This window comes from Pinus tabuliformis, chromosome 6 (genome assembly GCF_031772625.1).
Source record: "Pinus tabuliformis cultivar Carrire ecotype Pingquan chromosome 6, CPIR1, whole genome shotgun sequence".
Lineage (NCBI taxonomy): Eukaryota > Viridiplantae > Streptophyta > Pinopsida > Pinales > Pinaceae > Pinus > Pinus tabuliformis.
The window spans coordinates 1,417,417,579-1,417,489,667 of record NC_142292.1 but is presented as its reverse complement, the minus strand read 5'-3'; the positions used below and the strand labels follow the sequence as shown (position 1 = coordinate 1,417,489,667).

General features: G+C 38.6%; 1 protein-coding gene across 2 annotated transcripts; it reads left to right on the top strand.

Moving 5' to 3' along the window:
- The first annotated feature begins 14,728 nt into the window (after nt 1-14,728).
- On the top strand, nt 14,729-50,195 carry LOC149263952 (mitochondrial import receptor subunit TOM5 homolog). 2 transcript variants are annotated; one of them, XM_089427010.1, is made up of 3 exons: nt 14,729-14,747; nt 14,794-14,952; nt 49,928-50,195. In XM_089427010.1, exons 2-3 carry the CDS (start codon nt 14,866-14,868, stop codon nt 50,003-50,005), a joined length of 165 nt encoding a protein of 54 aa, XP_089283136.1. In that variant the 5' UTR covers nt 14,729-14,747; nt 14,794-14,865; the 3' UTR covers nt 50,006-50,195. The 2 variants fall into 2 exon arrangements, with proteins under 2 accessions (XP_089283136.1, XP_089283131.1); XM_089427005.1 differs by lacking the exon at nt 14,729-14,747 and having other exon boundaries at nt 14,754-14,952.
- The last annotated feature ends 21,894 nt before the right edge of the window (nt 50,196-72,089 follow it).

Below are 72,089 nucleotides of genomic sequence, written 5' to 3'. Positions count from 1 at the left end.
GAACATACCCATTCATGGGCAAGGATTGATCGTTTTGGAGTCGGATCAGGATTTTATCCATGGATGGAGACATATCCTATCAAATCCGATCAATTAGAAGACAGATCCGCCCTCGATCTGGCAAGATCCGGAAGGAACTACTCGAACCAACAATGCCCAATATCATTTCGTTGATGCTAAGTTAAAAGGCGACAGAGGGATGCATGAAAAGCCTGGCAGTTTACTTCTCGATCTTTTGCTTCACGTTACAGGGCATTTAATAACTTATTGCTACCCCATAATGAGAGATCAGATCTCTACAAGGATGGATCTGGGTTTTTTCCAGGTATTACCGAATCATGCGGGGATGGAGCTACATTTTATCTTGGCAATACGGGAACACGCCTCAGATCTGGTAACCATTGAACTCAGGAACCAAAAGGGCCCCTTTGGCAAGCAGATCAATGGTGCTCCTGTCGGCTGGATCGTGTTGAAGCTTTGCGCGGAAGTGGTGGCAAAGAAGGCCAAGAACCTCTGGGCTTTGTGTCAAGATCTAATAGATTCAGAAACCTTGATAACAGATCGAGCACCTACTAAGATAGATCCATGCAATTCGGAGGCAGACCTGTTACAAATCTTCATCAAAAGTGTGGAGGGCAGACGCATCCGCTGGTGGCTCCACAAGGAGATGAGGATCCAATACTTAAGGCATGAAATACAACTCCACCTCGAAATTCCAGCAAACAGTCAACATCTGATTTATTCAGGACACAGTCTGCAGGACAACCACACACTTCAGGATTATGACATCGTCAAAGACTCAACCATCATAATCAATTTGCGTCTGAGGGGTGAATGCTCTGGAACTAGCTCAAAGAGCACATGCTCTTTTAAAGATGTAGTCGAAGCAAAGGAAAGAGCCCAAACCAAACTAGCAACAATGCCCGAATTACCAGGGCCCTACATCGTGGAACAAAAATATGAGACTCCTGTCCTCATAGTCTCAATGCTGGAGGTAACTGATTTATATACAGATCTTTATAACAACATAATAATATGTAGGTTTAATGGTTTCTGGCCAAAATCTGATGTTTTTCACCAATGGATATTTGATGCATGGTCACCTAAATGTGAAATATACCTATGCCCCAAAGGGTTTTTCATAGTCAGATTTAACACAACACAAGAATGGGAACACGTCCTTAATAAGAGCCCATGGTTATGGGGAAATGTTGGCCTCTTCATGACCCTTTGGTTCCTAGAGTTCGATGCCAACGCTATGGTGTTATCAAAAATGCTAGTTTGGGTCAGGCTGCACAACCTTCCACTACACTTCTGGCATCACGATGTTTTAATTACCATTGGGAACTCCCTGGGAAAGTTCCTAAAGACTGATGATGACAGACTTACAAGGGGAATATTTACTTTTGCCAGGATATGCGTAGAAGTAGATCTGAGTCAGGGACTACCAGACAGTATTGCATTGAACTTCAAGAGTACACAGTGGATACAACCATTAGACTACGAAAATACAACTTTTCAATGTCGTGGATGTTTACAAACATGACACCTACATAATGCCTGTCCACAGGCCAAAATAGACCCCAAATGGAATAAAAAGCAACAGAAAAAGCCAAAAGGGTGGCAGTATACAGACCCTCTGGAAGAAGAAGCAGAAAAAGCATAAACAACAAGAAACAAGGCAGAATCGGATACTCAAAAGGACCAGAACAACACTCAAATGGAAGAGAAAAACCACACCAATCCCTACAACCCCCTGCAGCAACAAGAGACACAAATGGAAGTAAGCGGCAACAAATGAGCTCATGGATCAGAAGGATCTGACTCTGAAAAAGAATACCCAATAAACACAAATGAAAATCAGTTGGCCATTGTAACATCCACTCCCAACAATGGAGGTTGGCGAAAAGTGGAAAAGAAGAAAGGCATAAAAGAATAGGCTAGCTGAATTTTTTTTATTATTTTGTGTCCTGTGAAAACGGGAACAACTCATATGCATATGCTTTTTAGCATCTACAACATGTAATTTTGTCTCATGAATAAAATTACGATTTTTCCAAGGGGAAAAAAAGATATGTTGTATGACTTCTGAAGTTTATTAATATAAAAGGCCTCCTCGTTGAAGGCTGGGCCTGGAGATGTAGGCTTTGAGATAGCCGAACTCCGTTATCAATTTCTTGTGTCATTTTCTTTCACACATGTTTGTTGTTCTATTATTTTGCACAACATTATTATTCAGTTCTCCATGATTTACAGTTTATGTGATTAAGTGGCATTCTAATAATTCATGCATTAACTTGTTTTTGAAACACAAGCAAATCACAATTTCAATTAAAGATCTTCTCTGGGAAGTGCAATTATTATTATTATTGTTTTTCTTTTTAAAGAAGTTAATGTTAAATATTGAAATAGAATGGTGTGTTTATTTGGCATTGGTGAGAAATTACATAGTAATAGATGAATAATACAAGTTTAGTATGAAATTTATAATATGGAAGTGCTTATTTTAAGTGGTTAATGTTAAATATTAGAGTAAAATTGTGTTTATTATTAAGCATTTGTATTCTCGTCAAATATTTATATTAATAAATTATAAATTTTATTTTTTTTGGAATTCTTGGTATATAATTGTGTTTATAGTTATTTCAATAATTTAAGATATTATACCCCTAATCGGGGTGTGAAGGGAGATCGGATCCGGATAGGGATCATTCACATGGTTGAAGGATGCACGATGAGGGTACGTGGGTAGCCCACCCAAGGACCCCACACGAATGCGGTAGAAGGCGCCAGGAGAATGAGGCAAGTGGAGGTTGCTTCAAGAAGACAAACGGGTTGGTGGGTGAAATTTCAAGGCAGAAAGGTGGCGAGGGAGATTATTGAATGAATGCAAAGTGGGAGAAGGGAACGCGAGCCAGGTGACGAGGTTGGAAGCCGAGACGAGAACCAAGCTCGTAAGAGAAGGGGTTGTCTTCTACACTTGGACTTCGCCTTCATCGCATTGGAAAGAGGCTGGTATGTAACTCATGCCTACATAAGTCTCGATTTGGAATCAATGTTGAAAAATTGGAGGCATGTTAGGCACCAAATGAGGGTGGTGTCGAAAGTTCTCGGAAAATGCTAGTCCAGTTTCATGTTGTTGATGTCTAGCTTCTTAATTATTGTAAGAAATGAAAGAATACGAGAATTCTAGCTCAGTTTCCTATTGTTAATGTCTGGATATGTATTGGCTGCATTTTATGGAAGGTTGGGGGGGAAAGAGAGGACCTATGGAGGGTTAGGAGGGACTCTCAGGTCCTGGGAAATGAAATTGACAATTGCCACAGCAAAAATCAACAGCCTGGGATTGAGAAGAGGCTATGGCTCTTCTGGCAGCCTTTGAGGGTTTGGTAGTCTCTAGAACCAGTGGGGGGTGCGAGGGGGGTATGGGAAATGGAAGATAGGTTCAGCCTTACTAGCCCGGGTAGTGGGGGGCATGCAAACCCCATGGGGTAGGGAAGGGATGCAGGGGATTAGTAATTGTGGGAAGAATGACCAATGGGCCACAGTATGGAAATCGCGTAATCCTGAGAGGCAACAAGGTATCAGTAGGGAGGAGAGGGTCTGGAATCCCACAGCGACTGGTAGGGCTATCAGGGCAAGCATTCCTAGGAAGAAATGGGGGCATGAGTGGTTTGAGGGCTGAAAGTCCAGACGGGGGGGCATTATGTGTAGGCATCTAAACTCTAACTTAGTCTTCCTGAATCAAGGTAGACAATAGGGGCGGGCCAAAACTCTTAAAGGAAAGAGGGAGGCGTCGGGGCAACTCAACTCTAGTGGATCTGCATTAGTTGATGAAATGGAGCCTAACCCTTGTAATTCTTATTGTGGTCAACCCAGATCTTGTCTACCAGCATTCCATAGAGGAGTTGGACCACAAATTAGAACCCAGTATGATGATCCTAAGGGGGGAATTGAGCAGAGGAGGGAAGCGAGTCCCTTTCTGTTGCGCGCAACAAGGACCAACGAAAGACGAGAAGGGAATAGGGGGCAATTGGGTTGTCGAAAGCAAATTCGAAGTTGTTATTTTGTAAAAATGAATCACAACAAAAGGTTCAAGGCCATTAATGAAATTTGGATTGGTTATAATGTCTGCACTTATGTTAACATTAAAAGTTTATTTAACTCGCCACCATTCGGACTCCGGTGCTTCAACTTCAGAAGTAGGTAAGAACGAGTGAGGGGTGGGGGCTGAAAGTATTGCAGAAGGAAAATATGGTGAAGGCAGGGAAGAAAAGGAGGTCGACAGGCTGGAAAACAGGCAGAAAATAAAATGAAGGCTTTGGTGGCTTCAACGAGCAAAACCCAACGAAAAAGGGGAAGGAAAACGGGCGAGGAAAACATGCAGAATCTAATGCATGCATACCATGTAGGTACTCTAGCACATGTAAAAACTGTAATAGCAACTTGGGAGGCAGAGTTAAATGCCAAGGCGGAAAATAAAGAGCCTCCAATGGAAGACTGGGAGCTACTGCTCATTGATCTGGGGCATACCAGAGGTCATCAAACATTGTTCAAACAAACCATCCAACAATAGTGGGTCATGAAGAACTTGCTGGCCAGGGCAATGACAATATACAGGGATAAAGAAGAACCAGTGCAAGCTCGTCAGGAGGAGCCAAGTCTGAAGGACATACAAAAGGAGATTCAGGTGGTGCAGGTACATCAATACCATCAGAACCTCCGTTTTGGGCGAATTGAAAAACAAATCCAAACCTTGTTGCAGACCGAAGTGCCCGGGTCTAGTGCCAAGGACCTGACTCCCATTGAGTCATCTGATGACTGATGCAGAGTTAAGAAAGTAAATTTTGTTTTTTATGACGGATAACATTTACTTTATGAGTCAAAGGATTAAGTATATAGTAGATACAATAGCAAACTTAGCATGGATGATTATGATTAAACTGTTTAAATTTTGAATGACTTATGATGTTGATCGGTGGCCAACAAACCTGGTTTCCCTCGGGCAGGTTGAGGCCACCAGACATATTTTTGTTACCTGCCTATAGATAATTAATAGAAAAGGAAGTACTACCAACATTACACAAAAAAACAAAAATAATTTAAGATAATATTTATATTATTTTTCACATTGATAATATTTATGGAATATAAGTTTATGAAGTAATTCTTGCCAATCCAAATGTTGGTCTTGGAGAAAAAGTTGTTTAGTTTACATGATAGCATCATCTCTCGCTCTATTACCAACATTGTTTAAAGCTATCTAAATCTTGTATTATTATTTTTCATGGTTATTGCGTTTGCAACACTTTCTTAAATGTATACCAACTAAAAATGACAATGGTTTGCCAAATGATGTGTTGGGCATATTTGGCAAGTTGCATGACAATTCCATATGCTTTGGTAGCCTTGGTGACTGACTCATGGTGATTGGTGAGACATTTAGGATAGTCTACTAGCATCTACGCTAGGAGGACCAAGGGGGTCTTGTTGAGTAAGACAAAGCATTGATGAGGTTTTGCATAAAGGGCTTTGATGGAGGACAATGCAATTTACCAATGTGATAGATTATATGTTTTGACCCTCGTAAGGCAACATTGTTAATAAATGCATTGAAGATATGTGAAAACTTGATGAAGGAGGGGCATGATCTTCATTGACTATGACATGTTGGCTTATATTAGTGATAACGCGACCTCATATTAAGTAGTTAGTTGTTCAAGTATGCATGGATTTGGGTAGGTGACAATAGATTGCCCATGGTTGGGTGGTGGTAATGCAACATCACCTACGATGAAACAAGCACTTTGACATTCCATGTGATTGAAGATTCCTAGCTTGGGTTTGGTTAGGATATGTCAAGTAGGTGTATTCTAGGCGATACGAGCGGTTGATGGTCAAGCCCAATTAACAAGGTCATGTAAGTGCCATGCTATTACCAAGCTTCTTTAGTAGTACAAAATGCTCAAGCATAATGAAAACTTTAGCCTCATGACAAATAGTATCAAAGCCACATTTGAATGTGGAAATTGTAAAAGGGTATCTTCACCACCAGAACCTATTTCATCTAAGGAATCAATGGGGTTGTGTTGATGAGGATATAAACAATTCAAGGAGGGGAGAATGTAGAAATTTCACCTATAGAACAAACCGATATATGCAATGTCCTAAAGCATAATACTTGTTCTACTTATACAAAACATTAAGCGGAAGCATAATCGAATTCATGAGCAACATCAAGTAGAAACATGCATAACTGATAAAGAGAAATCAATCACACATAACACAGAATATATCACTGGGGAAAGCACCAGCATAAAACCCCAACACTGTATTATCAATCAAGTGGAAATCCTCTTCAACATACAAAAAGAATCAACTCAATAGCTATCCTGCTCTCTCTGTACTCTGATGATCTTCAATCAGAAGATGAAAATCATGGACTACCTAGGCCTCAATATATAGGCCACAAGTCCTCCAATTTCCTATAATAGATCCTTCTCCATGTAAGGAATACTTACTAGAAATATCCAAGCATCTGATAGTACACTGTCCCACATCTGATCTCAACTGGGTCTCTGACAGAACTGACATGCAACAGTTATCCATGAGTGAAATCTCAGTTATCTAAAATAATAGTTGTCACATGCATGCAAGCATTAACAAACTATATTTCATTATTTTAACAACTTGTTAAAATAATCTAACTGGACTTGACTAGTTAGAACTAAGTCAACTGATTCTCTCATTATAGAACTCATACTTATTCCCTCAATCAGTGGAGGAAATTAAGGATAAATTCCTCAATCAGTGGGACAACTCATGTGCATGCTCACAATGACTTCAAATTCGAGTTTCCTTAACTAATTAACTCAACTGAATTAATTAATTAATATTTCCAACTGCTGTTAAGACCAAAATTAATTTTACTTCCTATAGATAGACAAGGGACTGCTATAAATAGGAAGGGACCCATAAATGCTATTTTTAGAACTTTCTATTTTTAGTAGTTTCACCTCTCACCCAATGTGGCCAATGACCTCACTAGCCAAACTGTTATTTTTAGACATGCTATTTTTAGACATTCTATTTTTAGTAGGTCTATTTTTAGCACATTCTAAACTTAACATTTCTTGTTGCACATTTTTCAACACTCCCTCTCAATAAGAAAGGATTTCTCTCAAACCCGATCTTGTAACTCTGGAATGTTCTGCATGCAACACATCTACCCGGTCCACTTGCTCCAACAACACTTGGAACAAAAACACTCCCAACTGACCACTCTGTTGGGCTAGGAACATACTCTGATGTTGAAGCTCTATCTGCTGCTGACAAGTGCTCCCTCTCTAACATCTGCGCTACTACAAACATCTCCATGCATCTCGCACCATTGCACACCTCTCTGTGCCACCTAGCACTATGCAAAACACTTGTGCCTCTCGCATCGCTGCAGCCTGCTAGCTATGCGTTGTCCTGGGATTCCCTGCACTGTCGCTCTCTCTACCGCTCCATCCGCATCTATCTCTACCCAATCAGTCAGTTCCTGCTACTCCACATCGGGGCTCCTGTAGCAAGGTCTCATCCAAGAGGTTGGGTACCTCAAGGATCCTGCCCCTCCTCCTTGTGACAATCACTCTATATCGCCCCATCTCCTACCGGAGGTATGGCTGCATGCGATCCCTCTGCCCACTTGGCTCGAAGTTTCCCCCTACTAGAGGTCTTTGCATGAGTAGATGCTTCTCCTCGATCTCCTCTCAGCTTCCCCTGTTGTGGCTGCTCCACAACCTCCTAAAGTTGTTGCACCAATCGTGGCTCCTCCACAATCGTCTGAGACTTCTCCTGGCTCTACATGTTAAGAGGTAATATACCCTCCCTCTCAACCACCAAGTCTCTAACCTTTGCCTTGCTCCTCAAGGCTTTGCATGCATCTTCTACCTCAAGTGCATACAGGTTCTTGGCTAGCACACCAATCTATTTCCACTTTCTCGCCGTCACGAAATTTTCTAGAAAAGGAACTAATTTTAAATTAGCGATATCTCCCTCATCCGAACTTCGATTCAGCCGATTTTTTTTTTTTTTTTGATTTTGGGTATTTTTCTGTAAGGAATCCAAATCTGCTATTTATTTCTGAAAATTTTGTACAAAAATTTTCAGATCTGCTCTGCAAACTCTCGGCCTAAAACTCAAAACTTTGAAATCTCCTCTCAATATATTGTTCTTGCTTAATCACTTGTGCTCCGATACCATGTAGAATTTTGTAGAATTTTTCCTACAAATCAGCTAGCTCTGATACCATGTAGAAATTTCACCTGTAGAACAAACCGATATATGCAATGTCCTAAAGCATAATACTTGTTCTACTTCTACAAAACATTAAGCGGAAGCATAATCGAATTCATGAGCAACATCAAGTAGAAACATGCATAACTGATCAAGAGAAATCAATCACACATAACACAGAATATATCACTGGGGAAAGCACTAGCATAAAACCCCAACACTGTATTATCAATCAAGTGGAAATCCTCTTCAACATACAAAAAGAATCAGCTCAATAGCTATCCTGCTCTCTCTGTACTCTGATGATCTTCAATCAGAAGATGAAAATCATGGACTACCTAGGCCTCAATATATAGGCCACAAGTCCCCTAATCTCCTATAATAGATTCTTCTCCATGCAAGGAATACTTACTAGAAATATCCAAGCATCTGATAGTACACTGTCCCACATCTGATCTCAACTGGGTCTCTGATAGAACTGACATGCAACAATTATACATGAGTGAATTCACAGTTATCTAAAATAATAGTTGTCACATGCATGCAAGCATTAACAAACTATATTTCATTATTTTAACAACTTGTTAAAATAATCTAACTGGACTTTACTAGTTAGAACTAAGTCAACTGATTCTCTCATTATAGAACTCATACTTATTCCCTCAATTAGTGGAGCAAATTAAGGATAAATTCCTCAATCAGTGGAACAACTCATGTGCATGCGCACAAAGACTTCAAATTTGAATTTCCTTAACTAATTAACTCAACTGAATTAATTAATTAATATTTCCAACTGCTGTTAAGACCAAAATTAATTTTACTTCCTATAGATAGACTAGGGACTGCTATAAATAGGAAGGGACCCAGAAATGCTATTTTTAGAACTTTCTATTTTTAGCAATTTCACATGTCACCCAATGTGGCCAATGACCTCACTGGCCAAATTGCTATTTTTAGACATGCTATTTTTAGCAGGCTTATTTTTAGCACATTCTAAATTTAACATTTCTTGTTGCACATTTTTCAACAGAGAAAGTATGCACCATAACTTGAGGTGCCATTGGCAATGGCATGAAAGAAGGTGTGCCAAGCATTATTGATAAGTTGCATGGTGAGTCCATATGCATTGGGTAGCCTTGGTGACGAACCCATGGTGATTTGTGAGATGGTTAGGATGATGTACTAACATTTAGGTTAGGAGAACCAAGGATGTCTTGTCAAGTAGGACTAATGACTAGCAAGGTGCTTTGTAGCAAGCTTTGATAAAGGACAATGTGACTTGGAAATGTGATAGATTATGTGTTTTTTTTCTTGGCAGGGAAACATTATTGGTAAGTGTATTTAATACATTTGAATGCTTCATAAAGGAAGAGCATGATCTTCAACAACTATCAATGTGTTAGATTAGATAAATGATAGCATGGTCTCATGCTAGATAATTGGATGTTTAAATATGCTTGTCCAGGAGGATGTGATGGTAGGTTGCATGCAATTGGGTGGTGATGATGCAACATCATACATGGTGAGATAAGCACTTTGACATTCCACCCAATGGAAGATGCTTGGCTTGGATTTGATTAGGACTTACGTGTATTTTAGGTGATACAAGTGGTTGATGGTCATGCTCAACTTGTATGGTCATGCTAGTGTTGCACATTGACTAAGATTCTTAAGTGGTATGGGTGATCAAGTATAATAAAATATTTAACTTCACAACAAATGTTATTAGAGGCACATTTGAATGTGGAAATTACGAAGTGTATTTTCACTACCAACACCCCTTTCACCGAAGGAGATAATGGGGTCATGTTGATGAGAACATCGACAATTCAAGTGAGGTAGAATGTAAGCACTCAATTAGAGGTGCCATTGGTAATGACACAATGGAGGGTGCACTTGACATACTTGGCAAGTTGCATGGTTAGTTCATATACTTTAGTAGCCTTGGTGATTGACTTATGGTAGTTTGCGAGATGGTTAGGATGATGTACTACTTTATAGGCTAGGATGATCAAGGATATATTGTCGAGTATGATGAATGGCCAATGAGGTGCCACATAGTAGGGTTTGGTGGAGGACAATGCAACCTGGTAATGTGATAAATTGTGCGTGTTTTCCATGACAAGGTAATGATTTTGATAAGTGCATCAAAGATATGTGGATGCTTGGAAAAGGGACATGATCTTCATTAACTATCATGTGTTAGCTTAGATGGATGATAACATGGTCTCACATTAGGTAATTAATTGTTCAAGCATGTTTGGCTTGGTAGAGGCAATAATAGGTTACTTATGGCTGGGCGGTGATGATGCAACATTATGCACAGTGAAACAAGCATTATGAAATTCCATGCAATTGAATTTGTTTGGCTTGAGTTCAATTAAGACATGTCAGTTAGGTATATTCCAATAAGTGATTGATGGTCATGCCTAACTAGCAAGGCCATGTTGGTGCCACATGCTGACTAAGCTTCTTAAGGGGCATGTTCCACTCAAGAGGAACAAAAAGTCTAACCTCATGATGAGTAAGATGCAATGTTATAGTTAATGACATGCAACTTCTAATTAGATTTAATAACTATGACAAGATATACTAATCAAGGAGCCCTATTACTCACAAGGAACAAAAATATCACTTAAAGAGTAGGCATACTAGTTCACAAGGAACATACAAGAAAATGAATACATAATTTGATCTTTTGGACATAATAACAACCAAAATTTCACAGTGACATCGAATCCCATTTCAAAGTTAAATTACAATTAATTAAATAAATAAAAGTTAAATTAGCTATAAATAAGAAGAGTAAAAGTGTATAACTCAAGTTTTATTTTCTCTTTAATAAAAGGTTAAACTACAATCATGGATAACATGTGGTTTGATGTATAAGATCTCAGTTATTAAAAAGTATATGACACCAAGTTAAAATCATTTATAATTTTAAAATAAAAAATAAAATTGCATTTATGTTATCTTAGATACCAACCTAGATCCATCTTAACTCCAGATCTACCAAGTGTCGAGAGGGATCAAATCTTTTTTCACTCTAAAAGAAACTTGCATCTTGTAACGCCCCTAGTGAATTGTAAATATTTTATTTACTTTGTTTTGAAGTTACTTTGCAGACTATGGACCATGCTAAGGGCTAGGGTTGAATCAATGACAAACATATATGTTTTTCTAATTTTACATTAATAAAATGCTGCATCTAGTCAACCATGAAAATTACAGTGGGAAAAGATGCTGAAAGGAGAATTTCACATTCCAAACAATTAAAAGGACAATTGAGAAAAGCCCAAGAAGGGCTATGGGTAGAGTTAGTTGCCTGCCCATATTCCTCTCCCCATAGATAAAATATCTTAGTTAGGGAAACATGTTGACCAAGAGGGTGAAAGGGGAAAAAAGCCTAAGGCAACCTAGTAGAATTGGAGCCTATTGGAGGAGGCCTAAGAGAGGATAAATAAAAGTTGTTTAACTTAAAATCCCTCATGACAGGATGCTATTGAGGGAGGCAGGATACTTGCAAGAGGAATTTTTGGACTAGACCTATATGGTCAGTGAAATCCCAGACCAAACCTTGTATGGTCAATGAAATACCAGACTAAACCTTGTATGGTCAGTGAAATCTCGTGGCGGACACTTGGTTTGAGGAACCATTTCTCGTGGTTGGAAGGAATAGTCTTCCGCCCACTTTGATTTTCATGGCAGTTTGGACTGGTTAAACAGATAAGTGATATGTGAAATAATTTACTGTTGTATGTTGCTTTTGTTCATGTGCATAGATGGTTTCTTTCTTGCTAAAGTGATGTTCATGTTCATGTATAAAGATGGCTATGTTAACAATTTGCAAAATGTAATAATAAAGTAATCGTTATAAAACTATGAGCTAGGTTAGTCACCTGGCCTAGTTGGACAAGTACCCAACAACTTAGTGACAATCTTGTGCTCGAAAAGGGGGTATGGAAGGAGGGAGTAGGTCTTGCAGTCAGTTCCCACCAGGGTCTCCAAACCGCTAAATTATAAATAGTGCAAGCAACTGCCAATAAAGAACTCTTTAAGTGGTAAATGGAGCGACATTTTGTAAAGACCAAAAACCTAAATATAAAGTGTGAATATACAATCTAACTTAATATCACATAGATACAAGAGTCTGAGATATAAATGTATAAATGTGCAGTAGAACGAACTCGAGGCAAAACTAAAAATAAATATTGTAGTACTAGCAATTAAATATACAAGTAGCCAACAAAAGGGTGGGAACAACTGCAACCCATTCTTTCTGAAGAAAATAAGTTGTTTCTTGTTCAACCCATAAAGGATTTGAATGCATGTGATAACAAATAAATTAAAGTGAAATGTTGAAAATTCACACTTTATTAAACTATTGCAAAAATTTTGGAAAGGAAAGCCGTCATTTTCGAGTTACAATGACAGTGGTCGAAAGCCCTACGAGGCCACATGCCCTTAAGTATAAAATTAAGAACAACATGTTCCAATGAAAATGACCGGGTAAGACACTGCTTTAGCCATAATTGAGAAGGAGTAAGTGACCACAGGTCACCCCCTCAACGTAACCTCGAACAACAAACAAGTAGGAAAACTAATAAGAACCTAAATTATGACGACCGAACTCCAAAGATTAAATAATGATTAAAACTCTCAGGGGACATCCATTCCTGTAAAGGGGAGAATTTGGCCTACCAGGTATCGAATAAGAGAAATCCATTAATAATGTGACATTATTAAAGAACGATACTTGAAAGGGAAATGTAATAAGAAAAGAGAACAAACCCACCTGTTAATATGAATCTGGAAATCACCATCGTTCTGGATACCCTGTGAAATCAACGAATGTGCTCAGAATCAAATACCAATGAAGAGGCAAACCCAAACATTGTTATTCAACATTAAGACTTTGAAGAGGGACTTGTCTACCTGTGTGGCAAACCTATGCATGCCACATGAAACTGACGGAAGTGCTTATGGCAAGAAACCCTTCCAAACCCTAAGGTACCCATTGGAGTAGTGAGAACCTAACTAAATAAACGAGAAAGAACTACCTCGACCTGCAAACATTGAAACATGAAACATTCACTCAAGAAACTTGGTTATCTCTGGAGTTAATAACCTCAATTCAGAGACTTCAAGAAATGACTTCACATACCTCATTGCAGTGAAGATTGGTAGGGTTAAGGCTTATTGACAAACATTGAAACATGAAACATTCACTCAAGAAACTTGGTTATCTATGGAGCTAATAACCTAGGAATTCAGAGACTTCAAGAAATGACTTCGCATACCTCATTGCAGTGAAGACTGGTAGGGTTAAGGCTTATTTTAGAGTAATGTTTAGTAAAAATCTTGGAGACTATACTTGTCAATAGTTAATTATTGAAGTGTCACAATATTTACTATATCTTTTTTCTTGGATAGATATGTTACACATCTCAAGAGATTTGATCCCTCTCAACACTTGGTAGATCCGAAGTTAAGATGAATCTAGGCTAGTTTAATTTTCCCTTTAAACAGGTTGGGTCAATACCATGAGTTCTCATAAACTTGGAGCTTCTAAAGTTAAGATGGATCTAGTCTAGTTTAATTTCCCCTTTAAATAGGTTGGGTCAATACCATGAGTTCTCATAAACTTGGAGCTCAAAAACTACTGGTAACTTGACTAGGTCAAATTTACCTTAACTACCCAACAAAAATTAATAAAAACAATAATTTTTATTTTATTTTGAACTAGTCAAAATGTTTACAAGACATTACTTTACAGTGTTTTGAAAGAAATTGTTTATGGGGAACTAGCAACCTCCTCAGATATATGTAATAGCGTGCAAGCCACATATATCAGAGGCTCATAGTTTAGTTTAGGGCTGAGATATCCGAAGACCACTGGAAACTAAAGTTGGGATCCCAAACTCCAACGAGACGCCTATCCTTCTAGCCTTACTACTACGGACCATAGTGTCTCCGCATTAGATTTGAAACTAGATGAAAAAGATAACATCCCAATAAACATTATATTACAACATCTCTCATACCCACCTAAAAATATTTAACACAATAAAGAAACCTTAAAACCTAGAAAGTCTACCGCCTAACATATTTTTAGTATTATTTAATGATAATAAGTAAAGTATGACTAAATTATAAAGATGATAGGTACTTGCCAACTTCCATTATAAAAAACAAAAAATTAGAAAAGAAAAGGGAAACAAAAATCTCGAGTTACGCTTCCACGGAGGTATAAGAAATTTGATTGTGTTTTTTCTAATAGAGTTTAGGCTTCTGTGATCCATATTAGGTTAGATAAAGATTTCGGCGTAAATCACATGAAAAGTCATTTGTCGACGCGTTTCGAACCAACCAGTGTGGTTCATCGTCCAGTGTGTTTTTTCTATTATAAAAAACAAAAAATTAGAAAAGAAAAGAAAACAAAAACCTCGAGTTACGCTTCCACGGAGGTATGAGAAATTTGATTGTGTTTTTTCTTATCGTTTGAACTTGCAGGAGGACGCATTGACGATTAAGGGTTCTAGGGTATATTCAAAGGTGTTTTACAGTGCGCTCTAATAATCGGCAATGGCGGTAGGCGGCGCTGTCATGGAAAAACTGAAACAAACGTGGAATGCTCAAGTTCAAGATGAAGAGAAATGGGCAGCTAACATGGTATGATGCTTCCATTTCCTATTCTTATCGGTATTGGTGTTTATTTCCCCCGTTTAGTGTATTTTATTCTTCAGAGTGCGCTGGATTTTATCGGTATAATATCTGAAACGCGAATTATTTGAATTCGTAGGTCATTCTTACATAAATATACTGAGGCGGGTTTTCATTGAAGTATTGCTTGCATGTTTTTATTAAACAGCCATTCAAATCTTCGGCAAAATGTTGAAATTAGTTTATGTTGGTGTTTAAGGCCTGTATTTTAGAATCTCTGCTTGAGAGTTTTTGCAGCACGTTGGAAACCTTTGCTATTATTTATAAATGTATGCGAGGGTTTAAAGCTATTGCAATAGCAAACTCTCCGTTATTTATTATTGATTTTCGTTCGGGAGCTTTATTTTACTGAAGGAAGTCAGGGTTTAGGGTTTTAGTTCCGCCAGGGTTTTATTTCTGCCAGGGTTTTATTTCTGCCAGGGTTTTGGATCTGTAACGTATTATATAAACTGAACCGCCAGGACGAGGAATTGTACGTCCACGATCCCATGTAAGATAAAATGCTTTAACATTACGAGAAACATTTTGCGGGGTTTCCTGTCATTTTCTATCAATCCCGCGGGTTTTCCTTTCAATTCCATGTTCATTCTAGCTGCAATCCTTCCGTGGGTTCGGTTCCTATTTGATGTAAAGGAGCATGCCCCCGAATATGTGTGAAAACTGTACAACACATTTCCTGTTTCGTGGATTACCCATTGGTTTGGTCACGGGCATGTAGTTTAGAGATCTAGCTTCAAAGGGTATAATTAAATGTAGGTAAGGATTTACCAAATCTGGCGTTCCTTTCTACAGTTTTCCACTTTTTTAATGTCAATAATATTTTGTGCTTCACTATAGTCACACAGGAAATGACGTGGCAAAGCCAATGGGCAAGACTGTAACGTTGGCTGGCTCAGGAGAGTTTTTGCACACAACTTGATAAATGGAAACCTTGGAACCTTGGAAAAAGTTAGAAAAATTCACAAAAAATTGAATTTTTTCAATTCACGAGAAATCTATTTCATAGACATGAACATAACATTGAGGCATGTACATTTGTTAGCATCAGGTAAGAGAGTGTGAAATTGCATATAATGATATATACTTAAAATAGTTTATGATACAAAAGTTGCACAAGTTATATGTGCAAACTTCAAAAACACTCATCAAATCCTCTTAAAACATCAAATTAAATTGCAAAAATCACATATATGTCAGACAACTGCTGTTGCAGTAACCCCCACCCCCCTTTTAAAAAATAGAAGAGGAGATTTCTTTTTGTGTTGAGAAATTAAAGTGTACTATATTACATCAAAAAATGTACGTCATAGATTTTGTTATTAACTTGTCAATTTTTTCTAGATCTAAAATATTCCTTACCTGAGAAGGGCTTTGCTTTTTAGGTAAGACCTTGAATAGTTGAGGGGTTCTTATATAGTAATATACATAATATGAAATGTATGCGTATATAAAGAGCAGATCTAATGAGAAACAAGAAGGCAAACCTTGAAAGGTTTCAATCAGGTGGATGATTCAAAAGTTATGTTGATAAGGGGATGAAGGCACCACCCTATTTCTTTGTATGCCTCATGCCTTGCTCTCTAATAGTCCATAGATGTTTTGACTGAATTATAAGGTCTAATACTTATATCTTAGGTAGATACAAACTAGCATCAAAACACTACACGATGCTTATTTAGAATTGCTTGATTGGTTACTCTTGATTGTTGGTAGCTTCAATGTAGATCAATTTGTTGTAGTATGGTTTGAATTAGAACATCCAATTTGCCAAATGGAGCCAGTTCCATTGATTCAAGGCGCCCCACATGATGTGGGATAGTTCCTAAGTTGGGCATTATCTTGTCTGAAACTTTTTCATGGATTTTTGTAGTCTAGTTTTTTTCATTCTTTTTGTTTGCTATTAGTGTCCCAAGCTTGTAGGTCAAGGCATGTTCCTTGATCAACTTTCTGATCAATTTGCTTGAGACTTTTTCTAGTAAGATGGGTCAATGCGATTATAACATTTTCAAGTGCAAAGTCTCTTCTTCAAAGTTGGGTCAGGGGCCTTACAACATTTTAAAATGAAAAATGGAGCAAATTGCTCCTTATTTTCCATAATGCAAATCTTGACAAATCATGCACCATGCTGTTGTGGCTTGAATAATGCTAATACTTATATTGTTTTATAGATAAAACTAAGATCAATTGAGAATTGGGGAAACCAAAGTTTTTACTTTCCTTAATTTTTTGTTCTTCCTTGCCTATGCGATCTCTAGACAACCTTTCTTGTTTTGGACTAATTTTAGCACATTAATGCATGACTTAATCACATCTCACCCATCATACTCTAGGCTTCATGCTCTTTGATCTTGACTAAATGACCAAATGGATAGAAATTGGTTTTGATAGTCCACCACCACTTAGTAACGAAATCATCATTTTGCACATGATTTTTATATCAAGATTTGTATTGATAAATTTGTAGTCTTATCAAGGAATCCCCCCTTCTGTCGAAGGGGAGTCAGCCTAAAGTGAGGAGGTTAATTGTTGAGGTGATAGTGGGCACTGTCCTCAAGTTGCCGTAGGGTTTTTGCTTGGTGATTGGATTTATTAGTCAACAAGATTTTCCATGGTAACAAAGAGGTCAATTTCAAATTTAACTTGTGGCGAACTTTTAGTACAATTTTTGTGGTTCCTTTAGTAGAAGAGTCGCTACTTCCTTCTACTATGATAGCACTTCCCTCCAGAATAGTAGTGTTTTATGGTGATGAGATAGCCATTAGAGGCTTCCATAATGTCAAAGGGTGAAGGTTGTGCTTGTTAGGGCCAGCTTAGTCAACATTGATTTTGAAAATATTCAATATAATGCAGTTGAACAAGTGCTAGATTTCAACCCTCACCACTTTGCTTACAATCTATTTCGTTGGTTACATAAGTAGTAGGAACCATCAATGTCATGTAGTGCTACAAATAATGCAAGTTTCAGGCTCACTCTAATGTTGTAGAGGTTTTGTGGACTCTAATCCACATATATTTGATATAGAAGGGGGATTGTGTGAAAAAATGTCACAATGACATCTATATGGAAACATGATCAATAGTATTACAAGCATGTTGATTATCGCAAAAAAATCATTTTATGAATTCAAAATTTGAAGGGACATGTTTCTTTCATTTATTTGGTGATAACAACACAAGGAAAGGTTCAATCTAGTTTGAAATTTGAAATAAAATGTAGTTATAATTACAAGTAATTCATATTAGTCATAAAACCATACATGTCCTGACTCCTAATTTATTTTTGGTCCATAAACATTAGAGTAGAAGCGAATGTCTATTATTGTCAGGCCAGGCAGTAACTCCACCAAATCAATTCATATTATTCCTTCAGGTTGGTCTTTATTATATACATGAGGAGACTGTTCACTTCATCTTTCGATGACTGTTCATATTTCTTATTATTTATTTACATCAATTGTATTTATTCACCCAATCCTGATGATTAGGTGTCAACATTCCCCCCCTTAATCTGAAGGGATGTTGGTGAGTCCAAGCATCATTCTGAATCGTTCAAGCTTTTCTTTTCCAAGTGCTTTGGTGAAGATGTTTGCAATTTGCTCATTAGTGGAATAATAATGGAGATGGATTGTCTTAGCCTCAACATGATGTCGAATCAGACGATATTTAGTATTGATGTGCTTAGTTCGATCATGGAACTTTGGGTTCTTGGCCAACTTTATTGCAGAGGTATTGTCAATCATGAGTGGAGTTGATTGTACTTGTTTTACCCGCAAGTCTTCAAGAATTTTCCTGAGGCACACAATTTCTTTTGTTGCCTCAGCTGCTGCCACGTACTCTGCTTCTATTGTGGAATCTGCTGGAACTGATTGTTTGCAAGATCTCCATGAGACAACTCCTGATCCAAGACTCATAGCATATCCTGAAGTAGATACCCCAGTTTCTTTGTCTCCATCGAAGTTTGAATCAGAGTATCCAATCAAACTGAAGTCGTCCACCTGCGTATACTTGATTCCAAAGTCTTGAATTCCCTTCAAGTACCTTAGAACTCTTTTTGCAGTAGACCAATGTCCTTCACAAGGCTTTTGCATAAACTTGGAGAGGATTCCAATAGCAAACAAAATGTCTGGTCTTGTAGTAGTTAGGTAGTTGAGACTTCCTACAAGTTGTCTATACTTTGTTGCATCCTCAAATTCTTTTCCTTCAATAGATGTGAGCTTTAAGTTTTGTTCCATTGGAGTAGTAAGAGGATTGCATTATGTCATGACAAACCTGTTCAACAGATCTCCAATGTATTTCTATTGAGAAAGAAATATGGACTTCGGATGTTGAGTTACTTCAATACCAAGATAGTAATGAACATAGCCCAAATCAGTCATTTCAAAACTTTTCCCCAATTCCCTCTTTATGGATGCAATGTAGCTTTCATTGTTCCCTGTCATCAAAAGATCATCTACATATACCACAAGATATATAATTGTTTTGCCAACTTTCTTGACAAATAAAGTTACATCATCAAGATCATAATGTTTGAAATTGAGTTTCAGAAGATGCTCAGTTAGTTTTTCATACCAGGCTCGCGGTGCTTGTTTGAGGCCATACAAGGATTTCACAAGTTTGCATATTTTATGTTCATGTCCTCTCACAGCAAATCCTTCAGGCTGGAACATAAAAACATTCTCTTTTAGATCTCCATTCAAGAAAGCAATTTTTACATTCATTTGATGGACTTTCCAACCGTTTTGAGCTGCTAGGGCAAAGAGTGTTCGGATGGTAGCCCATTTTGCTGTGGGGGCAAAAGTCTCTTCATAATCGACCCCTTCCTTCTGTGCAAAACGTTTTGCCACAAGCCTAGCTTTGTGCTTGTCAAGTGAGCCATCAGCTTTATACTTATTCTTGTAGACCCACTTGCAGCCAATTGGTTTGGTTCCTAATGGAGGATCAACTAGCTTCCAAGTGCCGTTCTTTATGAGGGCATCATACACCTTTTGCATCGCTTCTTTCCATTCATCATTAAAAGCAGCTTCTTTAAAGGAAGTTGGTTCAAAATCTGTAGACAAGTTCAATTCACAATCATAAGAAACATCCATATCAACAGGTGAATTAGAGTCATCTACATCACCTCCATTTTGCCGGTTTGAATTTCTAGCTCTTGTCTTTCCAACCTCATCAGGATGAACACTTTCAAGTGTCTTTGTCAGCCACTTTGGGGGACCTTTCTCAGATGGTCTAGGGTGCTCCGTTGATTGAGTTGGGACTGAATCAAGATTGAGTCCCCCAATTCTCTCAATCACATCACTTAAAGCATTATCCGTTGTTGGGGTTTCATGCGGGGGAGAGAGTTCTTTAGAAGAAGATTCCACATGTTGATCTAGTATAGGAATCCCCCCTTCAAGATGTGGAATCTGACTATCAAATTCTTGAAATGATTTTGCATTTGCGAATCTATCCAAGCGATCAAGTTGCCGCTCAACAACATTGTCAGTTTTGGATGATTCAAGAAAAATTACATCTCTAGATACAACAAACTTTTTATTGACTTCATCACAGAGACGGTATGCTTTGGATGTGTTTGAATACCCGAGGAAGATACACTTACAGCTTCTTGCACCAAGTTTGTTTCTCTGTACCTTTGGTATCAAGGCATAACAGGTGGAACCAAAGACCCTGAGATGCTTTACCGAAGGAACATGCCCATACCACATTTCATATGGAGTGTTGTTTCTAATAGCATTAGATGGACATCTATTCTTTATATATGCAGCACATAGAACAACATCAACCCAAAACATTATCTTTACATTTTTGAAGAAGAGCATGGATCGTACCATATTTAAGATTGTCCTATTCATTCTTTCAGCGACACCATTCTGTTGGGGATTATAAGGTACAATTGTTTGATGTTTGATCCCATGTTGGTGAAGATAGTTTTCAAATTCATTTGATGTATATTCTTTTCCATTATCAGTGCGAATAGACCCAATATGAGATTGTGCATCATTTTCAATCCATTTATGAAAATTCTTGAATGTTTGAAAAATATCAGATTTGTTCTTCAATAAATAAACCCAACACATTTTGGTGTAGTCATCAATAAATGTCATCATATATTTATTTCCATTTGCAGAAGGAACATGGATTGGACCACATAAATATGAATGAATGAGTTCAAGTTTTCTACGTGCTCTTGAATGTGAATCATGAAAAGACTGTTTGCCATGCTTTCCTAGAATGCAATCATCACATTGCTTAAATTTCCTAGGAATTGTAGGCAAACCAACAACACCATTTTTCTTCAACAAGCGGAGGCTGTCATAGTTCAAATGTCCAAATCTAGCATGCCATAATAAACTTGATGGAAGCGTACCTTCTTCATAATGAGAATTGTATGAGAAATGTTGTGCACGAGCAGAGCTACCTTGCAGCTTGAGAAACCTTTCTTCTTCTATTCCCCTAATGACAAGTGAGTGGTCAGATGCTTTTCTCACCTCAAGCTTGCCATCAAACATATGAATGGAGTGACCTTGTTGGCAGATGTGGACCAAGGACAGCAAGTTTCTCTTCAACTGTGGGAGATATAGAACATGATGTAGAAGAAAGTCTGGAAGACCAGGCAATTTAAGCCTGATTGTGCCAAGCCCTGATGGCTTGATTTTTGATTGGTCTGCAAAGTATACTGCTCCATCAACATTGTCAGTAAATTCTTCAAAAAAATCTTTTCTATGAGTCATGTGGCAAGTTGCTCCTGAATCAAACAACCAATCATTTTTCTAAGAAGCAAGTGAAGCATTAAATAAATCTTCATTTACTCTAATATTACATTGTGCCACAACATAGTGAGCGGATTCAGGTGCTTTACCTTTGTCTGTATCATCAATTCTACCTTTATGTTGATTTCTTTGCTGCTCAATTTTGTCCCATGGTAACTTGCATGTAGAGGCATCATGTGATCCATTTCTTTTGCAGTGTATGCAGTGCAAATTTGCCTTTTCTCCTTGAGAGTGTCTGCCCCCCTGCCTCTGGAATATCTTCCTCTTCCTTTTCGACCATCTCTTCCTCTAAAAGAATCTTGAGCATGATGTTTTTCTTTATGAGCAAGGCACACAACCTCTTTAGAAGATTCAGGGATTGTTTTCTTTCCAAAAGCTTTCTCTCTTTCAGCAAATTTTTTCACAAGAGAGTCAACGGTAATGTCTTTAAGATTTCCATTTGCTTGCAATGACTCAAGATAATTGGAGTAAGTAGGATAAAGTGCCTTGAGAAAAGCGATAAGAGGAATATCCAAATCAATTTTAGTGGCTTGGATATCATGCATTATAGATTTTACTTCGGATGCAAGAGCAATAGGATCATTATTTTGCAATTCAAGAGTGAAGAGCTTAATCATGAGTTGAACAATTTCAATTGCAGAATGTGAGTCATAGAGTTCTTTCAGCTTTTGTAAGGCTTCGAAAGCAGTTGAAAATGGCGTAATATGGCGACTCACCTCTTCACTTACAGATGCTGCAATTAATGCATAGGCTTTGTTGTTCTTATTTTCCCAAATGGCGAGCTCTTTGTCTGAGGTAGGCTGTTCTGGCTGTTTGTCTCCGTCTCCAATACACACTCCTTTCCACAACTCATTGAAAATGAGGGTGTGTTTTATCATCCGGGACCACTCAGAATAGTTCTCCTTGCCAGTGAGAACTATTCCCACAATGGATATGATTGAATGCATACTGTAACAAAAACTTCTGCTGCAAAATTTTACTCTTAATGGGAGAAAATATAATTATGATATGACTGGTCAGCAAATTCAACTGGACAACAAATGTCAATACCCGAGACTACGAAACTGTACAACGCACTGAACTGAGGTATATAACGCTTAACATTTGCTAATATATAAATAAGCAATTACTCTAAAAAAACAACTGTACAAGAATTAACAGGCTTATGTTTTCATCCAAACATAAAATGTTATCTAGCAACTCCCTTTGACTGCATTCAACATTTTCAACGCCAATTCTATGCAATACCAAGCATATGGTGGTCCTTCACGTAGGTATGGTGGTCCTTCACCAGCACCTTTCGCTCTGATCCCAATGTGAAGACATTCAACACATTCAACGTTTCATTCAATGTAATACTCAAAAACTGATCAGCGTAAATGTATGTATGGGCAGCGTAAATACAATTGACAACGTAATACGGAGCAGTGTATGTATGGAGCAACGTAAACATAATACGGAGTAGTAAATGTAAATGTATGTATGGAGCAACGTTAAAGATAATCAATCAAGAGCAATGCGGGTGTATACCAACAACGTGCAAATGTATATCAACAGCATGTAGACTTTGATGGCAGTGTTCCTCGTTCCTCTTTCCAGCATGGAGGCACCAGATGCGCACTAGTCCAAAGCCATGGGGCCTTACTATCCACAGCAGCAGGATTAGAACCTCGACCTACCAAACGCAGCCTCAACACTCCCTCACGCAGCACTCAGGCATGCATTAGCGAGACAAGGGATAACAAAAATCATTCCAGAGAAGAGGGCACAAAAAATTATTATGGCAGAGAGCCCAGAGAGAATACCAGGTGTTATAGACATATTTGGGCACATCAACCCCATACTTATATGTCGATAAACTAGGGCCCATCAACCCCTAAAAGAGTTCGTTCATACCCTAAAAGAACATAGTCATCTGATTACATCATTCCCCAAAATTTCCATCTGAGAAACCATCCAGAAATGGCCTAAATTGAACCATACTGGCTGCTCCACTGGCAAAGTGCGATGCATACTGAGTGGTACACTACCAGGGTGCAATGCATACTGATTAGGCCTTCTATAGGGTGCGATGGGCAAGGATGGACAAATGTCCGAGACAGTTTGCTAGGTGGTTGCTCATGGAATCTTCTAGAAACTTCTCTTGTGCCACTTGCCTCTCTGAATTCGCCCAAGGATGAGTAAGAGATCTAAGAAATCTCCAAGTGGAACCAATTGTAACAAGTGGAATGACACTAATCAAACCCCATGGATGACTCACACCCTTGCACACATCTATAAATGGATCTCTAATTCAAGAGATCTAGAGGCTGGAATACTGTGAATTGCAAGGAAGTGCTGATAGTTTGTAATTGAGGAAAGAGCATTGTATTGTTGGTGCGATCTTGTTATTTCATGAGGTGAAGAGGGAGAATTACAACCCAGTTGTCTGATCCAGCATCATCCTCAATTAAAGCAATTCAATGATTTCTTCTATGTGTAACATATAAGAGAAAGATAATGGAATCAACCTGGAACTTCCGCTAAATCCCTTGCTTGATCTCTCTCCCCCTTGACAGAGCTCGCAACTCCACGTATTTAACACGCTTGGAAAGTACTTGCACAAGTACAACAACAAAGAATCGTCAAAGCATCGTGATCTATTACAACATAAACATTACAGAATCAAATATATAATGAACAAATGATAGCATTCACAAATGATAACATTCACAATTGCACAATTATATGGAAGAAAACTTGAAGAACTTTATTAATAGAAGGGAGAATTACAATCCAGTTGTTTGATCCAGCATCATCCTCCCAGCTTCAATCCCTCTTCACCTCATGAAATAGCAAGATCACACCAACAATACAATGCTCTTTCCTCCATTATAAACTATCAACATTTCCTTGCAATTCATAATATTCGAGCCTCTAGATCTCTTGAATTGGAGATCCATTTATAGATGTGTGCAAGGGTGTGAGTCATCCATGGGGTTTGATTAGTGTCATTCCACTTGTTACAATTGGTTCCACTTAGAGATTTCTTAAATCTCTTACTCATCCTTAGGCGAATTCAGAGAGGCAAGTGGCACAGGAGAAGTTTCTAGAAGATTCCTTGAGCAACCACGTAGCAAACTGTCTCGGACATTTGTCCATCCTCGCCCATCGCACCCTATAGAAGGCCTAATCAGTATGCATCACACCTTGGTAGTGTACCACTCAGTATGCATCGCACTTTGCCAGTGGAGCAGTCAGTATGGTTCAATTTAGGCCATTTCTGGATGGTTTCTCAGATGGAACTTTTGGGGAATGATGTAATCAGATGACTATGTTCTTTTAGGGTATGAACCAACCCTTTTAGGGGTTGATGAGCCCTAGTTTATCGACATATAAGTTTGGGGTTGATGTGCCCAAATATGTCGATAACAGTTGCCCTGTAAAGCATGAAGTCGTAAATATTGATGTCGGGTGAAATGCTTTATCATGAGGATCCAAAGTTTCGAACTGGAAGGTGACTTGCATAAGTTACAACACAATACATCATCATAATATAGTTTTCATGATCTAGCTGAGGGAGGCATTCCCATGCTCAGCTTTATAAATTCATTTCATGTACATAAATCAGAGAGTCGTCTGTAGATGCAGACTAGTGATTCTTCAGATGTAGAGTCATCATCCATGGGTAGGATGACCATCTGTGTAGAGCGTTTGTACATTTGATGTTTTTATGTCCCTGAATATATTGCAGCCCGGATGGATGAAACTAGATCCGAGGTCTTCAAACTCATTCAATCTTCACTCGATGTACAAGTCAATCCATGTGAAGAGATGTTCTGAAGTCGAACATGGAAAGACATCGCCTGATTACCAGCCAATGATGTAAGCTGTTAACAGATGCGAGAGGAATCACCGATAATGATAATGACCCTCAAGGTACTACAGTACAATTCACGTGGTGTGAATATATGATCCGATGTTGAACACCACGCAAAATATTTCGGTCGAAGGCCATTGATGTCAACCTGTCGCCGGAAGTGAGAAACTTGCCATTGATGTATGCAAGCTTCAAAGCACTGGAAGGGTTGTTTCTAAGTCAACTTCTTGGATAATGAGTTGATGTCGACAAGAAATGACTCGTCGTAGGAGGGCCTTAATGTATCCCACATCTACGACACGAAATGAAGCAAATGATTTCTGGAGGTGAAAATGAACTGACGACACAAGGTTCATGAATGGCTGTCATGAAAAAATGGAGGTTGGAGGTATTGTAGTGGATGAGATATTAACTGGATGGTGGTTTCTCAATTGAATGACTTCTCTTGAACATGTCGGCGACACTGAGATGAATTGGTAGCGTTAACCCCAAAAGATGGATGGTATGAAAGACCAATGGTGAGATGACCGGTGAACGAAATAACCCAACCCAACTCAATAATGGAGATGAAGTGAAAGTGTCATGTTCAAGAGCGACCTGCTACCATAAGTTCTTCAAGTTTTTTTCCCTTTTTCCCCAGTCATTGTTGACCAGTACCTCTTTATTTTTTGTCAAGCTTGAGGAGGATAACATATGCTTGTTCTATAATTTGCCCTTCGGGCAAACCTGTCGCTATGTTTTGACGAGTCTAGCGACAGTGAAACTCGATCTCGTTTAGAATGGACAAGTTTGTCGCTATTGTTTTAACGAGTTTAACGACAAGGATAACTTGGTCCTTTTCATGTTTAGAGAGTTTGAAAAGGGACGAAAAGAAAACTCCATAAGTTCTTTTTCGTAAAATAATCCCTTAGGTCCGAAAAAGGATAAAATAATACAAAAGGGATGACTTTTCCAATCACTTTAACGAGCTGAAAAAGACAAGCGCTCGACTTTTTCGTAAGATAATCTCTCGGGTTCGAAAAAGTATAAAATCATACAGGAGGGATGACTTTTCCAATCATTTTAACGCGCTGAAAAAGACAAGCGCTCGATAATCTTTTCATATTTAACGAGTCTAAAAAGGGTTTAAAGAGGACTCGATTTTGAGGAACGAGTGGTATCTAGGGTAGCAACTGGTTCCGGTGAATTTGGAACTTCTCAAAACATGTTAATGTCTGTGAAGAGGCTGGCTAATAAGACCACTCATCGCAACTGTTCCTCAAAAAGGGCAAAACAACCAAGTGAGAGTGCATGATCGGCCAAAGGGATGGTGGTGATGGGATGTACACAACTAAGGTTCAAAAGGCTGATAGAATGGCAATCACAAGGGTTTGAAAATGGGTTCATTTTTTGACAAGCTTGAACCATGGGGGAACTATGCTTGGAGTCAGTTTTATTTTTACACAAGCTCGAAACGACAAAACTATGCTTGAATAAAGGGGTGCATGCCCCCAGCATGACGAAAAAGAGAGTCTCTTGTAACCAGATGGAAGTCACTGCACTGAAGCAGGACGGCTTCGTCCAGAATAGACAAAAGTGAATGGTGTGACAGACCAATCACATAACCTACAAGGAAACTTATCTTTACAACTAGGTGCATGCCCCCCAAAGCTTCATTACATTCACCAGATTACTCCTGACTATTAGTTGGATGGAATGAAGGTTCAAGAGATACTGCTGAAGTAAAAGGACCATTTAGGGATGATGATTGACTTGGAGCTATGCTTGGACCGGGAAATGAAAGCTGGTCAACGGTGACAATTTTGCCTTCATGCGGGAAACGCATCACTCGGAAGAGTGTTGAAACAATAGCTTCCATGTCATAAACATAGTCACGTCCAAGGAGTAAATTGTAGTCCAACGGTCCTGGGATTACCATCACGTTCAGATGAACGGTTTTCCTTCCCAAAGTAATAGGTAACTTAGGAAGGATCCCTAACGGTCGACTGGTTCCTTTGTTAAAGCCTAACGGATTCTGTGTAACAGGCATAAGCGATGGCGAACGAAGCGCTTTCCAAGCAGTTGAGGAAATGATACTTACTGATGCACCTTCATCTATAATAGCGCCATACATGATCATTTTACAAACTTGTACTATGATTCGGAAAGGTACATAAGAAGGAAGGCGAGATCTTGCTAGACGATTCCAATCAAAGGAAGTGGCTAAACTGCTTGGAGGGGGTACCGAAGAAATGGGAGGATTGACCCCTTGCGTTACAAGAACTGAAAGGTTTTTCTCATGTCTTGATGGAACAGGCGGATTGCCCCCAAGTTTGTTAGAATCCGAAGTAACATAAGGAACTTGAACGGTATCATTTCCACTCTCTTCAGGAAAGGTACGATTAGCTGAAGGTGAAATTGGGTCAACTTTTACCTTGACCTATTGACTTTGGTCAAGTATAGACTCATAAGATTCACTTTCAGAGAGAGTGGTTTCGACCGACGGTTGATTTAAGTCAGTCGGTTTTTCAACTAGTAAAGGACTTAGGGAGAGTTTCTTGTAACCAGATGGGAGTCGCTGCGGTGAAGCAGGACGATTATCCAATACTCTTTTGGCTTCATCCAAAAAGGGACAAAGGTGAAGGGAATGGTTACCTTCACATAACCTACATGGAAACTTAACTTTTCTCCTCTGTCCATGAACTTTACTATCACTAGTTGAAGGTGTGTTACCAACATGATCTCCAGAAGTTGATGACATGGGATGGTGTGAACGGGGAGACCATTCTTTCAAGATCCGAGGAAAGCAAGGACAATCTCGATGAAAATGGTCTCTTGCACAAATTATGCATGGAAATTTAGCTTTGGGAAGTTTAATGGGCGAATTTTCGCTAGATGATGCCTTCAAAGCAATGGTTGCTTGGTTGCCCCCTTGCTGAATTGGCTTCTTCTTTTTCTCCTTCCCTTTCTTCTTCTTCTTAGCCACCTGGTTACTAGTATCACTACTTTCACCAAGCGAAGAGGAAGAAGGGGAGGAAGAAACAAACGAGGAAGAAGGCGAAGGGTCAATTTTAGGATCAACTAGAGGTCTGCTCGATTCAGGATCAACTAGAGGTATGCTCGATTGTGGAGAAATCGTGACATTTTGAACCACAGAGGTTGAAAACAGCCATACTGGCAGGCCAATGGTAAGTCCTGGAAGGGATAATGTAGCCATATAAGGAGCACCAATATTTCCCCAAGAAGGAAAAGGACTAGATTCCCCTCAAAAGGGATTCCTTGATTGGTGGATTCTGGATTTGTCTCCATATATCTCAACTTAGGATCAACTAAGGAATAGGGATGTTATTGCGAATTCAATTAATTTTAAAGACGCTATGACACTTTGCTTTTTCATTTTTTAAGAGTTGAGAAAAAGCTAAAGATGACTCTAGTCTCCTTCGATTTTTAATGAGACTGAAAGGACAAGTGCTCAAATGGACCTTTTTTTTAAAGAGTCGAAAAGGATTGAAAGTGACTACTCTGGAAAATCTAGACAGAGGGATTACCAAACCAATCGCAAAACTGCAATATACACCTTGGTGATAAATTAAAGAGAAATTACCAAGGACTTATGTACGGCAGTTAATCTTCTCGAATGTTGTGTTCAGTGCATTGTGATCAATAAGGCAGCAGACTTGGCTCACTATGGATAAATGATTTAAGCCTATTGTGGTCTCCCAATACATACGCGACGGTACGGGGAGCACAAGTCCGTGCTAGCACGTGTCGTATCAAGGAGGAGGAATCACCCAACCTTCAATGAAAATGATAGTTACTAGTTTTAACGACGCCGGAACACGTCTCTAGCCTAGACCTCTAGATATGTTGCGTTAAGTTCCAAAGCGTTGTTAGGTTCATTGAAATTTATTTTAAAGTTGATCTTGTTTAGAGTTTGCCTTTCAATGGTTCACCGCGTGATGATGATTTGAAATTCCTAAAATGCAATCTATAATGATAAACAATCTTTGTTTATTTTGAACAATGAAAATCCTAGCTATTAGGGAAAGAAGATTACAATTCTTTCAAACAAAGAACAAAGAGCACACACTAGTGCATTTTCCTAAATCATTTTTTCGCACACAAACCAAAAAAATGCTAAATGCAAATGCATGTATTTGTGTTCGTTCTCCTTAATGTGAAAAATGCCAAAAAGGAAAACTAAATGCAACAACGATTTGAAATATTTTAGTCAAAATGACATTTTCGACAATTTCTTCTTCAAAAGAGAAAGGAAGACTCCACGACACTTTTCAATTTTGAATAAATTGTTTTCGACACTTTGAATATAAACAAATCAAACCAAATACACGAAGAAAAGTTCAATCGACTATCAAGGGAAGGAAGAATTCACAACACTTCTCTTTTTGACACAAAACGACAATTACGACACTTTTTGTATCAAAGCGACAAATCGATTTAAACAATTTTTCGACAAAGAATTGAAAATGATGAACAAATACACAAAAACATTCACTAATCCTAATCTAATTGAGGCTGATCTATGTGATGCAAGTAGGCTTCAGAAAGGAGACACTATTCATAAGGTCAAAAACCCTCAATTTCTAGAATGGAAAAAGAGTTCAGTCAGTCATCGCACCTGGGCTTCACAGAAATAGGGATGCATCACACTTACTACACTCGGGAAGTGCGATGCATACTGGGTTACAGTGGAAGACAATGCGATGGTCCAGGGGGCACAACTGAAATGGGTTTTGGCTCAGATGTGCAGCTGTTTTCAATGAGTTAAGTTGAGTGTTGATGAACAGTAAAGAGCAAAGTATGAAGGAATGTCTTGAGAGGTTACTGAGCTACCAAAAGGGCATCTAGATGTGCTTGTAAGTCAAATGTTTAATTCATAAACTAAACCAGAGATTGACTGAAGCAGCATTCATCTACTATGCAATTGCAGAGCAAGAGCAGTTTGAAGGCTACTTGGCTGACTTCAGGCTTTGTCTATAGTTTATAAAACAAACAATAACAACAAACAAACATCTGTTCTTCCCCAGTGGAGTCGCCAATTTGTTTCTGGGAAAACTAGTGTCTTGTTGAACGACTAGCCCTCTAGGTTTGGCAGCTACCCTAGAAACAACAGTTTAAAGCAATTCAACGATTTCTTCTATGTGTAATAGATAAAAGAAAGATAATGGAACCAACGTGGAACTTCCGCTTAATCCATTGCTTGATCTCTCTCCCCCTTGACAGAGCTCGCAACTCCTCCCCGTACTTAACACGCTTTGAGAGTACCTGCACAAGTACAACAACAAAGAACTGTCAAAGCATCGTGATCTATTACAACATAAACATTACAGAATCAGATATATAATGAACAAATGATAACATTCACAATTGCACAATCATATGGAAGAAAACTTGAAGAACTTTATTAACAGAAGGGAGAATTACAACCCAGTTGTCTAATCCAGCATCATCCTCTCAGCTTCAATCCCTCTTCACCTCATGAAATAGCAAGATCACACCAACAATACAATGCTCTTTACTCAATTACAAACTATCAGCACTTCCTTGCAATTCACAAGATTCTAGCCTCTAGATCTCTTGAATTGGAGATCCATTTATAGATGTGTGCAAGGATGTGAGTCATCCATGGGGTTTGGTTAGTGCCATTCCACTTGGAGATTTCTCTTATCTGTTACACATAGAAGAAATCGTTGAATTGCTTTAAACTGTTGTTTCTAGGGTAGCTGCCAAACCTAGAGGGCTAGTCATTTGACAAGACAATAGTTTTCCCAGAAACACCAGGTCAGGGGTGTCAGTTCTAAAATATGGGTAGAACAGGAAAATAGGCAGAAAAATGGAGTTACACAGGCAGGAATACTAAAAATAGGACCTGCTCTGATACCAGGTCAGGCCAGGCAGTAACTCCACCAAATCAATTCATATTATTCCTTCAGGTTGGCCTTTATTATATACATGAGGAGACTGTTCACTTCATCTCCCGATGACTGTTCATATTTCTTATTATTTATTTACATCAATTGTATTTATTCACCCAATCTTGATGATTAGGTGTCAATAATTATCAAGAGAAATGACATTAATATTGATAATGGCCTTTTGGAAGTTTTGGTTAAAGTTTAAGAAGGCATTTTTGTACTAGGTTTTCTTAAGCCTCAAACATTCTAGGAGACAAACTTCATTGAGAACTTAGAATATCTTTTATCTCCTCCTCATTATCATCGAGACCACGAAGGGCATCAAAAGAGTTGGAGTTGGAAATTGGTGTCTTTTTTTGGATCAAATAACCTAGGATACATATGGGCCATGGCCTTTTGGGTAGGTTGTTGACTAAGTCACCTGATAGGAGGACACAAGACACATGACACACGACCCCCCAGAATAGGACACGAAGGACACGTTATATATTATATATTAAAAAATATAAAAAATGAGTGAATTACACATAACATATGAAATATATAAAACATTTAGATGTGGATGATACAAGGTCAATACACAATTAATGCATATAACCATAATAACATTGAGTGCAAATGCAATCCATGTATAGTCCAAAAAAAATCATGCTACAACAAATAACTAGTACTATATATTATCAAAACCATTGCCTATATTGGGATCCTCATCATCAACATCACCCTCTAAGCATTAAAATGAGATAGAAAAAGCTCTACACGTCAAATCGAGATTCTGTTTGAATGATGGGTGTATTTTTACTATGGTCATGATAAAGGAGTTCAACAATCAATGCTACCAACATCAAGTTACACAGAGGGCTTGGTCCTCTTAATTAAATACTAGTTCCATAACCTCATACATGACAAATTTCAATGGAAACATTATAATCCCCCCAATACCAAAATCTTGAAAACTGTTAAGTTTGTTAGATTTTTAATGGGATCTAAAATTCTACTTTATACGTATGAAATCCAATGAGGTGTAAACGACTCCCAAACATCCCGAGTCATTTCATGGTAATGTTAAAAGTTTAAGTAAAAGGATGAAAATGAAATATAAAGGAACATTACCAATAATAACATTAGCAGGGCCTAGACAAAGCACTTCCCAACACTTGGAATCCCTTCTAACATTGCTTAGTTTCCCATAGTTTCACTTCAAAACCTTCCAGAGCTCCAATCTTATGGTTAAGTGCGTATGGGGCAATAAATGAATTTCAGGGTATTTTTTTCATAGGATAGGTCCAAAATTCAAGACACCAGTAGGGCTCGTGTCCAACACGAGTCAAACTCGTGTCTTATGAATATGACACATGTCAGGCTCAAATCATGTTGGACACGCAAGATTCGCGACACGTGGGGGGAGGGACGTGTCCGATGACTTAGGTTATTGTTCATCTCCTCTTATGGGTGCAACATAGGTAGGGGGGATTGAGCCTTGCACATCTTTTAATGTTGAAAACGACTAGAGCTCTTAGGCATTGTTTTCCATGTTAGAAGAGTTGGAGGCTAGGGCGACTTGGTGGGTGTAGTGCCTGTTGTGCACAACCCTTGGCATGTTCCCTTTGTTTTTATGCAACACTTGAGCTCGCCCCCCATGTTGTGTCATGTGTTTGGGCATCAATGGGGCCTTGGGTGGTTGACAAAAGTGGGGTTTAGGGTTTGCTATGTCTTACATTGGTTTTTCAGGCAATAGAAATGAATATGGTGATCTGGGTTGTAGTAACAAGCACAGGTGGTGGGGAGGTTAATATACCACATCGCTCGGTGGTGAACATTGTCACCAACATTGATGTGGACACACTCTAGATCTTTTGACAAGCTGGCTTTGATACAATCCCTATGTTGGGGCTTAGGGTTGAGAAACCTATTTGGCTCATGTATTAGGGTTGAGATTTACTTAAAGAAAGGGGCACATTTGCATTGGTAGGTTTTGGAACCCCACGTAGATTGGGATGGAAACTTGAGTGACTGGGTTAGTTGAGAATTCCTCGGAGTAGGTAGAGATGACCACTAAGATATGTTATTATAGAGACAAGGCCCTTGTCTCAACATTTTTGTCATTCAGGTTTTTAGTGAATTGAAAAAGGGAAGGGCCTTTTGTAAGACTTTTTGTTTATAGAGAATGACAGTGAAAAAGGCTTCCAAGCTTCCATAACCCAAACGCGAATGATAGATTTAGGGCAAATTCACGCTACAAAATACTCTACCAAGGTTTCCTTCCTATAAGCATTATACATAAAATCATATTATTCAACAAAAAATCCACATTATAGAGGGGTTAATTGCATAATTTACCTTGCGGCAAACTTCAGATACAAGAGTTTGTGAAGTCTTTGGTAGAACAATTATCACTCCCTTTTGTTGTCTTGGAATTTTTCATAATGATGATAATTTTTTTGGTGATGAGATAGCTATTAGAAGCTTTCCCACTACTATATGACAAAGGTCACACTCTATCCGGTTTCACTAGGCCAACAATGAATTTGAAAAGACAAAAAATAATACAGGAACTTGCCATCTTTTGGGCTAGTTAGGTAACTAGTTTGCATTATTAATGGGAAAGGCCATGGATAACATAAGATTTAGGCCCACTCTACTACTTAAATGGGTGACACTTGAGGATGATTAGCTCTATATGGCATAAAGATTTTTGGTCTCTAATCAATATATGTTGATAGGGAGGGGATATCGTTTGAAACAATGTCATGATAAGAATTATATGGAAATGTGATTGCTAATTATCACAGGCATGTTGATGACCATGAAAAATAATTTCATGAATTAAAAATTTGAAAAGGTAGGTTCCTTTTGTTTCTTTACTGTTAACACCATAGAGTAAAGGTTCAATCAATATGAAACTTTTAAGTTCAAAATGTAGAATAAATTGTGACTTGGACGAGAGGTAGTTGACATTACTCGTAAAACCCTACATGTCCCATTTTGTCAAGAGGAATGCCAATAATTTAGTGTCCTCATGGCTATTTTGGTTAAAGCCATTGAGGCATTTTTGTACTAAGTATTGAAGGTTCTTAGTTTCCAAGGCTTTTAGTCTCATTTAGACACTTTGCTTGTGGTGTTTGTGTGTTGTGATTGTTGATTTTTCATAGGTATTCTTATTTGATAATTACTTTTGATGATATTCATTTAAGTTCACTTGAATTCACATTTATCATTAAACAATCACACAGAAGATCTTCAACGTCAGAACAAGAATGACAGTGAGATCAACCATATAATAAACACAAAGCATTTTACCTTGCTAAAAACCTACATGGGGAAAACCCAACAACCCTTTTTCTTAGTGAAATCATCAAGTTCAACAGAGATACCTCAAGTCATAAAGTCAAACTAACTAGTGGCATGGCCACACTTAGTCAAATTGCTCACTAGACAAGACAACCTTTTGCCCAACAAACCCTGCCTTCTTCTCTCAGGAAGACTCGGCTTTGTTGCCCACATAAGCCTAGACACTTTGCCATAGATTCGTCCTAGATTCATTTTATTTCCTTCCTCGGATTTGCCTTCTTTGCTTGCCTTGAGAGGCCGAATGTTCAACGAAATGGTGTGTATGTAGTGTCTTGAGAGGCTGAATGTATGACGAAATGGTGTGTATGTAGTGTCATGAGAGGCTGAATGTCCGACGAAATGGTGTGTATGTAGTGTCTTGAGAGGTCGAATGTTCGACGAAATGGTGTGTATATAGTGTCTTGAGAGGCTGATTGGGCGCCTTTAGAAGCTGAGTCGACCTGTCTTGTAGGAGGGTTGACCAGGTCATCTTTGGAGCCAAAATTCAAATTTAAAATTCACAATTTTTTCTCTTTTAAATCAGACATGAAGAACATGTCATATATTTTATCTTTTGAGTATAGCATGAAGAACATGCTTCATATTTATTGTTACAAATACATCAAGGGCTAAAGTGTTTATTATGAAGATCAACCATAGCTACAAAATTCGACACCCCCTCTTAGCTATAGAGGTATTCATAATGACTATTTGGATGTTCTCATGTTGACAAATTTCTTTAAGAAAAGGTTTTGTTCAACAACTAACACATGTTAAATCAACAACATCTGTAGGTCACCATAATTTTGGTCAGTTGTTATGAATAATATATATATATATATATAAAATAATATAAATATAAATAATAATGATAACTGTAATAATGATTAATTAATTAGTATTGGAAAGGCATGTCTCTAAGGACATGACCATTTGTGAAGAGGTACTTGCCTAGGTATATATGTAGGCCCTCACCCTCATTTGTAATCATCACATCAATTCTTTTATATAATATTTAATAGACAATTACTTGTCCTGCAATGGATGTCTTTGTCTTCAAAGTATTATGAAGATTATTGTTGTGTATACGAACTTTGTTCTTTACATAAGTGTTTCTGACCTATGGTGTATCTTCACCATAATTATGGTTGGTACTCCTAACACATGGTACATCATTAACATCAACTAATCACCATAATTTCGGTCTATTTGACACATGGTATACAGACTAGTCTTGGTTCACCATCATTATGGTCAATATCTTTGACACATGGTGAATCTCCAAAGGCCACACTATCTGAGTAACTTTGGGCTTGATGCTAAATGAGCTCACTAAAAGGCACCTACTCAACTGAGTGATCTTGGGCCTCTATGACCATTCTTCCTAATTCTGGTCAGTGTGCTTGACACGGGAAGTATGACTGTCCTCTATCACACCATTCTCCCTAATTTGGTCAACATAGTTGACACATGAAGAATGACTATCCTTTACTAGACCATTCTACCTAATCCGATCAACATAGTTGACATAGGGAGAATGTTTGTCCCTGATGCTATCACTCTGGACCATTTTCCCTGATCTTGGTCACCCTGACCCAGGGAGAATGACTGTCCTAGATGTTGAGATACATGCTCAAACACTCCAAGCTTGTCCTTGAAGTATTCAAACTTCATCCTGGAACAAAAGCTTTGTCAGCAATTTGCTTGACTATAGAATAGTACTGAAGTCACATTGCTCTCTTTTGTACCATGTCTTGGTACTAGTTCTCACCATGCTTCAACCTGTCATCATGGTCATCACCTTTTCCTGATCAAGACAATCCTGCAAGATTGCAAGTAAGCCTCTAAAGCCATACTGCTTCTTCGCTTGCTAAACTAGTTGCAATACACTCGGCCTCTGCGATACTGAGTGTGACAAATGACAACTTCCTACTCATCCAAGAAGTCATAACGGAGCCCAAACTAAAGCAATATCCGGATGAACTTTTTCTATCTTTTGCACTCTCTGCCCTATCTGAATTTGTGAATTCCTGCAGTTGTGCTTCACTGTTTGAGGCATACCATAACTGATTGTGCCATGAAGCTAAGTATCTTGTCCAAAAGCTTAAACCTCTTGTTGGCCTTACAGAGTCCTTTGTCAAGGACTCTTCATCGTTTGTCAATGAATTAAAAGGTATTAAGCTTGATCTTAGGGATATTCTTGTAAGTTTCGATGTAGTCTCCCTTTACACTAATATCCCTATTAATGAGGCCATTGAGGTCATAAAGTGCATCACGGATCCAGATACTGTTAAATTAGTCAAAATCTGTCTCACGTCTACTTTCTCCAGCTTCGAGGGTGAATTCTATGAACAAACATGTGGTGTTGCAATGGGTTCCCCCCTTCCCCTATTGTAGCTAATTTGTTCATGGAGGACTTTGAATCTAAAGCCCTAGCCTCAACTCAATTCAAACCAAAGCTGTGGAAGAGGTTTGTGGATGACACATGCGTCATATGGCCCCATGGTTGGGAAAATTTGGATCTCTTTTTCCAGCATCTTAATAATCTATCTAGCTCCATTAAGTTTACCATGGAATGTGAAATTAATGGTAGCCTTCCTTTCCTTGATGTCCTTATTTCAAAGAAGGTTGATGGTTCTTTTTCCCACCAAGTTTTTCGGAAGAAAACCCACACGGAGCAATACCTTCATGCTAAGTCCCATCATTTCCCTGCTCAAAAGCTGGGTGTTCTAAACACCTTGGCTACTCGTGCTTTAAGAGTTTATGATGAGAACCACCTTAATGATGAAAAGACCCATCTCTTGAATGTGTTTAGAAATAATGGATATAGTAGGCACCAATGTCTAAATGCTTTCCTTAAAGCTGATAAAGGTCCTAAGGTTAAAAATGAACCTAAAGATCGGAATACAGGGGTGCATCTTCCATTTATCCAAGGGACCACCGATAAGATTGCAAAGATCCTAAGGAAACATAAGGTTCCCTCGACCTTTAGGCCCCTAAACACCATTCGTAGCTCCTTAAGGTTAGTAAAAGACCCTGTGGACCCTAAGAACATGAAAGGTGTTTATGTTATCCCATGTGCATGTGGGACTCCCTACATTGGTGAGACAGGCCGCTCAATAAATCAAAGGATTCAAGAGCATGTGGCCGACATCAAGCATGGGAGGACCCGCTCCTCAACATTAGCAGAACATGTTGAGAAGACAAAACACCACATATGCATTGAAGAGGCCCAGGTCATTGCAAGGATTGATCATTTCCATCACCGGAAGTTTAGGGAAGCGTTAGAGATCGAAAGGGGACCTCGTAATCTGAATAAAGATGATGGATGGAAGATTAGCAGTCGTTGGATCCCTGCCATCTCATCTTAGGTTCTATTTTTCGGGTTTTTTCCTTTTTTATGTTTTTCATCCCCTCCTGGGTTTTTATCTTTGTTTTGTTTTTTTATCTTTATTCTGATTCTTGATGTAATCCTTTGATTTATTTTTGATCTTATTAATATTATTTTTATTAATTTCTTCGTCCCATATTTCTTTCCCTCCATATCAAATATTGGATCAATCATTTAATTTCTGATTTATGGATTCGCATTTTAAATATTTTAGCTTGTTCCTTTCAATATTCTATTTCTCTGTCTTTGATAATAATAGTAACTATAATAATTAGGATAACAAAAGTGATTCATTATAACTTTGAATTTTGACCCTAATATTGGTTTATTATCATTTAATTGGGGCTTCCTTCTCCTATTCCTTTGGTTAAATTTGACCCTAATTATTATAAATTTTTGGAATTTTTAATTGAATTGTCAGATATATTTCTGTTTTTAATAGTTGTGGTATGCCTGTCTAGGGGTAAAGGTGTAGGAGGTGTGATAAGTATGAAGGGTGGGGATCAAGAGGTGTATCAGGGTATATTATTTTTATTTGATTCAAACTAGCCGTTTTAATCTAACTGTTAGAGTTGACTTTCTCTTCTTGATGCCTTCTCTATTTAATCTGGTGCCTAGATCTAATTCTTCATCTTTTCCTGATGATGAACCACACTGGATGGTTCAAAACGCTTCGACAAAATTTCTGCAATGTGATTTTTACCTAAAGATGTCTCAAAATCAAAATATCATAGCTCCTAATCAAACTAGGTTCTAGACTGCCATTTGCACAATCCAGATATTGATCTCCAATCATACTTGAATAACTCTTGCATGTAACATCTTTAGTATATGGAGCAAACTTATTTCCATTTTTCATTTGGAGTTGTAACAAGGTTTCAAAAATTATTATCAACACATGTTCATTTTGACTGGCCTACTGAGGCGTTTAGGTTAATACTTCAAAAGAGTAAGAACTTCTAAGCTTCGTCCATTTTCTGAGGCTCTTGGTCCTCTGCAACAGTCCCTAAGAATTTCGGCCTTCTGAACTTGGACTGAGATCTCTGAGGTTAATTTCGGACTTCTGAGGCACTTTTAACCAGTTCTGAGATTTTTCGGTCTATAAAGGACTGAGGCCATTCGGTGCATTACCTGAGGTAATTCGGTTCCTAGTTTCAGGACTGAGGTATTCTCTTGCAGTCTTCCTTGTCAGGCTTCGGCCTAGTTTAATCTTACACTTAGGGCTTCGCTCCTCATAATTAACCTTGACTAGGACATATATATTTGCAAAACAGAGATAATGGCTTCTTCAAGGCTGCTCCTCTCAAACCAAGTTGATTTTTCATAGGTTTTCTTATCTGATAATTACTTCTAATGATATTCATTTAAGTTCACTTGAATTCACATTTATCATTAAGCAATTACACAGAAGATCTTCAACATTAGAACAAGAATGCCAGTAGGATCAGCCAATTATGAAACACAAAACATTTTACCCTGGGAAAACACACATGGGGAAAAACCCAGCATCCCTTTTTCTTAGAGAAATCATCAAGTTCAACAGAGATACATCAAGGAATAAAGTCAAATTGATTTGTAGCATAATCACACTTGGTCAAACTGCCCACTAGACAAGACAACTTGTTGCCCAACAAATTCAGCCTTCTTTTTCTCTCAGGAATACTTGGTTTTGCTGTCCAGATAAGCCCAGACACTCTGCCACAGATTCATAGTAGATTCGTTCTCTTTCCTCCTGTAAGATTCCGCTTTAGAAATGACCACAAATTTCTGAGTTTTTTTGGTTACTCTTCAGCTAGACATTTTGTCAAACAGATGGTGTGCACCTTACTGTAGGTGCCTCTGAGTAGTTTTAGTTTCCTGACAGTGGTTTTCAATGGACTGTTATTTCTAAACACTGACTCCAAACTCCAGCATACAATAGCAAATAAATTATATGAGACTGAACAGAACAAATCAGAGTGTGAAAGCACCTTCCTTTATTAAAAATATCAGTCCATAACAAGAGATAACAAGTAACTATTTGTAGACATTAATATAAGGAAAGTCTGGCTAGTACAGAGGCATCATATTCATTATTTGCAACCCAGAAATATATATACATGACAGACCAGCATTACAACCTTCAAATCTGCCTGGAAGTTATGCTGCAAATAGAGAGATAGCACCTGGTAATTATTCCAGCAAGGCTGTTCTCAGTGAAATAATGAAATCTGGAATGAGATGAAGGATTGGACAACCGCTTGAAGAAATCGAACCATTGAGTCTCTTCCAGCAATGAAAGTTTCAGCGTCTTATTCTTATTAGCAGCAGTATTACAGCTCCTTAAAGCTCCACACAGATCAGAAAATGTGAGAGCAAGGGACTGATATTATGCACAGGTGTATGCTTCTGTGTTCTGCGTCCAACAGAGATAGGTATTTCTTCAAAATCGGACCCTCTCTGGAATATGTTTTACCCAGCCAAGCATGGAAAGGATATGGCTCTCCTCTGGTCACAACTCAGCTCTCTTGTGAACAAAATTTGGCCAGCAGAAAAGAGCAAACTCATCCCTCTATTTTGGATGCAACTCAACCACTTCAGGAAGGACTTTGACCCACAGAACTAGAGGTAAGGTATGGCTCTTCTCTTCTAGAAAATAGACCCCAGCTTGATCTGAAACTTGGTGCCTTGATGGGTTTTCCTCAGCCTGTCAAGATTAGATATAAAATACCAAATAAGAACTTGAAATCAACTGATAACACTTGAATCCCAACTTTGAAATCTGAATGATTTCACTCACAAATCCCAAACTAGGGTGTCTCGTTGCAATGCCGAAGTCTGCTATGGCAGCTAGGGCTCGAAACCCTCAGCTTCCTCTTTCAAACTCTCTCCGAGAGCTCTCTCTTCAAACTCACACAATGCACGAATGAGGAGAGTCTCCTCATTTTCCTTATTTAATGAGTTTAGGGTTGTCTTTTCACCTTCACCTTCCCCTTTTCTTTTCTTTTTGTTTTTTTAATAACTCACTTACCTTTTCCCTCCAATTAAATATTTAAAAGCACTTTTCCTTTCTTTATTTAATAAAGTGATTTTTATAAACTAATTAAAGTCACCTTTAATGTCAGAAAATGCTTAATTTGCCTCTGTGGTCACACTGGCCACCCAAAGCCCCTTTTTATCATTCTGCCCTGTAGATCTTTTCACCCCGATTCCAATGAGTTATTACACTAAAGTGTTTTTCCAAGTAATCAGCTTGAGACAACACTTTAAGCATAAATAATTAAAATATGTCTGTTATTAATGCCATTTTACGGAAATTGTCGGAACGCAACGGAACCAAGAGAAAACCATGTGGAATTGATCTCAATGATGAAATATGGTAAGCGATCCCAGTCGGACCCATAAAACTCCCCTAAAACCCTCTGGGCCCACTAATGGAGTAATCCTGCTCCTATGACCAGGCTGACACAAGATCTAGAAAGCCCTCCTAACCCCCTCACCTAGTAATCCAAAATTTGGGGACATTACACCTTCTTCAGATTCGTCCTTTTTGCTTGCCTCAGTCAGACTGAGTTACTTGCTCTAATAGGAGGACGAAAATGGTGTGTATATATAGTGTCTTGAGAGGTTGAACGGTGCCTCTCGAAGTTGGGTCGACTTGTCTTGTAGGAGGCTGACCAGGTCATCTTTGGAGCCAAAATTCAAATTTAAAATTCTCAACTTTTCTCTTTTAAATCTGACATGAAGAACATGTCACATTTTATCTTTTGACAATAGCATGAAGAACGTGGTTCATATTTATTTTTACAAATAAATCAAGGGCTAAAGTGTTTATTATGAAGACCGATCATAGCTACAAAATTCAATCAGTTTTTTTTATTGTTTATAAAATTCCTATTGTCTATTTTAATAGTTAAAGCCTGCGATCCATTTTTTTTTGGCCAATTTCGCATGACATCTGGTTCTTTCAGACTCTTTTCTCATGGAGCTTGTGTGTTGTGACTTGCTTTTTTTTTGTTCTTTAACATAAAATGGCTTTTGTCAATTTTAGTAGTTAAAGGAAGCCTGTGATCCAACATTGGTTTGTTAGTAGCAAATATTGTTTTCTAGAGTTTAGCCGTCCTCGCTAAGATTGACCCACAATTTCTCTTCACATATATATGTATGCATTCCATAATTATAGGTAGTTCACCCACTTACCAATCATACTGAAAGTTTTGAACCTATGCAAGTGAAGAATGTGTATGTATTCTTAAGCCAATTCTAAAGAGAATAATGGCGCATGCACAATACAAAGAGATTTGACTTGGAATGATAAGGAGGGTCCTTCGCTAAAAAGATTGCATTTTGTCTATCATAGTCTAACCTTGCTGTAGAAACTCAATACTTCAACACAATCTTTGCACCAAACAACTTGTATACTTGCATGGGTGTTTACCGTGTATTCAACTTTTGTAGATGCAAGTGAAACTACAACTTGTCTCTTTCACATCCCATCTAATTGTCCTCCAAACAAGTTAAACATATAACTGCTTGTAGATCTTCTACATTCGAGAATCTCTAATATGGTCTGCATTATTAAATCCCTATACATAAATCTGTTTGGTCCAGGTTTTTCTTGGTAGTAAATTACATAATTTGTTGTGCCACACAAATGGCTGAAGACTCTTCACAACTATCTAGTGCTCCTTCCTTGGTTTTGACATATATTTGCTTAAAACTCCCACTGCATGGGCAATTTTTGGACAATACTAACATAGGGAGCATGGGCCATGTCTTCTACTTCTTGTGTCTTGGGGCATGTTTTGTAGAGAAATTTGCACCTACAGGAATATGAACTTTGATTGGTTTAGATGCTTGCATATTAAATCTTTGTAAAATTTTATCAATATATTTCCTATGTTTTGACGAAAGATTCATATCTACATGATCTCTATTAATCTACATGCCTAAAATAAGTTTTGAAGTGCTAAGGTCTGTCATGTCAAACTTAGAGGATAGTTGAGACTTTACTTTCTTGATGATATCCTTGTTTTCGATTAGCAACATATCACCAACATTATAATACTACATAAATAAAGCAATTACCAACTTGCTTGATATACACAATGATCAAACTTGCTTCTCACAAATGCCAACCTAATATGTAAGTATCAAGCTTTTGATACCACATTCTTGATGATTGCTTGAAGCCATATAGGGACATTTTCACCTTGAACCCTTCAGTCTAGTTCATGTAGATTTCTTTTAGGTCTCATTTCGAAACATTGCCTTTATATCCATTTATTCTACTTTAGGATCAAGCTATGTTGCAAGAAATGCCAAAAATGGTGGTGTACTAGTACCGAGGACGGCTCTAAACACCGAAACGGGGCCAAAATGCCGCCGGTCGTACCATACAACGATTTGGGATTTCAAAACGCCGGGTGGTACTATCGACTGATTTTTGGCAGCATAAAAGGAAAAATTAGTTTTTTTTGGCTTTTTTTGGCCATTTCAAGGAGTGGAAAAAGGTGGGTCCCATCTAACACCAAAACACACTAATAAACCAATTTTTATGTGGTTGTTCTCTTTCTAGATTTAGAGCTCTCTCTTTCTGCTCTTGATATTTGTGCCAATGGTGATGCAAGTGCAACTGGAAGTACTAGCAGAGTTGCCTCTTTTGCTGAACAAGCATCTGGTTCTCTCTTTGCTGATGAGGATGAGGAGTTTTATTAGTAATGATATGTTAAAGTAGACATGATTGTCTTTAGTTCATGCTTTATTTCAATTTTAGCACATATAGCTTCACATATAAAGGCAAATTTTGGAGTCTTGGATGTAATGCCTCATCTATAAAAGCTAATTTTGGATATTTTCATCATGTAGTCATCTGTTGGAGTTAATATAAATTTGGATTTCCTTCTAAAATGTCATTTATATGTCTCATTCTTTCTTTTCTTCCAAAATAATGTGTATATATATATATATATATATATATATATATATGATGTTTCGGCCGCATTTCCATTTTCCGGGGATTGCGTTTCAAGCCGTCCCTGTTTTGGAAACTTCTAGACGTTTTTTGCAACTTAGGGATCAAGTGTTGCAGCTAGTGACAATAGAAATATAATGGAAGTCAATTTTGCTGTAGGAGAGAAAATCTCACCAAAGTCAATTCTCTTCACTTGGGAATATTCTTTTGCTACTAGGTGAGTGTTGTACTTCTTCACTTCGTCTTCTCCATTGAGCTTGTTTTTGAACACCCATTTGTTACCAATAGGTTTTCTTACATTAGGGAACTTGACCAAGTCCCATGCCTCGCTTTTGTCCAAAGTATCTATTTCATCAACCATGGCCTTCTTCTAGAGATTGCCCCAAGAGTTAATTGCAACTCTATTTGTTCTAGGAATCTTCAATAGTAGATAAAACAATGGCAGAGTGAAAATCAAGTGGACTATACCTATTTGTTTGACTTTACAACATATCTCAAGATTGGTCCCATGGTTCTCCTTCTCTTGGTTTATTTTCATGATTGGGAGCACTATTAACTTCTTTGAAGATCACCCCAGGCTATCAGATTCCAAAGTTTGTATCCTTTTACTCCATCTCTATAATCAGTGAAGATACATTTTCTCTGCTTTATTGTCTAGCTTGCTCCCTTTCTCCTTTGGAACATGCACATAATCATCACAGGAAAAAATCTTGAGATGTACAAGGAAGGGTTTATTACTAGTCCATACCTCATGAGGAGTTTTATCAACCAGTGTTGATGTATGTGATTGGTTGATCAAATGAAATGTAGTATCTATTGCCTTTGCCTAGAATTTTTGTTCTTTGCATACACCATTGAGCATGCTTCTTTTGTTTTCCATCAATGCCATGTTCTTCCTTCTGTTTACGAGCTGCTCAAAATCTTTTCCACAAAACTCTCCTCCATTATTAGTACTTAACTATCTGCTTCTGGTTTTCTCGCAATACCTTCTACAACTTGGCCGCAACAGTGCCCTGGCCAATGCCAGTTTATTATTCCATGCCTCATTAGGAGTTTTATCAACCAGTGTTGATGTATGTTATTGGTTGATCAAATGTCATGTAGTATCTAGTATTTACTGCCTCTGCCTAGAATTTTTGTTCTATGCCTACACCATTGAGCATGCTTCTTTCCTTTTCCATCAATGTCATGTTTATCCCTTCTGTTTACGATCTGCTCAAAATCTTTCCCACAAAATACTCCTCCATTATTAGTAGTTAACTATTCTTCGATTTTTCTCCAAGAGATTTGAATTCTTTGAAAGCCTCAGATTTCTTCTTTAAGAAATACAAGCATGTTTTCCCAGAAAATTCATTTACAAATGAAACATAGTATAGAGGTCCTCCAAGAGATGGAATATACAGGTTTGAACATATCACTGTCGATTAACACTAGGATCCCTTTTTATCTTGTAGCACTAGAAGTGCTTCTCAGTTGATTCTTTTCACACAAATTGAAATCTAAAGTACAATCAAGAGTAGCTTCTACTATACCGTTACAATGCAAAGTAAGAAGACCCTTCTTGCCAATATGCCCCATTCTTTGATGCGAAAGCATTGAATCTTCTACATGAAGAGTAGGAGTTCTATTAGTTTTATTCCCAGGGACAATGATACTGTTACATCCATTAGTGATAATGCTTCCCAACAACTTGTATTGAGTTCGAATTCGAACTCCACTCATCAAGACAATTGCTCCGTGAACTATCTTGCATGTATCTTTTTCAAATGGAGTTTGCATTGTCATATCACCCATCTTCCTCATAGATATTAGGTTTCTGGGCAAACTTGGAATATGTTGAACATTAGGATGGGTTTTTACTTGTCTATCTTTAAGCAACAAACAAACCCTTCCATGTCTTGTGATGTTGGCTGTCGAGTCATCTCACAGGAAGACACCATCTACCTTATACTTCTCATATTCACAAAACCACTCCCAATAAGGGGTTATATGAAAAGATGCACTTGAGTAGATCAACCATCCAACATGATCTGAATGTGTACTTGTAGACATGATGTACACATCTCCTCCTTCTATGGAGGCCTTCCCTTCTATGGAAGGAGCATCGTTAGATCCCTTGCTTTTGTCAACATTTTTGAATCTACAATCCTTTTTATATAATGCCCAACTTTACGACATTTCCAGCATGATTGTGCTAGAGATTTAGATCTACCACATGAGTACTTATTTTTATTTTTGTCTATAGAGTGACTTGTTACAAATAAGACATCATTGGTATGACAATCCATGGTTTTCCACCTCCTGTCTTCCAATAATAGGGGTCCAATTGCATCATCAAGCTAGAGTATGGTTGTATTACTCTCAATGGCTACAACTAGGCTATGCCATGGATCTAGAACACAATAGACTAATACACTTATTTTATTTGAAAATTTTATCATTAGTGGACAACAAATAACTTACGACAATGCTAAAGGTATTGAGATGCTTTGCCACATAGTCACCATCATTCATCCTTAAGAGGTACATCTTTTTTGGAAGGAAAAGTTAGTCTACCATGGAATTAGATTGATACAAATTCCCTATTCTTCCCATAATGCCTGGGCTGCAACTTCTCTTGAAACATTCAACAACATTGAATTTGAAAGGCATAAGTGGATCATACTTTTGGCCTTCTTATCCAACTTCATCTAGTGTATTGCCGCCATACTTGTAAGTATGGTAATAGGATCTACATCGATCCACAATCCTTTGTCTACTAGAAGGTCCTCCATTTTGAAATTCCATAGCTTGAAGCTCTAGCGTTACCTTTAAATCTCTCAATCTCGACTTTGGAATTGCTTGCCATTATCTTTCACACAAGAACCATTGTTGCATATCTCTCAGTGAAACTAGGTTTATCATAGACAAAAGGTAAACTTGATCTATCGAGAACAAGCTAAACCTTAGCGACAAAGGTGTCCCTTGGAAGCCAATAACCTCACTTTGATACTAATTGAAAGTTTGAAACCTATGCAAGTGAAACAATGTGTATAGATTCTTAAGCAAAATAGAAATGATAACAATGTCACACATAGTACATAGCAGTGTTGATAATATCGCGATATTTTCGGCAAAACGATATATCGCTGAGTAAATATCGCGATATTTTCTGTTTTGAAAAGATCACAATATTTTGAAAATATCGGCAAAATATCACGATATTTTGAAAATATCGGTTAAATATTGCCATATTTTGAAAATATTGGCTATGTTTAAAATTTGAAAAAAATTGATTTTTTTTTTTTTGTATGTTTGCTGATATTTTCCGATATTTTGCCGATGTTTTCGCTGATATTGCCGATAAGATGTTTTCAGGACCCTCGTCGATATTTTGCCGATACCGATATTTTCAACACTGGTACATATATATTTACCCTGGGAACCCTCAACTTGGAAAAATAACCTAACTTAGAGGTGTGTCTCCATATTCCTCATCACATTAACTTGATTGGTTACAATACAATCTTTAGGTATTTTATAGCACCCAAAACCCTAATTTGTTAATGTGAATTTAATTACAACCCTAATACATAACTGAGATTAGATTACAAGGGGCCAAAAAATCATTCGCTGGAAAAGCACAAAATTAGACAAAACAAACAGTGAACAAAAGATCTCTACCAAGTGCTCTTGGTTTACCAAAGTTGTGTCGGTTTTGATGAAGCTGTAGATGGTCCATAGAAGTGAAAAATTGTAAGGAGTTGTTGCAACTTGGGAAAAAATATGATACAGAAAATTTTGTGGTTATAATGTATGGTGGTGTGATGTAGAGAACTAGGTGTGGTATGCAGAAAGTTCTGGACCTTGTAGGGACTAGTACATACAGTGGCGATACATAACATTGCAGGACCTTCCAGGGGATAGTTGTAAAACCCCTGAAAATTGATGGTGTGGAGGCATGTAGGGATGCTAAGCACAAGAGGTTTGGGTAGTTCTACTGTGTTAATGTACAAGTCCTACGAGAGTCTTGATCCTTTTGATCTATAGCACTATCTAAAAAAAGTTTCCATTGAGTTATCAGATAATGAGTTGTGTCAGGAATCTCTATTCCTTTTAGCTCCACTCTGTATGAGATTGCCCTTGACAGATATGGTTAATTGACTGTAGTTAAAAAAATGTTGGGCCTTAAGCTTTTGAGTTAATTGATATAATTAGTTAGGATGGGCCTCCATGCATTGAAACTATTGGGTCCCTATCTTACAACACTACCTAAGAAAGAGTTGTGGAGTTCCCAAGACCCATAACTGCAAGGTTTTGAAGTTAAAATGAAATCATGGAAGCCTCACAAGCTCAAGGGAAGCTGTAGAGATAGCAACATTTTGGAACTGCTGTTGGTACAACTTGCAAAGGCCTGCATCAAAATTTTGTGATATGCATGCTTTGATATATCATCATGGCAAAATGCAAATGTTGTGGAATGTAAATGTGGTGGATTTAGCAATTTAGTGTTATGAGCAATTTAGCTCTTGGTACAAAAGAGTAAAATCTTGCAGAGCACTAGAGAAGGCTGCAACCCAAATATTGTATATCACACATGTAGGCCACATCCCTAAGTTGCCAAGTTCTCAAGAAAGTCACATGCCCAAGGGTGTGGAGCACTTGTGTAAACTGCAACAACAATTTCATGAAGCATCAAAGAGGGCCACTTACCTAGTTTTTATAGCACTTGAGAAGCTGGCAACCCCATTGCTGTGGGGCACCCAAAAAATTTGCATCAAGAAGCTTGCGTAACACATTATGATGTTGCAATCCCAAGGGCTGCGAAGCATAGAAGAAGCAAAATTTGATTATAGATGTTGAAAAAGTGTCATGCGGAAGGAAATTGAACAACTGCAATAGTATAATCCTAAAGTACTTGCTGTTCGCAGAATAGCAATGTAGAAAGAAATGAATCGGGATTTTTGGCTGTCCAACTCTTTGTTGAGATGCGCCATTCCAGTTGAGTAATTGAATACTTGTATAAATGTGTTCAAATGTATAAAAGACGGGAGAGAGATAGAAAGTCAATAAGAGAGAAATTTGTAAGAGGATAGATAAGATCTATCAAGAGGAATTTAGCTGGTATTTGTTGAGAAGCACCTTTTTAATTCAGCGATTCCCTGTTTTATAATTCTACTTTAACTGGTGTTTTTCAGAGATCAATCACCCAAATTCTCGGTTTCTCAACTATTCAGCTTTTCTGAATGCTTCCTATCGATTTCTTCCTCGCTTGGTTTCTGTTTAATATCTATTGATTAAATGCTTTAACCTCCTCTTTGCTGAAACTTTATTCTCAAAACTACAATCTCCTTTAATAAAAATGAGCCTATGGAATTAGACTTTATTCCCTTTACATCTAGAATAAGATTTTTGTTATCTATTCAATTATTCTCCGCTCACTTTTTTACAGATAACTGGAGATGAAACATCGTCATGCTTTTTAGCTGATATATTGACTATTGTTTGAATACTGGGCTTCACTTGCGAAGTAACACATCTGGTGTTGAATCCTCTTATTGCATGATTTTGATTTTGTTCTCTTGAAGTTAATTTTAAGATGTTTATGTGACATTGTCATAGTCAATATTTTCTTCATTGTATTATGAGGCGTCATTCTTCTTGATCGTCAGATGCATAATTTTAGTTTAGATGCAACATTCTGATTCATTTTTCACTTTGGTTTGGCAGAGGTTACTACGTGCAGCTGGATTATTTGCTGGCTCTATCTTCTTGATGCGAAACTTTGGTGAATTAATGGCAGTTTAGAAAATAAACAGAGTAGTGCTGATGTTTGTTTTGATCGGGTAACAAGCTAGATGGGTCATCATATGCACCTGTCATGTTTGAGATATGCTTGTCCCAGCATATCTTTTACAATTACTAAAAATTTTCGATAACTGCATTTTTTGTGTGATCAGTCTAAAATAATCAAAATCAAGTGCGGAATTTAAATCTAGTGTCATGTGCTTAAAGTATGAAGTTGTGATTATTTTGATTATGTTGGCAGCTTTACATGGTAAATTTGTGAAGTACATGTAGAAATATAGTTGGATTGGTGCTGGTGTACTTCAATTTGGAACTTGAAGATATGATGTTTGTATTGTAAAGTCCTCCAGGGAATGTTTGCAAACTGGTTATCTTGATATCTTTCTCTTTTGGCAAACCATCTAACCAGTGAGATTAATAGATTCAATTGCGATTGAGTACCATGATACGCTGTATTTACAACAAATTAACATTTAAAGTGAAAATTTTATGGTACATGAATTATAATTTTTTGTTTTGTTTTTGTTTGTGATGTAAAAGGGACATGAATCATTATTTTCTTCCCGTTATGGTTGGCTAGGAAAAGCTGTCTCTGGTTAGAAAGACAATAGTTAGCTGGGAAAGATCTGTGCTCCACTGACAAAGAGGTGAGATCATTGGAGGACTCTATTTGGAATATGCATGTTTGACTACGAGGCTTGCATTTGGAAGTGGTAGATAATTTATAGGTGTCTTGTTTTTTTGTTTCTTTCTTTTGTTTTAATTTTACTGTTCTCTTAATTTTTGATTTTAATTAATTTGGTTCCTCTTGGCTAGGCGTTTGTGAGTTGGTGGTATTTATTTTGGAGGCTATTGTGTATATATTTAATTTCATTGAGCTGGATATATATATATATATTTCTGAGGTTAATGTGTTCAGATTTAGCATTATGGAGTGGGGATATCTATTCCAGATTTAGTATTATGGTAGAACAATTAACATCTTTCAATTTGGCTGCAAAACTAAGCAACGATGACTAGGGGGTATTTATTTTGCCAGAGTTGCCCAGGGCTTGTACCTGGGCCCAACTTGCTCTAGTGTACTAGTATGCATCCACGAGTGCTAGCACAAGCACTACCATATACTTGGAATCAGTTGAATCTTAGTAGGGGCTATATTAGCCACCCACTTTAACTGAGAAGCACTTGAACCTTGCTGGGTTTACAATAGCTATATATACTTTAACCAACTCAACAAAACACCATTGATGTCTTAGAATATTTCTATTATGCATTTAGTTGTTTTTAACTTGAGTAGCTTAATTCATTTGCATTTAGAATTGTTTCATTGTGCATCATAATGAAACAACATTCACAAGGGGAATGAAAAGAGATCTAGATAAATGAGGAAATGAGCCAACTAGCATCTGTTGCCGTTTCTGCTATCAATAGAATTATTGGGGTTTCCGAAGCCCTTCCAGCCTTGACCATGGCATTAGAGTCTGCCACAGACAATATCTTCCACTGGGTAAGGAGCCTTTCAAACGGGCACTGATTGCTTGGATCTGCATCTTGCTGACATTGGATCTTATGGATATGGAACTGCTGTTATCCTTCCCCCCTCTATGAAGGAGCCTTCTATGATTCTGCTATGGAGGAGAGCCTCTGAAAAGAACCTTGAGGTGTTCTCATTAAAAATTTCAGAAATAGTTCCAAGAATCACAAAAGGTAAGAGCCACTTTTCCTGGGTGTTTTTAGTATTTATCTTTTGAAATTGCAATTTCTTCTTGAGGTTTCTTGGCTTCCCAATGGTAGTGACAACTCTTTAGTGTTAGTGTCTTATTCTACTTCATCCAATACATTACAAAAAAAATAAAAATGTTATTTTCCTTGATATTTATCATATAAACAAGTGGTCCAAATGTCATAATATGAGGAGATTATTATTATCCTTCTAAATTGGGTGGGTTAACCGCATAGTCAATTGCATCCAGGGTTAGGTTCTTTAGCTTCCTTTTCAAAATAACCAAAAAAGAATTTAGCAAATGATGTTCTCTTGCTGGGATGGTAATATGTTCTTTTTCAGTTGCTTTGGTTACTCTTTGTATATGTTAATAGAATTTTTCTTAGAATTCATGGTCGCTAAATTTGCAAGGATTTGTTATGTTGCCTTTGGATTTCCAGATACTTGATTTTGGGAAGTAGTTTGAAGGTGCCAAGGGGGACAATTATGTCTTTCTCCATAATGTTTGTAGTCCTTTCAGCTATTGTGATTGTGGCAAAGTTCATTTGATGTTCATTTTCAATCATCCAAGGGACTTAATTCCATCTCTTCATATTATTAATTCCTATGCACACTCTTCTCAGCTCATTGCTCATCTTTTTATTCTGATTAGATAATGACACGAGATGAGCAACTAGGTTCTAGAATTCTTGTAGGCAAGGAAACACTTGCTTTAGAATGTTGTAGAATTTTGTGTACTTCACCGACTCAAGTTTTGTACTATGTAAGATTGGTTTTTGTCTGTTTGTAATATTTTTTTTCTTCTGATAGGGCCATGTTTTGAACTTTGTATGCTTCTGTTTCTTTCTTTAAATAACTGATATTTTGTTTTGAGGCTTGAGTAAATGCTATTCTAGCATAAGTTATGGTCAAGAATATCGTCAATAATTGGCATGTCCATGGTGACTGAAGTTGGGGGATTTCAGAAATGAACGACCTTTCATAGTCTGAATTGAGGTTGGCCACTCCATTAACCTTGGAGGGAGTGAATTATTCTATTAGCAACTCTCCCAAAGGAAAATTACATCCAGTCAATGTGTGCTAAAAGTCTCAGGTAGTTTGGTATCCATGAGGTCAATGTTTTGAGCTTCCCCATGAGCTTTCTTTTCATTTTCTTTTTCTTGTTTAAGCCTTACTTCTTATTCTTGTTCTTCTGAAAGTCTATTGTTTTTGTTTCTTCTTCATATTCTATGCTTCTACTATTAGAGCTTCTGTATCTACTACTTTTTAATGTTGGAATACTACAATTTTCTTCATGTTTCCTATTTTGCTGTCTTTTTTTTTTGTTAATTTATTTATTTATTATTTCTGTTGCTACTTCATCTACTTCTTTCACTCTATTTTTGTTTTCTTAACTGCCTCTCATTTCGAAGATGACTTTGTCAAAAGTAATGGCCTTTTCATGGGCTTCTTCTTCCTCCCAAGTCTTAAATTACTAGAGCCATTTGTATTTGTAGGTCTAACAATGTTTATTGGTGATTTTTAAAGTGTCATATTTTTGGAATCTTTCCTCCCCAAAATGGAAAGTTTCCAGGATGTTAACTTTAGATTGAGCCTCTTTCACATCTTGAAACTATAGGATCTTCTGTAGAATGAAAGTAGTGGCAATGATAATTTCTCATCCTTGTCTTTCATTGTATTTCTATTTTCTAAATTGCCTCTCATTTCGAAGATGGCTTTGTCAAAAGTAATGGCCTTTTCATGGGCTTCTTCTTCCTCCCAAGTCGTAAATTCCTGGAGTCATTTGTATTTGTAGGTCTAACAATGTTTATTGGTGATTTTTAAAGTGTCATATTTGTGGAATATTTCCTCCCCAAAATGGAAAGTTTCCAGGATGTTAACTTTAGATTGAGCTCCTTTCACCTCTTCAAACTATAGGATCTTCTGTAGAATGGAAGTAGTGGCAATGATAATTTCTCATCCTTATCTAGCACTATAAATCCATTCATAGGGGACATATATGCCACTTCCTACAGGATTGACTCATAAGAATACATTTTGGAAATATAGGAGACTTTGCTGTACCATATATATTTATTATGTTCTGTTCTCCATAATAAACCAATCCCCAGATTTGCTGATGGATTGCATTGCATTGTTTAACATACATGAAGTTGCACAAAATAGTAGTTCAAACAGTGGGATCAAGAGGTGATAGAAAATTTTATGATTGTTCATGCAATGCTTATGTTTCCATAGAAATGTCAAGTAGACATGAATTGGGTGGTTGCTTATTTGCCAACTCTAGCCCTTATATTAAAAAAAATTATTTCCAATCTTGAGAAGAGTTGGAGTATTTATTCCATTGGAGGCATTCGGTAGTTATCCCTATCAATAGCTTGATATAGATTTGAGAAATCTTCACAAAGTCTGTCAATTTCTTTTGAATTGTTCCTCATAGTATCCAAATTTGACACCCATGATGAATGGCTTTATAGTGGATGTACTATTTTGCAGTTTCTATTTAAAATGCTTTACACCACCTTTAGTTGGTATGACAGATTGAGTGATACACACATTATAGGAAAAACATCTTTATTTTTTGCAAATAGCCATATTAATGTGTGCTTTTCTATTTCTATCCAACACATTCCCAAATTAATGAATTTAGGATTCTTAGGGGATCCGAAGTGTTGATAGTTCGGAAAATTCCTCTACCAACAAAAGGAGAATCACCCAGTGGAAAGTGTAATGCTCCCTCCCACCCCCTTGGACTAAATCCAAGATGCAGAAGATGTTACTTTTAACTAATTGAACTTCCATGGTCTCATTATGGAGATTGGGTTGCATAATTTCTTCTTCCCCAAAGTTTGTAGAATTTGACTTTTGAATATGCCATAACATCTAGCTCGTCAATAGCTTAAAGACTATATAAACCTTACCTCAATTCGATTCCTCAATTGAAATGTACCTTTTAAAGATTGACCAATTAGATGTTGAATGGTGTTGTCATTGATGCCAACATTGGTCTTTGAACACTCTTAATATTCATCCATGGATTGTAATGATTGGAAGATAAGTGATTTTGCAAGTGAGACCATCATTAATTGATAGTCCTCCTCGTACCGTTTCCAATGATAGGTGGAAAGCCCCATAAATCCTCATGGTTGAGGAGATATGCTCCTTCAGAGATGAAACCCCAAAGTCATGGTCAAAGTGTGGGCCAAAATTGATTGCCACATCATCCCATCAAAAAGAGAATCTCACACAAACTTGTTCATAAAAACAAAGTCAGGTCGACTCCTCTTAAATTTGGGCTATTGGAATCAAATTTGAAAATTTAATTAGGCATTACTGATGAATTTCCACGATCTTGGGTGTAGGATAGAATCTTAGAATCTTTGATGCTACCAAACTAAGAATCTCAACATAACTACTTTGCACAACGGAACAATATAAAGCAGTGAATCACACATGCACAAGTATAGATAATTTTTTACAAAATATTATACAAATATGTACAACAACCCAATCTTCGTTATATTAAACTGAGTAATACAACAGTCTAGCGCTCCCAGACAAGGGATACAAGATACAATGACAATCTCACTGTAGTCTCTATGTCGTATCTTGTCTTGTCGGTCCTTCGCTTTCGTTCTGCGCTTTTGTTGCCCCTTAGTCCATCCAAGGACAACACATAGAGTTTCCAGGAGGGTTGCCACCTATCACTGTTGCGAGTCACTTCTGCTTCAATGAACACGGGCTGATCCAATCTGCTCTTTTAGGTTGGCCAACACATGAGATTCAATCTGCCAATCTAGTAACTTCTTTCGTCCATCAAAGAGCTACACATTAGGCTCAATCCTTCACCCAACCTTCAACTATCACACTTCCTTTAAGACTGCTTGTAAGAGCTACTTTGGGCCATCAACACACTGCCCTCCACCAATCCAATGATGCCCCTGCGAGAGCTGCTCCTAGAAGAGGCTTTCAACTACCAAGACAAGCCTCCCAATTGGATCCCACAGGATTCCCATGAATCTGATCCAAACTAGTCAACACTTGACCAAACACAAGGAAAAAATCATATAAAACATACCTTTGGTTTGATGCTAAACAGTTTCACTGTGACTTGGTTAGGGCTTCTTTTAGCTCCACTTCAACCCTATAAAAACATCCTCACAGCTCCACCTCCAGCTGCAACCTTCCTCCACAAGTATTCTCTGCTCTCTTGCCATTATTATGGGCACAAATCAACCGTTTATAGGCCATGCTGCCACCTATGCAAGGATGCAAGGCCTGCAGCCTCTCCACAAAAGTCTCCAAGTGCTGCGCCTGTTTACTATAGGAAAATCACACCTTAAAACACCCAAACCGTCCTCGAAAACAACCCTCTCCTCTCGACCCTGCTGTAGAACAGTCCAACCCTCAAAACAGACACGTAAAGGATTCAAACACCCTCACAGCTCCACCGCCAGCGGCGACCTTCCTCCACAAGTATTCTCTGCCCTCTTGCTATTGCTTTGGGAACAAGTCATCCCTTTATAGGCCACACTGCTAGATGTGCAAGGATTCAAGGCATGCAGCCTATTTTGTCCCACAAAACAACCTCTCGGCCCCTTGTCCTAGTCACAAATAGGCTTGCGACCTCTCCACATAAGTCTCCAAGGGCTGCGACCAGTTTACTATAGGAAAACCTCATGAATCTGATCCAAATTGGTTAACACTTGACCCAACACAAGGCAAAAATCATATCAAACATACCTCTTGTCTGATGCTAAACAGCTGTAGTCATCGTGATCTGGTTAGGGCTTCTTGTAGTTCCACATCAACCCTACAAAAACTCCCTTACAACTCCACCTCCAGTTGCGACCTTCCTCCACAAGTATTCTCTGCCCTCTTGCTACTGTTATTGGCACAAATCATCCCTTTATAGGCCCACGCTGCCACCTGTGCAAGAATTCAAGTCATGCGGCCTGTTTTGTCCCACAGAACAACCTCTCGGCACCTTGTCGCAGTTGCAAATAGGCCTGTGACCTCTCCACGTGAGTCTCTAAGGGTTGTGGCCGGTTTACTATAGGAAAACCACACCTTAAAACACCCAAATTGTCCTCCAAAACAACCTGCTCCTCTCGGCCCTGCTGTAGGATAGTCCAGCCCTCAAAACCAGTGTGTAAAGGTTTCAAACCAAGCCTTTTCCTCCTTCGCTTAGTGCCTCCTAGCCTGCGGTCAACATGAGGATGTCCTTCTCCAATTTCTTGCCTTAATGCTGCCTTATGTTGCACCTTGGATGTGTTCAAATGAAACACACTCACCTCTTATTCCAAACAAGATAGCTCAACGAATTAGTGAAGGGACATGACTTTTGGGTAATTTCACTTCATGCCTAGATGACTTGAACACCAAAAAAATTGTTGTCAACTTCAAAAATTCGTAACTCACTAAGGACAACTCGGATTTTGACGATTCTCAAAGTGTTAGATTCTTCTCGCTGTTCTTTATCATCTCAATCCATCTTATGTCCAAAATACCTCATGGTTTTGGCCCAAACATCAATGGGTGCAAAACCCCAACCTTGGGTTCCAAGCCCACAAGTGACTCTTGTGGTGCTCCACCCTCCAAACCCCGAACCCTAGGGCTTGGAGTACCTCCCAAGATACTAAAAAAATCAACAATGACGACTCCTCTTAAGGTAGGTCAACTCCATGAGTTAATGCCATGTCATCCCCTCTAGAAGCAACCTCCAACTCTATTTATATGAGCTCATATTTTTATTTTATTTAGTGCATCAAATTATCAAGCATGCATTTATCTATCTCTCAGACCACAGAAGCCTTGAGTTGTCACACTAATCTGGAGTTTAGGTTGAGTTTTCTAAAGATATTGAGACCTAAGTGTCTTGTCTTTTGTGGTAATTTTTCATTGCTAGGCAAAGACCAAAATTGCAAAATTCTTCTAGGCAAAACTATCAGAATCTTGTTGGAAGGTCGAGATCATTTTTTTGTTTACATGTTGGCTCTATAGGTGGTGCGATGTATTTGTAGCAAGCATGTGGTGTGTGATAATCGTGTGGCAAAGTGCATGATCCTAGACGGGGTCAAAGATCATGTTGTACTACACATTGCTAAGAAGGAAACATCAAGGGAGATGTGGGAGACCTTGACCACCTTGTACCAAGGCTCTTCCGTGCAATGGAAGATGCTATTAGAAAATCAGCGGAGACAGTAACAGATGCAGAAAGGAGAGGAGATAAATCCCTTCCTTCTCAAGTTGCAAGGGATTCGCGACTAGTTGACTTTCATGGGGTCTACACAAGATCCTAAGTTCATGGTCAGGACTACCCTGAATGCAATCACCGAGGACTGGGAGACATTTGTCTAAAGTATTTTGGGTAGAGAGACTCTCCCTAGTTGGGAGGAGATGTGGGCAACTCTTCGACATGAAGAGCTCAAGAGGTTGACCAAGGCAGGGAGTAGTGGCAAGGGAACCCATGGCAAGGAGGAGGAGGATGCAACTCTTGCATCAACAGGACAACAAGGGCAACAGAAGAGGAAGAAGAAGGACATAACCCAAGATCAGATGCTTCATTTGTGGGGAATAGGGACATTATGCCACTCAGTGCCCTAGGAAGAAAGGCAAGGGGGAGGCTTCTGACTCAAACGCTGCGCTAGCAAAGGTTGACAAGGAAGGTGAGGATGACGATTGTGCCATCAGTGCTCATGCGCCTCTAGAGAAGAGGTGGGGTGACATGGAGTTGTAGTCAAGAGGACTACATGAAAAGGGGAAGGATCTTTGAGGTGCCTAAACTCTTGGATCACATACGGCTACGAGAGCCCTTAACAATAGTAGCAAAATGACAGGTGTCGGTTGGAGCGATAGTGGCATTGTTAGAGTACCAAAGTTTGAGGCAACACAATGGATGTTGTGGCAGTGTGAGAGGCACAATGCCGTTTGCAGTGGCACAATGGCAATAGAGGGTCAGTGCATATTAGCAGCAAAGGTAGCTTCATGATCATGAGCAATCCATATTGACCAAGATGTCAGTGTTTGGGTGAAGGTTCAGTTGCTTACTTCTCAGCAACTTAGTTGCAGTGCAACAGTGAGTAGTGACAATGCTATGGGCAACATGACGCAACATTTTGAGAGGGTGTTGCAGTACAAATGTAGCAGTGGCAGTGGCAGAGTCATGGGCAGCAGTACGGGAAGCAACAACGCAGTGGATGAGGGGCAGTTGGCCGAGCATCAACAACGCAGTGGATGAGGGGTAGTTGGCTGAGCATCAACAACGCAGTGGATGAGGGGTAGTTAGACGAGCATCAACAACACAGAGGACTGATGCCGTGGATCAATGCGATGCCTCTGTTGGGAAGTATTATTAGAGCACATTTCTCGCTAAGAGGGAGTGTTGATTTTGGGTAGCATCGGATATGATTTAGCTCCGAAATTTTGTGGAGGGGCTAGAACACATGAGATCTCCAAGACCCAGAAATCGTTTGGGGAAATTCCATTCGGATGAGGAGTTATTAAAATAATTAATATTTTTAATGGATTCCTAAGTCTATACTTGGGAAAATAAAAATACTAATGTGTATTAATAAGAATATGGGTGAGAATGTTCTAAGTGATGAGGATCAAGTCTGTTTTGATCTTTAGTCGTTGATTAGGGACTTAATATCGGCCGTTGATTCATCAACAAGAAAAGTATAAGAGGAGGCTTGAGGGTCAGTTGGAGATACACCAAGAGATCAAAGAGTTCGATTTTTCTGGGGCGTGGTTTGCTGAGAAAATTGAGCTAGTGATTTGAGTTGCAGTGAGGGGTAGTTCGGTAGAGGGACTTCAGTGCAAGGCTGAAGAATACATAACAGAGATGCAGAGCAACACCAGGAGAGACAATGCAACTCCAGAGAGGGTGACGCATAGGAGTTGACGCAGGTGACACAAAAGCTGGAGGGGCTGACGCAGGCCCTTAGAGGCAGCACTGGGGTTTTTCTGTGTGGCACAGAGAGAGCAGTTCAACATATCAACTTTTTGAGCAAGGGAGGTTCACTGAGAGGGTGACACAACTCCTAGAGGAGGTGACACAGTCCTAGCGCAAAGCTTGGAGCAGCCATCACTGACCAACACTGGGGACAACAATGTCATATGTGGGGTTTGATCATCTAGTCACTGGATTTGCCGAAATATATGTCTCCAGATAGAGGTACTTTTGCCAAGGTTATTATCTGTTGGGTGAGCTGCATTTGGCACCCTAGTTGTATTCGAGAATTTGCTTAATAATACAAACCTTCTCTATGTTGCACCGGTTTTCTCGAATTGGGTTTTTTCGGGGACGATTGTCCAAAAATAACGGTGTCCCCTGTGTGATTATCTCAGTTTACTTCAGTTCATGATTTGTATATATGTGTATGATGCCATAGTGTTTTTCATCGATGTTAATGTAATTAAATAACTTGTTAAATGCAAAGAACAAGTAGGAGATGATAAACCAATTATTGCAGTAGGGGTTTCTGATATGTAGATTCAAAAATTTTCACAGAAAAGGATTTGGGGAAGACTCACACGCAAAAGCAGCGGAAGAAAAAAAATTTGGCTGAAGAACTCTCTCAAAGGCTCGTTGGGTCAAAAATCATGGAACAATCGCTGACCTCGAGGATGAAGAACTCATTGGGAAGCTTGATGGATTGATTAACATACTCGCTGAGAGTAGAGGGCATATTGGTGCTTGTGGGGCTGGGGAAAGACCATGTGTTGCGTTGGGGCTTAATAGCACTGGTGCTTGCTTCCACTGATGGACCACCAATGGAGGGATGACCCCTGTACTCCTTGGTATCTTGGCCAACTGATGAGCCTTCTGTTTTAAGTGGGAACTCTTCTCCTGAATTTGGCTTGCACTCTCTGTGCTAGGATCTTTGCTATCACATTGCGATGTCATAATCTGCTTCGATAGTTGGTGGGCAAAGGAGGTAGAGCCTTGGGATGCCTTGTTTCAATTGTGATATCAGTTAAAACGTACCATTGGCATTGGCTGTGAACAAATGAAGGTTCACTGGTGCATTGACTATTTGAATCATTGGTGGGTGAAGGCAACGTGGCCTTGGGACACCATGTTTTAGTTGGAGATTCAATTATTCTTAGAAAGCACTCATCCTCAAGCTTTGGAATTTGGCTCGAGGGTGACAACTACAACTAATAGTGGTTGTAGCTTGTCTATGGTTGGGTGGAGAGTTGCTGTCCCAAACTTAGTTTTCCATCTTCAATTTTAATCCAAGATAAGTTTCTTCATATGGCTCTTGTGTCATAAAATTTATGTTGGGACTGTTAAACTAATCTTTTAATAATTGCATGCATGATTCATGACTCTCATGTGACTACAAGAATAAAGTTCTGATGATTTTCCACATAGGAAGGTGAATAAATAACTCCTTGTGTCAATGGTTTTGCATTAACACTTTGTATGCAGGGAGACTTAAATTTACATTAATGCTGAGTGCACAAAGTGATTACATTGACGTTGGTGTGGGAAAACACTGGCGAAGTTATATTAACTTATGTCAAATTGCTTAAATATTAAGCTTAATTGTTGAGCTGAAATAATGTAAACTTTGAACACAAAGGGTTTGAGGAGAAATACTTGTGTCAATACTTCTAGTGATGATTAAATTCATTAGTATGACTAATACACTAAGGTGGATGGGCCTCATTGTAATGAATGTAGAAATACGGGGAATTCTTATACTAATTGTTGTATGCAAGAGGGAGAACAAACACATAATTACAGAAGTGCCTATATATATACATATATAGATATATTCATGTGCAAGCATAGGTAATGTAGAATGTGGTGTGACGTGAGTTAATTTATGGCCAAATAAATCCTTCTGGAATTGTAGTGATCCATTCTTAAATGTGTGTGTGTAGTGTTTCAAGAATACCATATGATGTCAACTTTTGTTTAAACTCCATAACCAAAGACAAAGCCGCCATGTTTATGTAATAACCATCGTAAAAACCATGTGTTAAAATCTTTAACATAGCGGGGTCAGGGCACGTTGGTGGAATTATACTTGTTTGTCTATGCCTCGAGAAAATCCCTTCACTTAATGGGAGCCAGGAAAAATAGAGACAAAGCTCTGTCGAGTAAACCCACCAAAGAAAAAACTCCACAAAGGTTCAAGTGTGTTGTAAGGGAGAGTGTTGGGGTGATGTGTTCTAGAAGTCTCGTTGAGAACACAAAGGCAATGCTTAGGATGACAAGGACCAAAACAACGTGGAGAAGCCAATGACTTGCACCTTGTGCTATGTGTGTCGTAAGGAAAGCACTACGGTGACGTGTCTTAGGAGTCCCATCCTCGAAAGTTCAAGGGATGAACACTCTAGGGGGAGCATTGGGATGACTAGGATAACGTGGAGGATCTTGTGACTTGGGGTAGACCGAGGTAAGTTGGATCCTGCACCTAGGTGAGAGGACAAAATGAATGACGTGGAAAGATGTGCACAACATTGAAAGCACTGAGGTGGGGCCTGCATAGACAGAGAATTGGAGTTACAGTCAAAGGGAAATTTCCCATCTCGAAGCCTGTTACCCGGAGGTAGCCCTTTGTGCATCAGTGATGGAAGATTTGAGATGACTCAACGCTGGGATGACATGCAACGAGTGATGACGCGGGGCTAGCATAGTTGGTTGATGAAACCAACGAAAAGAGCTAATGTGTCCTGACATATAGAAGGATTGTGCAAGAATTGAAGGGCCATGGAACAAAATGTTAAGGTTGGTCGTATTGTGTGAGCATAGTTAAGTGCTGAGGGCTAATCGAGTGGGGTTGCATCGATATATATATATATATATATATATATGTTGGCTTCAATGGCTAGGAGGAAAGGCTAGAGCTAGTGGTTATATTATAGATAAGCCCCCTCCTTGATTATATATATATATATATATATAAAGAGTAAGGTAACAAGGAATGCCACGTGGGTGCCACATGGCGAGAAAAGAGAGATGATATTTTTGCACTAATAAGGCTTTAAAAGTTCATGATTCGAAATCCTGGGGTCTTATTGGGACCAAATTTTATATTACCGGAATTGTCTTGACGAGACAAACATAATGACATTGCTTGTTTTGAGTTTCAAAAGGGTAAAATGAAGCAAAAAATTTAGACCCCATTTCCATAATGTGACTATGGGAGCTAGGTCATCATAATAACTGCCTCTTGGTAACTTTAATTTGGGCTGGGGATGGTAGGGGGCATGTTATAGAGTGGTATCAAAGCTAGGTTCAACTATTGGAATGGATGGGCTTTATCATGGGAAAAATAACCACTAGGTTCTTTTCAAGCCCTTTGGAATAAGTTGGTACTCTACAAAGGGGTTCCATATTGAATTTTAGAAAATGGATAAAACAAATGTTTAGGTGTTAAAAGCACGCTTGTGATTGATTGATTGCATGCATGGTTGATATGTTTACCATGTGATTTAATTATGTAGTATGGTATTAACGTTTGATATGATTTTATTGTTATTGATGTGCATAACTATGGTGGTGTTTTGGTACTATTGGATGAGTCGTGTACTTTTACGCACTTGGAATACGTATGTGCATGCATGAATCGTGACATGTCATGAGGGATTTTGGAAATTCCTTGGAAAATTCCCGTGGTTGGTATTGCACATTGTTCTAATGATTATATAGATAAGTTTTATATATATGTGTGTGTACATACATTGGATGGAGAAATCCCATGGCTCGTTTGACTAAAGGTATACTATAGAAAGTTAAGCGATTGATAAATGCTTGTTAGCAGGTGCAAGTCTTGTGATGCATCCTCTTTATGAATGCATCGTTTTTTTAAAGAATATAATCTATGCTAATGTGACATGTAGTGTCCCAACTGACTCCATGAAGTTACAAGTGTTATAACTGTTGGCCTTAATAAGGAGGCCAAATCTTTCTAAATCATTTTAACAATTGATGTAAAATGATAATGGTGGTCTCAGTAAAGAGGCTAATTATAATTACTCTGTTAGTATGGATCACAAATGGAATTCTAACCTTTGCAATTGCATGATGATGATATATATATATATATATATATTGAGTGAAATCTTAGGCAGATGCTAAGTTGGTTGTGATATATAGTTGATAACAATCCTATGGACGTGTGAACAACTCAGGACAATGTGTTGACTTAACTTGGTAAGATGACCACTGGTATATGTATTTTTATTTCATTAATGAACTAATAGCTGAGTGTGTGTGGAAACTGGGAAGAATATAATACTTGAGGGCTTAGATTAGGGAATTGGAAACTGAGCTCATAATTTACAAGGCAGAGATAAAAAAATTCACCAGGAAACAACAAGAACTGACATATCAAAATCAATAAAAAAAAAGGAAAGATGAAACTGGTAGGAAGAGGCCTCGTGAGGAGGGAAAGGAGTAGAGGATATTTTCTTGTTGGTGATGTGGAGAAAAGCATATGAGAAAGCACTGTCCATGTAGACAAAAAAATAAAGAAAATAGCCCTTACGAGCCACAAGGACACAAATCAGTGATGTAGGATGCCAAGGAGGAGGAGGGGGCATTCCCTCAAACTCCTTGACACACACTCACACACACACGCACACGTGTGCGTGTGTGATGAAAATATCCTCTGTGAAGTATTGGGGAAATGTAAGACAAGTCTTGAACTAATTTTGGTACATGAACATACACATGTAGATATACATATGCACACTTATATGATGGAAGAAAGTGCCATGAACTTTGGAATTCTGGGGCTTGTTTTGTTTGCTGTTTTATTTTATGATTGCTATTGTTGATTTTGTTTTTATAAGGCTTCCCTCGTTCCCTCTTGAAATTGTATTTGATTTCATATTGCGTTTTGATTTTATGCTCAGGAGCCTCGGGGGGCAAGTTGGTTGTGGTGGAAGGAAGACATGTGGGGACGACTCTGGTAGAGGGCCGACGAGGACCAACAAAAAAATACAAATCGAAAGAGGCCTATGCATAAGCCATGGGCATAAATGAAATGAGAAAGGTCGGGAAGGGGCAGTGCATGGATTGCATGAACAAGAACATGTTGGTGGTGGGTAAATGGGTTGGAAAAAGACCATCGCTAGAATATATTGGAACATTACTCCTGAAAATGACAACAGTCATAAATGAGGAAATATACATGGCTGAAATTTGATTGTGTAAACATTACTAGTTGAAATAACAACTGAGAGCATTGGAGTTAACAACAAAGTCAAAGGAGGAATTTAGAAAAAAATTTCCTCTGGCCACAAGCAACTATTGTCAAAATTTCATGCATATTTGCATAAAAGCAAGGAGTTCTCTAAACCCTGATTCTAGTTGACATGAGTTAATGTGTGTTGATATCCAAGTGGGTTGGTTGGTCCATGGGATAATGGACAATGATATGGTAGTCATGAGAATGGATAAAATGATCTTGTGACCTTATGTTAGGGTCCAACCCTAACCCTTTTATTTATGTAATAAGCCTAATGGGCCATGTCATAGTCATAGTTAGTTAGAGAATTAATAAAACCCGCATTAATAATTGTAAGTGGTTGACCCGCATTAAAGAAAATGGACCAAAATTAGTTGTAAACAGGCCATAGTTAATAAATAAAGTGGTTAACTTGTGTTATGCAATGGACCACTAGTAGTTAGGGTTTTGGATGTCATTTAGCTATAAATAGTCTTAGTTTGTAAGGGAAAGATCATCGAGTCTTATTGTAATCGAGCTCTGCTCTGCTGGAGGTTGCCCCCTCGAAGAGGCAAGTGAACATTGAATCTGTTTCTGAATAATAAAATACTTTGTAGTTTTTCTCATTTCATTCTGTGTTATGGGCTTATATTTCTTCGCATTTATGGTATTATGGTATTTCTCGCAGGTCAAGAGCATAACAAGTGGTATCAGAGCACTTTCCAGGGCCAATTGTCCCTGTAATTTTCGCAGATTTTTTTTAGGCTAGAGACGTGTTCCAACGTCTTTAAACCTGCAATTTGGGAAGGCATGCACGTAGGAACTACAACAGGTGGTCACGCTTATTGGAATCCATTATAACCCCTGTGGGTACCCCTTCAAGTAGTAGCCCATTAGATAGAACCATGCACAGATTGCACTTCCACGTACCCTTGGGTATATCGAAATCTCCCTAGGCTCACCTGAAACCTAGCCTTAGCTAAGCCGTCGGCCATCTTGCTGCTATAGGACACTGAGAACAACACTCTAGGAGATTACTCGTGCGTATGATAGGTTAGTCGGGTAGTACGGCTAAGGGTACGGTTGATCCTCCTTAGTTAGCGCCCTGAAATATTGGGCCGATTACGATTGTTGGACCCAGTGTATATTGCGATTTGTAGCACTTGTCACTCCTTTGTGACCATAGTTCCCTCTGTTATCTGAAGATTGCTCTCTACCTTATCTTTCAGATTAGATCCAACAGTTGGGGTTCTGTCACCGCATGAAAATCAGATCCAACAGTTGGGGTTCTGCCGTCGCTGTACAAATTAGATCCAACAGTTGGGGTTCTTCCACCACCGTGCAACTCACATTCAACAGTTGGGGTTTTCACAGTGCCGATCAGACTCTTTTGTGTAGTGAGGCTCGCTGCTATTATAGTACATGCCCAATTTATGCAGGACATTAGGCAGGATCGAGTTTTCTGGGATTCGGCCACTGCAGCATTGATCATCGGAGTTTTAGATAATTCCTGGGCATATGCAAGAGACTTAGCCCATAAGATTGAGGACGACAAACTGGTCGCAGTGGTACCATTCAGTTGTAAGCCCCAATTTTTTTTTGGTGGTCCCAAAAGTTCCCCGACGCAGCCTCAAGTGATCCACGTCATTAGAATCGTGAGCTTGCCCTCTTTCCTAGCAGAGTACTCTTAAGTAAGCTCAAAAACATTTGTCCCGGATTGGTGTACGCAGGGTACTAGATCTCAAGTTATGGTTGCAGAAAAGGCGCTTGAGAGGGTCAACAACCTTGAAGCAAAATTGGAAACATTTGAGGGAACGGTTCTCAAAGAGCTCTCATGTATATCATCCCTTCTAAGCCTGCCTCATATGGAGGAACCTAGTGTTGATGCACACATAGAAGGAGAATCCAACCATCACATTCACTTCCATGGAAATCACTGCTCTTCCCACCACAGGACACCCAAGTTGGACATGTACAAATTTGATTGTTCTAACCCTGTAGTATGGGTAGCACAAATGGAACAATATTTCTCCCTTAATGACATCTCAGAAGATCAAACTAAGCTACATGTGGGAGCACTTTATTTGGACCAAGAGAGATGGCAATGGTGGCAGTGGCATCAGAAATGTTATCCAGGGAACTTGACTTGGAACATGTTCTCAAAAGCCATCTGTGATCGCTTTGACTGCGAATCTAATTTTTTGGGTCGTCTCACTAAACACAGGCAAATAGACTTAGTAAAGGACTACATTGCAGCCTTTGATAAATTTGCCATCAGAACTGATGGTCTAGTAGATGACTTCTACTCAGAGTGTTTCATTAGTGGCCTAAAAGAAGCCATCCAAGCCCATGTTCGGATGCACCACCCAACTACTTGGATGGATGCTTGTAAAAAGCCCTTAGAAGTGGAAATAGCCTTAATCGCCAGTCCAATCGTCCAAATTTTGTTGCCAAGGCACGTCCCATCCCGGCTCAGGGCCCCACCCAAACACTTAAAGTTCAAAAGGTGTCATCGATAGAAATGGCCTAAAGAAGAAAACAAGGACTGTGTTATTACTGTGATGACAAGTACTCTCTTGGACATAAATGCAAGGAACCCAAATTCCTTCAAATTGATGCTACTGATAACAATTCATGTGAGGAAGTTCCATCCCTTGAGGTGCCCGAGGAAAAATTCGGGGAAACCCGAACCAAAAATGATCTCACAGCTACACATGATGAGCCCGTTATATCAGTACATGCTTTGGTTGGCATTTCTTCACCTCAAACTCTAAAAATTCGAGGCTTTATTGCGACCGGTCGTGGTATTGATTGATAGTGGTAGCACTCGTAACTTTATCCATAAGCGAGTCACAGACGCTGTTCATTGCTTTGTGAGGGCAGTATCTAATTTCCAAGTCCTTATTGTTGATAGGGGGACAATGAAATGTGAAGGCTGTTGTGAAAATGTTAAGCTTCAAATGGGTGACTACCACCTAAAGACCCACATGTTTGCTATTGAAATGGGTGGTTGTGACATTTTCTTGGGTGCTGAATAACTGCGCACATTGGGCTCGATCACAATGGATTTCCAGGAGTTATATATAAGCTTTAAGCAGAACGACCACATTCATACATTACGAGGACTCCAGGCAGGTGCTCCTACTATCATCAACTTGCATTGAATGGAGAAGATTTTGAAAAAGGGCCATCACGACGTTGTCGCCCAATTTAATGCCATCCAGGGCATTGAATCCACTACTCCTCATATTCATCTTGAGATGCAACAGGTCTTAGACCGCCATCTGTAGGTATTTGACAAACCTAAAGAGATTCCACCCTCTCGGGGTGAACATGATCATAACATCCCTTTGGTCCCGAGGGCCCAACCGCCTAATGTGCGCCCATACCGATATCCTTTCGCCAAAAAGAATGAAATTGAAAAAATCATCAAGGAACTCCTCGAAGCCAGTGTTATTCGTCCCAACATGAGTCCTTATTCAGCTCAAGTGGTCATGGTGCTCAAGAAAGATGGAGAATGTGTCTGGACTTTCGGGCCCTCAACAAGCTCACTGCCAAAGACAAATTTCCTATTTCGGTTGTTGATGATCTCCTTGATGAATTGCATGGTGCTCAATTCTTTACCAAGCTAGATCTTTGTTCAGGATATCACCAAATACCCATGAAGGAATTAGACATTCCCAACACTGCCTTGTGCACATATGAAGGCCATTATGAATTCTTGGTCATGCCATTTGGTCTCTGTAATGATCCATCTACTTTTCAAAGCCTCATGAACCACTTGCTGAAATCATATCTCCGCAAATTTGTGCTAGTCTTTTTTGATGACATTCTCATCTACAGCCTAACCTAGGATAAAAATCTTCAACATGTAGACCTGATCTTGCAATTGCTTCGGAATCACAAATTATTTGTCAAATTGTCAAAGTGCTCTTTTGGTATGGAAGAAGTTGAGTATTTGGGACACATTGTGGGTCATGAAGGAGTGAGGGTTCATCCGACAAAGATACATGCAATGCAAGATTGGCCCCAAGCAAAAACCTTGAAGAGTTTGAGGGAATTCTTGGGTCTCACTGGCTACTATCGCAAATTTCTCTGCAATTATGGTCGCATTGCTAGACCCCTCACTAATCTTCTCAAGAAAAAATCATTTCTTTGGACTGATGCAACTCAACAAGCCTTCATGGCTCTCAAACAGGCCATGTGCTCCACTCCCGTATTGGCCCTACTAGAATTCACCAAATCTTTTGTGATTGAATGTGATGCTTCCGGTACCAGCATTGGCGCTGTATTAATGCAGGAAGGTAGACCATTGGCCTTCATCAGCCAACCACTGAGTGGAAAACATCTGGGTCAATCTACCTATGAGAAAGAAATGATGGCTATCTTACATGTTGTAGACACCTTGAGGCCATACTTGGGGCGGCGTTTCCAAATCCGCACAGACCATCAAAGCCTAAAATATTTTGGAGCAACGACTATCATTGCCACAACAAAATAAATGGTTGGCCAAAATGCTGGGATATGATTATGAGATAATTTACAAGAAAGGGCATGCCATTGTAGTAATTGATGCTTTATCACACCAATTTGAGGATGAAAGCACTTTGCTATCAGTGTCTCTTCTTATACTAGATTGGATTGAAGAGGCCCGCAAGGAATGGTTATCACACCCCTCTCTCCCAACCTATTAATAACTTGAGAGAAGATCCTAATTCCCCAGCCGACTACTCTTGGAAGGATGATATTCTTCGCTACAGGGATCAAGTAGTTATATCGCCATCATCCACCCTCAAAACCCGCATTTTTACAGAGTTGCACTCATCTCTAGCTGCAAGGCATTCAGGTTTTCAAAAGGCTTACACTCACACTCGTTGATCTTTATTTTGGTCTCGCATGAAAAACGACATTCTTACTTTTGTATATGAATGTGATGTGTGTCAACACAACAAAGGAGAAACCGTCAAGTTACCAGGGACCTTACAACCATTGCCACTCCTTGCCTATGTTTGGAAGGATGTTTCCATGGATTTCATCACTAGTCTCCCAAAGTTGGGCAACAAATTCATCATCATGGTGGTTGTGGACAAACTTTCTAAATATGCTCATTTTTGTGCTCTATCGGACCCATTTACCCCCACTTTGGTGGCTCAAGTTTTCTTGGACCAGATTTTCAAACTGCATGGCATGTCAACTTCCATTGTGTCTGATTGCGACCCCACTTTCACCAACAGATTTTGGCAAGAACTTTTCAAGCTAGAAGGCACGCAACTCCAACTAAGTATCGCTTATCATCCCCAAACTGATGGCCAAACAAAAGAAGTCAACAAATGTTTGGAGACATATATATGGCACTTCACATCAGAAAAGTAGCATCAATGGGTACAGTAGCTCCCTTTAGTTGAATGGTGGTATAATACTAACTATCATGAAGCCACCAAGATGACTCCATACGAGGCAGTGTATGGCCAACTCCCACATGCACCTATTTCCTATATCCCTGCATGCTCTAGGGTGCAGGCAGTGGATCAACTCCTACCGAATCGTGCTGCCATGTTAGCTCATCTCAAAGATAATCTACATCAAGCTCAGAATCACATGAAGCAACAGGGTGACCAAAATCGTTCTGAGCGCGCATTTCAAGAAGGGGACCAAGTCTTCCTGCGACTGCAACCATATAAGCAAATATATCTCAAAAAAAAGTGCTGCTAGAAACTCACACCAAAATTCTATGGACCTTACCAGATACTTCCACGCATAGGAGCAGTGGCCTACAAACTGGCCTTGCCACCCACTTCAAAAATCCATTCAGTCTTCTATGTATCATGCCTCAAGAAAGTGGTGTGTTATAGGGATTAATGCACGGGTGATTGTGGTGGTGATATCCTCAAGGATCTTCCCGGGATCCTTGGGAGATAGTCAGATTAGCTGCAACTGGCTCAGAGATACATGGACATATCCGTAGTGAAATGATAATTAAAGTAAGAAGAAGGATTGTTACCTCAGATCTTGGTGTGGTGTTGCTCGAGAACACAAAGTAGTGGAGTGGAAGACACCTTAGCTAGCTCCTAGATAAATACTTGCACATAAACAAGACGAATCGTAATATCACAACATATAACTTTAACAATAAATACAAGAATACATAGGGATATCTAACTGCATACATCTAAGTTACTCATAATCATTAGCGTTGCATAAACATGTAAATAAATCACAATACCAATGCCATGGAGTGGACAACACAACTGCAGGTCTATATTAATGATAGGAAAGAGTGATTACAACCATTAGTTGCATCAACCTTCCCTTACTCCTCCAACTCCTCTCTCTCTCTTTCTTCTTAACCTCTTGAAGAGCCAATGTCTAATACAAGCTTCGACAGTCAATAGGAAATCCTTTCAATAATTTTGACCCCTTTCACAATGGCCCTAGCCTCAAATATATAGCATGAGAGGATAATCCTTGCCAATTCTTTCATGAGTTCTTTTGGGAAAAAGCTGAGATGTTTCCATGCTTTATCGCTCTTTCCTTGTTTGTAGACTCCGTTAGGAATAGAAATTCCTCAAACAGGTCGAATCTAGAAGTTTCCCTGCTTTAAGAGCTTACATATTAGTGAATATAGGGATATTATTCCGTGAAACTGCTCCTATGACCTCCAGAAACTCACTAAAGTTGACTAACACACACCCCTAAGGCAACATAGGGAGTTACCCTAGGGACTCACACACCTGATGCATGGCTAGGAAGCTTTATAAAGCACCTTGCTAGTTCTTGGAGATCGTTAGCTTGGCAAATAGGCCTGTGAAATTGGTCAATATTTCAATCATCTTTTCCTTCTCCTTTGAGTTGATGAGGAGGTCATTTTCCTGTGTAACAGATGCCCCCTAAAGTGTGAGATCATACGCAGAGACGACGACCGAAATATTTTATAACTGTTGTGTTCTTGGAAAAAAGAGAGAGAGGATCAAAGCTTCAGGACTACGAGAAACCTGATACAACACATATATATAAAAAATCTAAAATCATGTCCTGAGTTGGGCATTCCCATGTTCAATAGCTATGTCAGAGCAATTTCTCAACAAAGAGATATGACGACTGTGTCCACCGATAAGCATAATGTGGAACTTGTGTCATAATAAGATCATTCTTATGAGATGTCTCCAAA

Bases quoted from the DNA above. Each gene is read 5' to 3' on its own strand.
- LOC149263952 (XM_089427010.1), top strand. From the start codon at position 14,866: ATGGCGGTAGGCGGCGCTGTCATGGAAAAACTGAAACAAACGTGGAAT. The intron at 14,953-49,927 runs GTATGATGCTTC...TTGGTTTGGCAG, and splicing joins AGAAATGGGCAGCTAACATG to AGGTTACTACGTGCAGCTGG.